Source organism: Talpa occidentalis, unplaced genomic scaffold (genome assembly GCF_014898055.3).
Source record: "Talpa occidentalis isolate TD23 unplaced genomic scaffold, MPIMG_talOcc4v2.1 talOcc4.6, whole genome shotgun sequence".
In the NCBI taxonomy this organism is placed as follows: Eukaryota; Metazoa; Chordata; class Mammalia; order Eulipotyphla; family Talpidae; genus Talpa; species Talpa occidentalis.
This window is the reverse complement of record NW_023604972.1, coordinates 1,350,715-1,416,899: the sequence shown is the minus strand read 5'-3', so window position 1 is coordinate 1,416,899 and position 66,185 is coordinate 1,350,715. Positions and strand designations below refer to the sequence as shown.

The following is a 66,185-nucleotide window of genomic DNA, read 5'->3' as shown; positions in this document are numbered from 1 at the left end:
GACAGAGGCGTCTCTGAAGCACTGGGGCTGGGGCTCTCCGGTGGTTACCACCACCTATCTGGGGTCCTTTAAGTGGACGGCCCCAGCTGGAGAAATGACCCCCTCTCGGCCCATCCAGGCTGTTGGAGATGGGCTGCTTCCCAGCGCTGCAGATGGGACACGCAGGGGCCCGCTCCCTGCAGGCCACATCGGGTTTCACCGCGGGACTGGGCCCCTTCGGAGTCCCTGGACTGGCCAGAGGAGGAGGGGCTCACGACACCTGCCGGGGCACCTGGCCTCTGCCCCAGCCCTGCCTCGAACCCGCCACCCCGTCCCTCCACTCGTCCCTCTCTCTTTCCTCCTTAAAGGGAAGGCTCATTGTCCCTCACCAGTGTGAGGCGTCAGGCCGTTCACCGCGGGACGGGAGCTGCAGCACGAACCCAGAGGCGCCCGCCACGTGGGTGCAGCGGCCCATGTCCCCGAGCAGCCCCGTCTTCTCTCGTCCTCACAACAACCCGCTGGGCCTAGCCTGGGGCGCAGGGGCCTGCCCTCCCTCCTGGCAGTGGGGCACGAGCTGGGCCTCATCCAGCAAGCTCCGGGATGGCTGGGTCTGCTTCTGCCTGAATCTGCACTGAGGGGTCTATGGGGTGAGCCTCAGCCCTGCTGTCGCCCCACGTCCCATGGCACGAATCCTCTCTCCACAACGTCAGTTCCAACCCTGCTCCCCAAAGTGGGGGCCCCGTGCCCGGCCCATGGCCTCCCCGAGGCTGCTGGGGGCCTGTCTACCCCTGGATGGTCCTGTGCCCACTTGGTGTCCACGTGGTTGTCCAGCTGCCCCCGTCTTCACCGCCCTGCCCACCCCCCACCTGAGTCGGGGAGCCCTCCAGCCTAGATTCAGCAAGGGGCCAGCACGGCCAAGCACTCAGGTTACAGGAGTGACGCCTGCAGGTCAAGATGACAGCCGGCACTGGGGCGGGGTCTGGGCTCCATGCAGGACACAGGGGCGGTGCCCCCGGAGGTGCCAGCAGGCCCGAGTCAGACTCTGGGGAGAGGGAGCAAGGCGCCCCTCCTCTGGACAGAGCAGGGACCCTGGGAGGGCAGGAGATACACCCAGAAGTGCCCCTGGGGGGAGCCAGGGAGCGGGACCCAGGGACGGGTCATCACAGACGGGGCAGGGCAGCGCCTGGGACGGCCCCCAGCCCGCTACAGCCCAGCGGCGGACACCTGGGCCGATGCCCGTGGACGGCTGCCCGCTGCACAGCCAGGGTGAGGACACCCAAGGCCCAGGTCAGGGCCTCTGCCACTCTGGGTCTGCAGCCTGAGAACAGTCAGGGTCACCTGCAGGCAAGCGGTCAGCTGTGCCCAGCGCATGCTCTCAGCTAGCGCTCCCCACTCCCCACCGAGTGGGTCCCCGTCCCAGGGAGGCAAGAATGGCCCCACGCACTCAGCCCACAGCTGCGCAGAGCTGCCACGGGCGCCTGGCCCTCGCCCAGTGGCCAGATGGCCAGGCCGTGCTCCTGCGGCTGGCAGGCCCGTGGGTGAGGTAGCGTCTGGCCTGCATGGTGAGGGCACTAATGGCCGCGGGTGGTGCCAAGGACAGGCCTGAGGGGGCTGCGCGGGACCGCGGCCCCCTACAGCAGGAGGGGAGGCCGGGGCTGGCCCCGTGGGAGCCAAGGCAGGTGCGGGAGGGCCCCAGGCCCTGGCACCAGCCAGCCGATGGGTGAGGAGCATGAAGGGTGAGGTCGGGGGACGCGGGTCACTTGTTTACAACAAAACACCTGAAGCGGGAGACGCAGCCTGCTGGGGGCAGAGGGCCGCCGGACGCCCTGGGGCCGGGCAGGCAGGACTGGAGGGGATGCCATGGGGTCGGGGGGGCCGCGGGTGTTGCCAGCTGCTGTGCAGACGGCCGTAGGCAGTGGGCCCTGCTGGGGCTTGAGCCCACGGCCCCAGAGCGCCCTGTGCAGAAGCCACTGCTTCCCAGGAGGCCCAGCGTCCATCAAGGCAACAGGTTCTAGGCAGGGGCCCGGGCAGGCCACCCAGGGCTGCCCCTGACCGCAGACAGGGACTTCCCGAAGGCCTGGGGGGGCAAGGGAGCAGGGCAGAGGTGCCATCACAGGCCCCGGTCTCCCAGGGCCCCAGGAGGGCCACAAAGGAGTGTGCCCTTTGGCTTGAGGGACACGAGGGCCCTCCTCTCGTGGGTGGACGGAGGGTGACTGGGACGAGCTCATGACGGCTCCCTGCAGCCCTGGGGAGGGGCTGGGGTGCCCGGGGCAGGGGGGCAGCCAGGAGGTCACCGCCCATGTGACAACCCCCGCCCTGAACACGCTCACGGTCCCTCGGGCCCGGACCGCCTGGGCAGCGGCGCAGGCCCCCCCCAACCCCACCCCCCGCCCCAGGGAGACTCTGCCTCCCCCATCTGGCCCGGCCCCACACAGGCGGTGTCCGAGTCTGCGTCCGGGGACGGGAACAAGAACACCGTGTCCACGGGTCGGGACGTCGGGACCTGTCCTCCCAGGCCGGGCGTGGCCACCGCCCTCCGGGATCCAGGGGTCAGGGCCTAGGTGGGGCCTCACGGGAGTCTCAGTGTCTGGGCTGACAGAGGCCCCGGGGCCCCGAGAGGCCTGGTCCAGGGGAGGGTGGTGGGAGCACCAGGGCAGGCCTTGGTACAGAAGCCTCCCCCAGGTCAGCGCAGGCGCCCAGACCTCCCAGGCCCTGACCGTGCTGCTGGCCCTGCCCGGGCCGGAGGCACAGAGCCACCCCGCCCGCCCGCCATAAGTGCACTCCCGGGGGAAAGGCTGGTCCTCGGCCCCGTGTGGCCTCTGCCGGTGCCCTCCTCAGGGTCTGCCCCAGCCAGGCCCAGTGACATCCTCCTCGTGTCTGGACAGCAGGACCACCAGGGGCCTGCTGGGCAGACCCAGGCTCACGGTCTGGCTCCCGTCCACCTACTTCCCAGAAGGCACGGGTCCCCTGGCCCGGTCCTGGCCAGCTGACTGGACTCGGACCGGGGTGGTCCCAAGAAGACTGGAGGAGGAATAGGGCGGGGCTGGGCGGGCAGCCCTCTTGGAGGGGACAGCCACACCCCACTTCCGAGGAAGCTCCTTGTCCACCCCAGGCCCAGCCCCTGGGGTCTGGTCAACGGGGCTTCCCAGGTGGGCTGCAAGGGGCCTCAAGTGTCGGGGCCACCAAGGGTCCCAAGTCTCTGACAGTCTGACAGCAAATACGAGGCCCGACTCGTGCCACTAAGTGTCCCTCGTTATTGCTTTGATTTTCAAAGTCTCTCCCCCTCTCTTCGTATGTGGACACTGAGGCCCAAGGCCCGAGCCCAGAACCTCCTCCCTGGGCTCACGGCCATGACACCCCCGCTCAGGCCCAGGTGGGCAGAGCCCACGGGAGGTTTGCCCCAGGAGGGCCCCGAGACCCAGCCCGAGGCCGCGGGCGGGAGGCAGCGAGCCCTCCAGCCCCCACTCCCGTTGAAGGGGGGTCTGAAGCCACCACTGCTAAGTGTGGGGGCCCTCCTGGGGCGCCCACCTTCCCAGCCCAGCTCGGGAGCTCTGCTGGAGACTGGGGGGCAGCGGGGGCTCCCCGCTATGAGCGGGCTTGGCAGCCTCTCGCCGGGCTGGGGACTGTGTCCTGATTCCTCCACCAGATGCAGCAGATGTGAGGCCAAAACCCACTTCCCCCATCGAGAGACCCGGAGCGAGGGCCAAGGCTCCTCTGTATTGAGAAAAATACCACTGGTCCCTCCGGTCCGGTCCCTCCGGTCTGGTCCCTCCGCCCCCGCGTTGGAACAAGCACCCCCTCGAAACGCAGGGGGAGGGCAGAGCCGCGCTCGGGCCCATCTGCCCTCGGGACTCTGGACGCGTTTTCTCCAAGTTACGGCCAATTCCCAGCAATGGCTGTGAGCAGCGCGGACAAAGACTTGCTGGTCCCTGAAGGTGACCCTTCCCAGCAGGGGCTGGGCCTGGGGGCTCCCTGTGCCGCCCGAGTCTCCCCTGTGCTGGCTGTGGCCCTGGGGAAGCCGCCCACCCTGCTGGGCCTCGGGGTCCCCGCTCTGTAAACAGGCTCCTCGGGAAGTCGGCCCCTCGGGCACCCAGCCCACCTCATGCTTGTGGGGCAAATATTCAAGAAAAAAGAAGAGCCGGGTCGGGTTGGCGTGGGGAAGGAAGACTAAGGAGGACTTCCCGGAGGAGGAGGCCTGCAGCTGAGCCCGCGGGGACAGCAGGGTGAGGGGCCAAGGCGCCGCGGGCCCTCGGGTGCTGGGAGCAGGGCGGGCGCCGGCGCCAGCGCGTTTCCGGAGCAGCTGCCCGTGACACCCGCGTCTCCGCCAGCGGCCTGGCGCGTGCGCTGCCGAATCCGCTTCCTGCTTTGGTTTCATTTGTGTTTTTCTCTTTCTGTAAAGGAAAAACAGCTGCAAGACCAAGAGAGAACTTCTGACTCCACGGCCTGCTCACGGGCTCAGGACGGCCCGCGGCCCTCCCCGAGGCGGGGAGCCCAGCCGAGGCCGGGTCTGTCCGCAGGGCCCCTCCCGGGGCGCCCTGACCGACCTGCGCAGCCGGGCTGGGCGACTCTGCTCACCACAGACCAAGTGGACACAGCCCAGGTGCCTGCCCGGGAGGCGGCAGAGCGCCGGCCCGGAGGGGACCCTCGCCCAGCGCAGGGCACCCTCAGACGGGCACCGAGTGCACAAAGCCAGCCTCCCTTTTGCCTCCCTCCCAGGCTGGGCTGGTTGACCACCCGTCTGACAGCCTGGACGGACTTGAGAGCCCCTGGCATCCTGGTCACAGACGCAGGGAGGAACCAGGCCGGCCGGCAGGCCCAAGAGGCGAATCTGGGCTCTCTCCGGCTCACCCCGCGGTGCCCACTCTCTGCAGCCGTCCGTCCTGGCACGGCCCCCGCCGCAGCCGTCCGTCTCTGAGTGCCGCCGCCCTTATAGCCCCAGCTCCAGGCCCAGGTGTGCCCATTCACCAGGCCCGCACCCGCCCCAGGTGTGCAGCATCAGGCTGCGTGCCCGCCCGCACGCCTCCCGCGTCAGCACAGTGAAGGCCGCAGGTGGAGGCCACAGAGGCCGGCGGCGTGACAGTCTCATCAACTCACCCTACACCCTCAGAGACACCCACGGCACCGGCACATCACGGTGGTGACAGGCAGGTGCCATCGGGCAGGCACCCACCTGGGGGTATGGTGTAGGGTAAGGTAAAAAGCATCAGGCTTTTCCGCCCTCGCGCCATGAGGCATAATGATAGACCCTCGCGGTCCTGAGTGCACGCCTGACGCCGGCACCTGGAGTGGGGGGTGGGCCTAGGGAGATGGGCTTCACCTGGGCTGAGACTGGGCTTTTAAGGGCTGCGTCACGGGGACGCCAGCAGAAGCCGAGAAAGAAGCAGAGGAGCAGGAGAAGAGAAGAGCAGAGAGAACGTGAGAGGACGCCGGGGACCCCAGAGTGAAGACTTGCTGGGGGCTGGGACGCCTGCCCGCCTCCCGGCCCCCGGCACCCCTGCCTGCCCTGTGCCTGGTAAATTCCAATAAAAGCCTGACAAGTCACCGAGGGCTCCGGGACTCTCTCCTCCTTTCCCCGGTCCGCCGGATCATAGAAAACCTGCTCTGTGCCCTTCCTGCCTCCACACAGGGCCTGCCTCTACCCGTGGCCCCAGAGCCTGCCCCAGGACACCTGCTGGAGGGAGAGGGCCCGCATGCTCCACCCTGGGCCACTCCAGGAGCAGAGGTAAGGCGGGAGGGTGCCGGGGAGAGGCCTGTATCCCCGCTGTGGGAAGCACATGGGCTTCCTGGGGCCCAGGGGCCAGACAGGAGCAGCTGGCCTGAGCCAGGCCCGTGCCCTCGGGACTGAGGCTGGGCGACCAAGGGCAGCCAGAGGCACGGCTGGCCCTGGGGCAGGGGCGGAGCCGGAGGGGGAAGCCCAGGTCTAGCAGAGTCATGTCCCCCATGCTTCGGCTATGCCTGGTGAAGCCCTACAGGGGTCCCTCCCCAGCAACACCCCGACACCCCCAGAGATGGGGCCTGATGCCCGCTGCACAGGGGACTTCGAGCGTGACCGTGGGGTTTGCTGCAGAGGCAGGGGCAGCGGCCGGGCAGGAGCTGGGGCTACAGGACACCCCCTCCAACCACGGCCCCCAGCAGCAGGGCTGGAGTTGGGGGGGGAGCAGCACCCTAGCTCTCCACTCCCGCAGCCGACCTGCTGCAGCTGGCCTGGAGCCCGGGGAGGGGCTGAGACGGAAAACAAGATTGAGATGAAAGTGCTCATTGGGGCGACTTTCCACAACCCCGGTGGCCGCCCCGACCATGGGTGATGTGAGCACTGGATCGGGGTCCGGCCCTCCTGGGCGCAGGGCGTGTCCTCACAGGCGTCCTCCGTGTGTGTCTGTGCCCTGCTCTCCCTGGGGGCCCGCCAGGTGGGGTCAGGGCCCGCCCAGTGGCCCCATCTTGCCTCTGCAAACAGCCCCGTGCTGGGCAATGGCTGAGCAAGGCGTGTGCGTCCCGAGGCTGAGCCAGGAGGCCGCTGGCCCGCAGCAGGGTCTGCGCCTGCCCGCGGCGGCTGGGCACTGGGGGCACGTGCCGCCTGCCGTGCCAGCTCCATATTTACACCCTCAGGCTCAGGTTTCTGCTCTGACGCGGTGACTTCAGATGGAAAATATACTGTTCGTCTCCTGCCAGGGTGGAAAGTTGTGAAATGCCAGGCGCTTCCCTCATCGGGGGCCGAGCCAAGCTGGGCTTCCGCACGGAACCCGGGGGTGGTGGCCGCGCGTGCCGGCTCCAGACAGCACTGGGCCCGAGGCTTCCCAGGGCCCCGCCGGGGCAGGCGCCCAGCAGTTGGAGCAGCGCCCCAGAGCCTCCCGGTCTGGGGGCCCGGCCGCGGTGGGAGGGGCTGTGGGTTTGGGCTCTCGGACTCTTCCATTTCAAGAAGGAAAGTGAGGCAAGGGGGTGTGCTGGCCGACCTGAGCAACCTCGCTCCCAGAGCTGCAGACTCAGCGCCTGTTCCCATGGCAGGAGGGACAGGCGGGCAGTAGAGGCAGGTGTCCGGGACTTGGTGTGCGTGTCCCAGGCAGGTGGAAGGGACGAGCCAGGGGGCTCCAGGGTCCTTCTGCCCCCTGCAGCCACGTCCAGCCTGCATCGAGACGTGGACACAGGCCCCGGGGCACAGGAGAGGGTCTGGTTCTCTATGATGTTTGTACTGTGACCTGGACGAGAAAGCGCTGCGCAGGAGCCGGGTCCTCACCAGGACCCGCAGAGGGGAGTGGGTATCAGGGAGAGTGGCTGCAGTCGGGCCAGCACTGGGCAGCGAGGACCCAGGGGCTGTGCTGGGCTGGACGTTCTCGTCTCCCCCTCCTCAGTGTCTCCCCTATAGCCAGGAGGCGACAGCTCCGGGGTGGTGCTCAGCCTCACCCCAGGCCCCCTCCCGGCTGGCCACGGGGGCACCGGTGGCCGAGAGGACCTTTGCTCGGAAGCCGTGACCCCAGCCGGGAGGGGGGACGAGCCCTCTGTGAGCACCGGGCGTGTCCCGCCCAGCTGTGGCATCAGGCCGGCCCGGGCTGCGCGCGCCATCTCTGCGCTGGTCTGGAGGCCGTCTGGGGCCAGCCGGTCTCAATGACCACAGCCCATGGCCATCAGAGCCACATGCCCAGCTGCCCCAGCCCTCCCCGGCCTCCCCCACCAGGCCCAGCCGCCCTCACTGCCCCCTTTCCCGGCCAACCAGTGTCCAGCCCCTGCCTGCTGGTCCTGAGTGCAGGAACTGGCTGTGCGCGGCACCCCAACCGGAGCCCCATGTGGAGAGCGGCCTGCGGCCCCTCAGCTCCCCCCACCCCCCAGTGCGGTGGGGCATGGGCCCAGTGGGAGGCCAGGGCAGCAGCACAGTGGCACCCAGCCCTCCCAGACCTCTCGAGCGTCCATGTGGCAGCTCCGGGGCCAGGATGGCTGGCGCCCACTTCCAGGCCCGACGCCCCAGCCGGGCAGCGCCCCCAGCACCATGGCCTCTGCACTCGCCCTGCAGCCCAGGAGAGCACAGAGGACCCAGAGCCTCACGAACCCCACAACCCCATCACGGTTGGTAGGTCCCTGGCCCAGGGCTGCTGAGCAGGCCCTTAACAGAAGGGGTCCTTGGAGGGGCCGGGGCAGCACGTGGACCCCAAGCGCCCGGGGCGGCCTCCTCATGCTCGGCCAAACGACGCGCCCTCCATCACCCAGCACCCCGAGGCAGCGGCAATGTCCGATGGAGGGACGCCAGGCGAGGGTGAGTGTGCAGGCTGAATGGCCAGGCTGGGCAGATGCCTGGCTCTGTGGGGGCCCTTGGGTGCAGCCCAGGCTGACCCTGGAATCGCCTGCCAGCACCTGCCGGGAGCAGGGACGGCCCAAGAAGTGCCCTTCCTGCAAGTCTCACTCTGGGGCAAGAGGAAGACTTGATTTCCAGAGGAAACACGTACACCCGGGGCCGGGGCGGGGCTCGCTCCCCACGGGACACCCACCAGGGGCGGGGGGGCTCGCTCCCCACGGGACACCCACCCAGGGCAGGGGAGGCTCACACCCCACGGCTTTGTGAGGCCTCAGGCCAGTCTCTCTCCAAAGCGAGCCGTGGCCGGGCGCTGGCCTCCTCGTTCCAGTGTGGAGTGGACTGACACCCAAATCCAGTCAAGGGCGAGAACAAGCCCGCCTGACCCCCCGGGGCCAAGGGCGCGGCCCAGCTGGCACGGTCACTTCACCTTTGGCCGTCACGTCCTGGCCCCCGGCCCCAGAGGAACACGGGCGCCCGGGTGCCAGCTGGGCCTCCTCCCTGGGCGGCACTGGACAGTCGGGTGGAACAGAAACCGGCTGAGGTCAGTCCTTGCACTTGAGTGGAAACAGCAGTGGAATGTTCTGGAAACCCGTGGGAACACTGGGTTCTCGGGCTTACCGACCTGACTCGGGCCACGCCCAAAGCCCAAGACCCTGCTGCCCTGCAGGACGGCAGGAGACGGGCGCAGGGGGAGCAGAGGCCGTGCGGTGGGGCAGCCCAAGGCCCTGGCCAGGCTGAGGACGCCCGGTCCCACATGTCTGGGGGGGCCGTGGGCCAGGGCTGGGGTCTGAAGGTCCAGCTCCTGGACACTGTTGCCCCCTCCCAGCCTGGCAAGGTCCAGTGAAAGGGGGAGATGGCATCTGGCCCCACACCCCACGTCACCCTAAGGACGTGGCCCCACGGGACCTAGGGTGGGCCGCCGCTGGGCCAGTGACTGGGCGAAGGGAAGAGCGAGGTGAGGGGCATCTGCCCTAGGAGAAGCCTGGACCAGCGGGGTGCCCCGGGCTGGGCAGGGGACCAGGAGTAGGTGGGCGGCGGAGGCCGGGCCCCACCCTGGGGAAGACCCCTCACCCTCCCTCCAGGGTGCCTCCGGGTCAGCGGGCAGCCTGGGCCTGCTGTGGCTCACCCTCCGCCATCCCCGCTGCCCTCCTGGAGGGCGCAGCCTCGCCAGCCCATGTGCGGGGAGATGCGGGGCGCCGGGAGCACTCGGGCGGCCCAAGCAGGGCCCTAGGCCCTGGGCCCGCGTGCTCACTGGACCAAGCGTCCGCCTGACGAGGGGGCGCTCGCGGGGAAGCCCGACACAGGCCCGCGCGCGAGCACAAGGCTTGGCACAAGCACCGAACCCTCACTGGGTGAAGCCGCCCGCGGTGCCAGCGTGGGCCCCGGGCAGGCACGGGTCTCGTCAAGGAAGCCTGGGCCCCGCGGCCGGCGGTCACCTCTCCCGCGGGGCGTCCGACTGCAGGCGCCCGACCAGCGTGTGGCTTTGCCGCCCGGCACGGGGAGAGGGCGCAGGCGGTGACATTCAAGTCTGAAAATTTATTCCAATCACGTGGGTTTTTACCGCGGGATGTTTTCAAACGTCATCTTGATTGAGGGACGCGCGACGCCGTCTCCACACCTCCAGCTGCTGCACTGGGCAGGCTGCGCGTGGGGGCAGCTGGGTCCACCGGCTCCCGTCAGGCGGTCTGGGCAGGACAGACCAGGGGGCGGGGTCCCCAGCCCGGGCAGCCAGCCGGCACCGCCCCAAGGGGGCCATTTTCCGAGAGCGCACTCGAGCGCTGGGCCCGGTTGGCCTCTGTGCCCTGGAGGCGGACTCCGTGGCTTGAGGCCCGAGACCGCCCCATGTGGCCGTGGAAACAAGCGAGGGTCTCGCCCCCCGTGGCCCCACGCGGAAGCCCGCGGCACTGAGTCCCGGAGCAGAGCTCTGCGAAGACCCTCCGGGAAGACGGGGTGTGCAGAGCCAAGGGCAGGCGCCCCGGCCGTGGCGAGGGGCCTCCCACGGGCTTCCCCAGCAGACGCGGCCGGCTCAGGCCCCTCGGCGCCCCCGCCCTGGGACGGGGAGCCCGGCTGGGGCACGGAGGCAGCAGGCGCAGAGGTCGGTGTGTCCGGGCAGCTTTGAGGGTCTGTGGATGGGGCCTGCGGGCAGGGCTGTGGCTCCGCCGGCCCAGGGCGCGACGGCCGCTACAGCTTGGACCTCAGACACCCCACGACGGGCTTGTTGGTGGCAAACTCCCGCCACCACGACGCCCTCTCCAGCACTCGGCTCTCCTGAAGGACCGCGGTCCAGAGGTTTCCGTAGAGCTGCAAGGGCCAGACGCCATGATGGCGGGGCGGGCAGGTGCAGCCGTGTTACAACACGGGGCGTCTCCACCGCGCTTTTTAGAAAAACCTCACGGGGACTCCCATGTCGTCCGCACGGCCCCCTCCGCCCTCCAGCGCCGAGCCATCAGAAAATGACGGTGCGGGAAACAGTTACGACGCACACGTCCACTTGCCCACTCGCCCTTCGGGGGCGTTCTGGTGGGAGGTGGACATTCTGTCCTCAATCTGACGCAGCCCCAGGGACCCTGCCAGCCTGCGTGAGGCCCACACTGTGAGGTGGCCCCGCACACGCCCTCCTGGCTGGGCCCGCACACCCTCCCTGCCAGGGCTAGGCAGGCCTCACCGGGGAGAGCAGCTGTGGCCTTGGAGGAGCAGTGAGGGGCCCCGGCCCCCGGGGCCAAAGGCTGAGGGGGGCAGCAGACCAGCCGCCTCCTCGGGAGCAGGGAGCGGATGACGGCTCATTTTCCTTTAAGCCCACACCTGCTAAGAGCGTTTGGCAGCTGCCCCAGCACCCTGCTGCTCTTGGCCCGGAGGACACGGGGCCTGGCCGTCCTCCAGGGGCTGGACTAGGTCAGGTTTCACGACCCAGCACCCTCTGCCTGCAGCCGTCTGTGGGCCCCGGGGGACTCTTCCCTCGCAGCACCTGGTCAGCGCGTCCCCTCACAGCCGGGAGACCCCCTCTGAGGTCAGAGGGCACAGCTCACGCTCCCAGGGGGTGGTTCTGGCCCCTCAGCGTCAGGCTCTGCCCAAGCACAGCCCAGGGGTGGCAGGGATGGCACGGGCTCGGGCCCGGCATGGCCTGGGGTAGATCCTACCCAGCGGTCATCACTGGGAGACCACAGGGTGTGACCTCACCACTCTGAAATGACCATGTTGCCATGGGGACGCTGGGACGGCATGGGTGGTGGCACTGGGGCTGCGCACACCCGGGGATCACCGGGCATAGGCACCCTCACATGGGGCGAGGCTGGGCCGCACAGCAGGGCAGCCTGGCGCCTGGCACTGGCCGAGAGGTGTCTGCTGCTCAGGCCCAGAAGAAGAAAGCGGGGGGTGGGGTGGGGGGGGACAGCAGGCACCGCGGCCGGTGCTGACCAGGGCGTCCATCACGTGGAGGGCAGGCTGGGGACTTCCCAAGTGCCACGAGTCCCTGGAGGCACCAGGAGCTGGTGCCCAGCGGCTGCCGGCGGCCCCAGGTGCACTGCAGGCCTCCCCCACAGGCGGGGTGCCCTCACCTCGCCGTCGGCCCTGGCGATGGGTGAGTTCAGGATGAAGTCGGGGGGCGCGATCACGTCCACGAGGGCCACCGCGTCATCTTTCAGCTGTCGGGAAACAAAGCCCACACACTTGGCCAGGCCCAGAAGCCCCGACAGTGACTGCTGAGTGACAGCAGCTGGCGCCGGCCCTGCAGGTGGGCCGCCGGTCGGCTCCCTGCCCCAAGGCGGCCCGGGGGCGGGGCTCTCCAGGCGCCTGGCCCCCTGCCCCAGGCGGAGGCGGCTCCTGACGGTTGCGGCTGGACCCTCCCTTAGCGAACGGCTGAGATATCGGAAAATACATCCGAAAAATGAAGGCAAGGCAGCGTTTACAAGGGCAGGAACGGAGCCTGCGAGGGCGGCCACGGTGGCCTCTCCTCATCGCCCGCAGATCGTTTCTCACATGCATGACGGAGTTTAGAAAAGGCGCCCGAGAATTTTCCTAAAACGCAGGTTTTTCCTTCAAGTAACGCGCCAGGCGGGGCTGAAGGGAAGGCGGACTGGGGCGTGGGTGTGACATGGCCGCCCCTGGGATGAGGAGAGCCGCGCTGCGCGGGGACCCCCACTCGCCCGGGAGACCCCCACTCACCTGGGCGCACAGCTCCAAGATGGTGTTCTCCACGGCTCTGCCCGCCTGCTCCCCGGAAAAGTAGCCGCCTGCAAGCACAGGCGGGTTCAGGGCTGGGTGCTAGGTCACCTGCAAAGGGCAACTCACCCCCAAACACTGTCTCTCAGGCGCCCCCTCCCGGGGACCACCCCCTAGGGAAGCGGTGCCGCTCCGGGCGCCTCACCTTGGTAGAGCAGGGCCGTGTGCTGGCTGAGGGACCAGAAGCCGTAGAGAGCGCCGAGCAGCCCCAGCAGGCCGCGCAGGGAGGGGGGCACGCTGGGGCCGTGCGTGAGCTGGTGGAACCTGCGCAGCACCGTGAGCTCCAGGAAGGCCAGCGCCAGCGGGCGGCAGCAGTAGGCCTGGGGGAGCAAGCACGGTGCTGAGGGCAGGCCTAGCACGGCGGCATCACCCTGGGCACAGGACGAAGGTCTGCGCCCTGGCCCCAGGCCCCCAGCCCAGGGTGCAGGAAGCAGCCTCTGGCCAGGCCATCTGCCGGCCCGAGCTTTGGTTGCTGTCCAATGGACTGACGTCTCACTGACCTGGGCCATGCGCTGAATTCACAGGTCTAAGCCACAGAGCGCACCTGTGAAGCCTCACAATCTAGCCGCCCTCTGAGGGGCCTCTCCGGTGGAGACCCTCCCCTGCCCACCTTCCACCCCAGGCAGGCGCAGCAGCAGGGTGGACACCAGGCTTGGGTGGCTTCCCCGGAGCAGGCGTGGAGCCTCGCAGACAGTCCCGAAGGGCTGACCCAGTTGGGGAGCGCCCCAGCTCCCCCACCCACAACCTCCAGACGACCCCGAGACCCCAGGTAAGGAGCGCCCTGCATGCTGGATCACAGAGGACCCGACGGGCGGGGCAGGGGCTCCCGGGAGCAAGCCAGGAGGCCCTCCAGCGCCAGGGCCAAGGCCTTCCATGACCAGTGCTCACGCCTACCCACCAGGTGCCGTGGTCCAGGCCAGAGGAGCTGAGAAAGCGAGTGGGGCCGCCGGGAGGCGCCACAGCCAGGTCCCACTGCTCACTACCTCGGCCGGCGGCCAGCACCGCCAGGCGCGCAGCAGGACACCCACGCTGGCCGGGCGCCAGGCCACGGGCCGGCCAGAGTGTGGCACCCGCCAGGCGTGGGGCCGGGACCAGGCCGCGGGCGGAGGGGCTGCGGGCGAGGCGGGCAGCTCACCTGGCTGTTGTTCCTGGCCTCGAAGTCACTGCCCCTGGCGCTTCTCTCCCGCTCCAGCTTCTCGTGGCTGCCGCGCAGCAGGTAGCACACCAGCCACTCGTACGCTGCCAGGGGCACTGGGGCGAGGGGGATGGTGACGGGGCCTGGCACAGGTGCTGCGAGGTGGCCCCTCGTGGCCCGCAGCCCCGGACATGCACTCCGTGAAGCCGGGCGTGGCCTCCCCGCAATCAGCGGGATGGTGACGTGCGACAGGCGCGGGCCTCCCGCGTCTCCCACACTCGCCGGCCGTAACCGAGCCCTTCTGGGTGGCCAGGCCGAGCCAAGCCCTCAGCACCGCTGCCCTGACCCCGCGCTGGCCCCCGGCCCCACACAGAGCCCACCCGGGTCACGGGAAGGCGGGCAGGGTACCTGAGGCGTCCACGCGGTCAGTGCCGCTGAGACCCGTGAACCTCCGGCCCAGGATGTCGGGGTACGCTTCCAGGAAGTCCACAGTCTTCAAGGGGCTCCGAAAGCGCGTGCCACCTAGGGGACCCGCAGGCTGAGGAGCAAGGACCCCAGGGTGTCCTGAGGGGCCACCCCCCAAGCTGGCAAGACAGTCGGCCACAGCTAGTGACCTGACACGGCTGTCCTTCCCGCCAACGCAGGCGCAGGTCACGGGCCAGACACCGGCGGGCCAAGCCCCGGGACCCTGCAGGGGCCTTGCCGGGGTCCTCATGGGGGCCTCAGGGCCTCTCGGGGGCCTCATGGGGGCCTGGGGGCTTCACAGGGTCTGGGCTCATGGGAGCCTTGTGGGGGCTGGGCTCACCGGGGCTGGGGGCCGCCAGGAGGCCGAGCAGGTAGTTGCTGGTCTGCTGCAGCAGCACATTGTTGTCCCCCTCGTACGTGCAGTTGGGGTCGTTGTCGTCCCGCAGAGTACCCAGGCGGTTCACTGCAATGGGCCGGGTGTCACCCCCGGCCCTGGTGGGGACCCCCGGTGTGCCCCAGCCCACCCGCCCCAGCCCCACCTGCTCCTCCCAGTCCGGCCCCCATCCTGCACCTCCCAGCTCTGGGCACACAGAGCGCGGCCAGCAGGCAGTGCCCGCGGTCAAGGGTACCCAGCAGAGCCCCCCAGCGCGTCAGGGAGCCTCCTTCCACAGCCGCGCGACCCCTCCTTTCACACAGACTGTCAAGAGTCTGGAGATGCCTGGTTCCTTCCTGGGGTCCCTCCTGGAGGCTGGGCAGAGCGGGGCTCCTGGCCTGTCTGGTCAAGCAGAGGCTGCGAGGGTCTAACCCAGGCTCTGTGCAGGCCCCGGCCCCGCAAGGCTGTGGCCCCTGCCACCCGACTGTCCTCCCCGCACGCTGCCCAGGCGGGGCTGCCCACTGACCCGCACAGCTGGGGGACTTTGCAAAGGGCACTTTCACTGGACTTGTGAGTCTCCTCTGCAGACTTGGCCGCACAGGCCGGGCCCGGCTCCCTCGCCTGGGGACTCTCAGCTCTGCACACCTCAGCTCCTCTCCTGTTTAAGACCCGAGTGAGGGGGCCTCCCTGGTGGCGCAAGGGGTTAGGACACAGCCTATGAGGCTGTCCGCAGCCTCCGCAGCGCGAGTCGATCCCTGGCCGGCCAGGGAGCTACCCACATGGCGCAGCAGACCTCTCCTGTCTCCCCGCTGCTCCCCTCAGCTGTGTCAGTGGATCTGCCTGCTCTGCTCCCCGCTCTGTCTCTGGTGAATCCTCTCACCCCCCACACCTCTGGCCTGTACCCCAGTTCCTCTATGCGTAAATAATTAAAACAAATCTTTAACAAATAAAATAAAATCTCAGCAAAGCTAAACAATTGGCAGCCTCACCATGTGTTACAAGCAGCCAAGGGAGAACAGACGAAAGGGGCTGACATGGCCACAGGCACCCACCGGTCAGCGCGGGGAGGGAGGGCCGGGCCCAAGGCCTCGAGCCTACTGCCCGCCGCCCACTCAAGGCCCTGACAGACCCTCGTCATCCGTGATCACCTCGGGCCACTGCCCGGGCGCCTGAACTCGGCCAGAGCCTCCAGCATGGCTGCAGGGGAACGGCCGCTGTTCAGAACGGGCGCTGGCCCTGAGGGCCGGACGGGCCCCCTGCTGCCCAGGGCCAGCGCACAGGATGCCGGCAGGGGCACTGCACAGTGACGATGGCCTTCCAGGGCCAGGGCAAGCCAAGGCGCCGCACAGGCCCCGCCCCGTGCTGAGCACACCCGGCCTGACCGGCTGCCCTCCGAGCCCTGCCTGCTGTGCCTAGGCCACCCCACTCGACACCGGCAGCCCCGCGGGCCCAGGCCACTGAGGCCGGGCTCCAACCACACGCCAGCTGCCCACACAACAGCCAACACCAAGAGAGACAACTGTCCTCTTGGGGCGGCCTGGTCAGAAGAGACGCGGTGGCCGCGGCCCCCAGCTCTGCTCGGGTGTGCTGGGCTCGCGGCTTCTCCACGCGTCGTCATTCCAAGCCAGGCCCGCCTGGAGCGGCGGGCATCAGGCACAGGGGCTGGGGGGCAGGGGCCAGCCTCAGCTCCCGACAGGCCCGACCCTCAAGCGTCACGACTGCTGGCGGGGCCGCAGAATCGCGTGGTGCCGACCACCAGGCAGCTGAGGGCGCAGAAGGGCGTGGGCACCGAGGTTGCTGGCGCCTGGTCGGGCAGGGAAAGGACAGGAAGGCGCCCCCCTCTCCAAAACCTACCGGCCAGGTAGCCGTGTCCCCCACAGGCCTCGCGGCACTCCTGGATCCCCCGCTGGGCCGTCCATGAGGCCAGGGGCTTGCCGCCCGACGCCAGCGCGTGGATCTCACGTCCGAGCTCTGCCTTGGGGGGGAGCAAGGTCGGGTGAGAAGAGGCGCCGCAGACACAGGCTCGGCTGAATCAAGGCCCATGGCCCTGCAGCCTGACTGCAGATGCCCCACAGGCGCAGAGACTCTGCGGGGACCTCACAAGGACCCACCTGGCCTGACACCCAGTCGCCCCCACCCAGGGCGCACACTCAGCTGCCCTGGTCACCCCCCCCCCGGGGCGTGCACTCAGCTGCCCCGGGTCTCGGGGCGCAGCCCGGAAGCCGATGGCAGAAGAACATCCACCCTGACTCAGTTTCCCTACAGCTCACACACGAGGAATGAGCAGGCGCTGTGCAAGGGCCAGCCGCGCCGGAAGACCAGGACGAAGGGCCAGGACACGGCAGAGATGCAGGGAGCAGCGTGGGGCTCAGGGGCGACACCTGGCCCACACCGGCTCGCAGGCACCCCACTTCAGGAGTGCAGCTGACAAGCCCCACAAGGCCTGAGCCCGGTGTGGGCCACAGTGCGGGTCCGAGCGCACTCCAGAACATTCTTGCAGACCCACCCGGTGTCACTGGCAGAGGCCCGGGGCTCATGCTGAGGGGAGACAGGCTCCCCCACTGCCCAGCAGCAGGCCCTGCCGGCCTCCCCAACACCACCCGCCTCCTGGGGTCACACGGACTACTCCAAGTGTGTGGTCGAGGTGCCACACCCCCAATCTGTCCCCACATGCATTTCTGACTCCCACTTTACCCCCAGGCTGCAGCGCCAGGGGCTGCGGAGAACCTACCCCCCCAGCAGACACCCAGAACCACAAGGGCTCCGTCCGCAGGGCCCACCTCCGACCCGCTGGATGCTGTGGGCACCGGCCCCCCCGTCAGCCCCACTCCCACCAGCTCCGCCCGAGATCTGCTGAGGGCCGGGAGGGTGGGTTGTGTCCAGCCACATGGTCCAGGAGAGCAGCTGAGCTCACAGCAGGGGTGGGGGCGCCGAGTCAGCACAGCCCGGGAGGCGGGAGTGGACCCCTCCCACGGGCACCCCCGCCCGCCCCCACGCCCTGGGACGGACGCGCTGGAGCCCCGCAGGCCCAGCCCAGCCAGAGTCCACCAGCAGGCCCCGCGTCCGCCTCACCTGCTGGGTGCTGCGGTCACCGCCCAGGAGGCCCCGCTGGAGCTCGGCCAGGTCCAGGAAGAGCGACTTGGAGAAGTGATCCAGGGCAAAGGCGGCGGCCAGGTACGGGAGGAGGCGCCATTGCTGAGGGGAGGGGCGCCCGGAGGCCGCGTGGGCAGGTGAGGCCGGACCCGCCTCCTCCCACCTGATGCTCCGCAGCCTACACTGCCCCCCCCTCACTGGGAAGGGCCCCCCAGTGCCCACTGGGCGGAGGGGTCCGCAGGAGGAGGGCCCGGCCGCCTGCGCCTGTGGAGGGTGGAGCTGGGCCCGAGCCAGACGGGAAAACCGCAGTCGGGACGCCCTCCTGGAGGGGCGTCTCTGCCCCAGTGCGGCCCTCGGCTCGGCGGGGGGCTGGGCCGGCACAGTGACATCACACACGTGGGGGGGGCTGCGGGTCCCGGGGCTCCCACACGCCCAATCCTCCCCGCGCCCCCTGCAGAGGCACCGTTGCCAGCGCCAGCGCCCACGGGGTGGAGGTCAGGCGCCTGAGGGGCCCCCAGCAGGGTGCAGGCCACGCACACGGCTCTGGCGGGAGTGGGGTGCCCGGTGGGTGAGGACACCCTGCTTTTCCTTGTCATCAACGGTCCAGACCGTTCGCGGCACAGGAAAGACGCGAGCTGGGAAGCAGCGGCCTTCTGTGCTGGCTTCCTCGGACGCCGTCACCTGCCCCTGCCAGCCCGGCCCACCCTGGGGCAGACGGTGGGGGCGGGGGGCACAGTGCTGCCCGCCGTGTGGGCCGCTGCAACCGCATGCAGGGCCCTCCCAGGGCCACTCGCCGCCTGCCTGCCAGGGGCGCCGCCGGCAGCCCTCACCCCGGGGCCCGCGCCCAAGCAGACCAGCCACAGCCCACACGGTGCGTCCCGGGAGCGCCAGCTGCGCACCCACCCAGAAGGTGAGGGCGTCCACTGCCCTGGCCCCCGCGTGCCCCGCCCGTGGTGAAGGGGGAGGGTGGAAGCGCATCTGCACGCGTCCGAGACGGCGCAGTCACCGGCGCGCCCGCACCTGCATCTGGTACTCCAGCACCGGCGTCTCCTCCCCGTCTGTGGGGCCGAACTGGCGCCGCGTGGCCGAGAAGCGCACCGCAATGGACACGGCCAGCTTCAGGTTCACCACGGACATGCCCACGATGGAGACCCGGCCGGAGGACAGGCTGCCCAGGGAGGCCCCAAAGCGCTGCCTGGAGTCCTGGGGGAACAGAGGAGGCAGCGGCCAGCTGGTGCAGGGTGCCCGGGGCCTCCCGGGGAAGGTGAGGGAGGCCCCGGGGGGATGGGCGCACCCGTGTGGCCACCAGCCGACCGGGGAGCAAGCGGGCCCCCACGGGGAGCAACGGGGGTGGCGGCCCAGGTGGGCCCGCTGCCCACCGGTTATCACATGTGGACCCTGCCTGGCAGCCCCATCCTGCCTGGACCACGGCTCTCAGGGCGTGGGGACCCTGCCGGTCGGCGCCCCCTTAGAAGGAGCCATCACGGCGGACGCCCACCTCCAGCCTGCCGTCAGGAGGCGTCCCTGGGGCAGAGGCACATGGACCCCAGCCCAAGCCCACCCCCTCGCCCTGCGGCCCCACCAGGGCCCGCTTCTTCCGCTCTGGGCCTTTCCTAATACTGTGTCCACTGCGGGGTCCGCACGGTTTCCTTCAAAGCCACAGGTCATTCTGTCACATCCCTGCATGCGGCCAGGGCCTGGGGGGCTAAAGTTACACCCCCAATGGGGACAGCACCCCCGCCCAGCGCTCAGGCTGCAGAAAGCTGAAGGCAAAATTCGTCCTGCGCCCTGCGGTCAGGTCGCTGCCCCTCGGGACATTCCAGACTTTCCGGGGGAAGTTCTTCAGTCCCCGGCCGGGCGTGGGGGCGCATCCTGCCCCCCACCACGGGACTCCCGAGGCCTCGGTCCAGGTCACCTCCCCGTCTCAGCGTCTCCATGCAGGCGTTTCTGGCGATGAGTCTGCGGGAGTGCCCCCTGCACCCCGGGCCCTAGGCCTCCATCCGCCCTCCCGCGGGGAGTGCCCAGCGCTGCGCGCTCTCCCTCCATCACGTGTGTTTTGGACTCTGGGGCATGACCAGTGACTCCAGCCCGGGCCACCTCTGAGAAAGGCCTCAGACGTGTCCACCACACAGTGAATTTTAGGCTGTGGGGAGCCCTGGACACCACAGAGAGCTATTTGCCCCCGCCCCCATTTGTGGGCAGTCAGAGAGGTGATACTTCACCTTTCAACCCTCTGGAACCAGCACTGGCAAGGCAGTGAGGCGAGTGGACACTCCTGGGCAGCGGTGAGGCTGCCTCCACGGTCACTGGGGGGCCCTGGGGGTGGGCTGACCCAGAGCCCCTTCCTCGTGGGATGCCAATCACAGAGGCTGCCCCCACTGACCCGGCAGCCTGTGGGTCTCCATCCCCTCAGAGAGGGGCTCCCCACACCCGCCGGAGACGCTGTACCTTAAAGGGGGTGACATAGGCACCCTCGGGGGTGACGTCTCCGGTGCGGTTCAGCAGGTCCTGGCGCGGAATGCGGACCTTGTGGAACATGGCGAAGCTGTGGGGACAGACCCGTGGTCAGACGGGCCCAGCGCACAGCCCCGTCTGGCACACAGAGAATGGAGCAGAGGACGCGGGAAGGAGCCAGCACCCTGAGACAAGGACAGTGGGGGAGACCCAGCGGACAGGAAACCCCACCGTGAACCAAAAAAGCTGGTCAAAGTACAAGGGGTCAGCGTGGGGTCAGCTTGGCCTTCAGGAGTCGAGCTCCCAGCGCTGGCACAGGGCTGGGGCTCCGGGGACCTGGGTGGGGGCGACGGCCCCTGCGCACGCATAGAGCGGAGCTACAAGCAGGGGGTGCTGCTTCTACAGGGCAGAACCCCGGGCTCCCAGGCGAGTCTCTGCCAGGTGACAGGTTTTAAACGGAGCCCTTAGCCCCAGAGCCCAGCGAGAGCCGCCCTGGTCAGCCTCTTGGGAGGGCCGCGTGGCCGCCAGGCAGCTGAGTGAGGGTTTCTGCGGCTGTCCCCATAGGAGGGCCTGGGCCACTGCCGTCGAAGGCCAAGGTCACACAAAGGAGCAGACGTCCCACCGATGGCAGATGCACCCAGACCGGCCCAGAGCCTGAGCCCCTCCAGGGGCACACCCCATTTCTTAAGGCACTCCCTAGATGAGACAAAACACTGTCCTTGTCCTAAACCACAGGACACAGCGAGTCCCCTCCGCTTGGCCTCTGCCCACTGTCCTGCACCCAGGCCCCGCCAGGGTCAGAGCCCTCACCTGGCCCTCCTGGAGGCCCCCAGCCTGCCCTGTGCTCCTCAGCGGACCCCCTCCTGCCTCCCTCAGCTCCCACATCCTGTCTTGATCACAGTGCTCCCTGCGGCTCTTCCCAGGCACACCCCCTCAGCTGCACCCGTTATGGGCAGACACAGGGGCCGATGGCCACGTCCCGCCTGAGAAGGTCCCATCCTGGGCTCATCCTGTGGCACCAAAAGCCTGTCAGAAGAGGTGGCGAGTCCTCCAAGGGGCCCTGACTGCTCCGGCAGCTGGCTCCTCGCAGCTGCAGGCACTCTGACCCACGGGCAGCCAGTCAAGTAGGTGCCGAGGGCTGCCACCTCCTCCAGGAAGCCCACCTGGATTCTCTACCCCCACGACAGCACTCTAAGTGACCCTGCTGAGTGATGGCCAATGTCCAGGCTCCTGGCTGAGCCGCCTGCTTCTCATCAGCAGTGCCAGGGGCTTATTCACCGTTTTATGACGGGGCCCTGGGCAGTAGAACCTCCCAGACATTTAGTAAACACTGGGGTGAATCAACAAGGTGAGCTGTCACCCTCTGGTGGGGGTGTCTCCCCAAAGCCCCACTTCCAGGGCAGCCTCTGGGGAGACACAGTGGCACCTGCCAGGGAAGGGGGCCGGGTGCAGGCGGCAGGGATCTGGGAGCCAGGCTGGCGGTGTCCGTCCAGAGCCCAGCTGTGTGGCCGAGGTCAGCGGCAGGCCAGCACCTCAGAGGCCGCCCAGCAGGGAGCCACTGGACTGGGGCCCCACGGGGCTGATGGGCATGGTGGAGGCCGTGAGCCCCCCACCAGTTTGCCACACGGGAGCCGAGGATGCGGTGCCAGGAGCCTCTGCAGAGGCAGCACGCCCCTTGCAGAGAGTGGACCCCGTCACTCTTACTCCCAGAGACGGGGAGGCCCGAGCACAGTGGCCAGCAGGAAGGGGCTCGGTGCCACGAGGGCAGCCCCCACACGTGCTCCTCTAGGCCGCGTCCCCAAAGCTGCCCAGAAAAGCCAGAGGGGCCAGAGTGATGGCCAGGCAGCCAGGGCTCCAGTGTCCCAGCTGGCCTGGGGTGCGCACGGCGGGTGCAGGAGCCCTCGGCCTGGCCCCCGCCTGCCCTGTGGCCACGGCCTCCCCTGTGCCCGCGCCCCACACAGGGCCCACCCTCCCGGACGATGCCCCAGCTGGAACAGGGCGAACAGGGCTCGCCCCGCCGGGGTCCCGGCTCTCACGGGGCAGGGCCTCCGGGCCTTGCTTTCCACCGTTTGCCCAGCCTCATCCGTGCTTTTGCCCTGGTTTCCAGAAAGCCGCCGTGAACTCAGGAATTCCTACGAAGTGACAAAATGTATCCTACAAATTGTCAAATTATTACCTTTTTTTTTTCTTAAATAACTGACTCAAAAAAACCCCACGGCGGCGCAGTGGTTGAGCTCTGGGTTGCAAAGCTGCCCGCAGCCCTGCAGCGCCAGTTCCATCCCCAGCAGCTCCCCGGCCACCGGAGGAGGGTCCCACATGGCGCGCAGACCTCTCCTGCCACGCTCGTTGCTCCCCACAGCAGTGTGAATTTCGTCGCTCTGCCTGCTCTGCTCCCCGCTCTGGCTCTGGCGAATTCTCTCACCCTCCCGCGCTTCTGACTGTACCCAGTGCTTGCATTAAATAAATAAATTAATTAAAAAAAAAAAAAACTCCACTGAATTCTAACACTGATGAGACTTCAGGATTTCAAAGCCAAGCAGCGCTCCAGACCCGGGGTGCCCCCTGCTGGCCGTCCTGGGGAGGCCGGACCTTGGCCTGCGAAGTCCTGGCTGCAGAGGCTCCCGGACCGTGTGTGGCCACTTCGTGACCCGCATTCGGCCGTGCAGCAGAGCTGTGGACGCGAGGCTGACCCCACTCTGGTACTCGCCACGTGTCCCCACGCGAGCAGGAGGGGGCCGGCCCCTGGGTCCACTGCTCGGCGCACAGTGTGCCTGCAGGTCCCCTGCTCCCGGCGCACGCGGTGAGAGACACCAGCCAGGAGCACGAGTCCTGGGGCACCCAGCGAAACTCCGTCACAGACTTTGATTGTAAGCCAGGTGGACGGCGAGGAGCGCTGCTCCAGAGGCCCCACCATGGGGCCCCGGCCTGGCCGCACACGTGCCCACACGCTCGGAGTCAGCACACGGAGTCAACACCGCACCTCCTGCGCCCGGCCTGGCCCCAGCACGGGTCCAGGCGAAGGCCAGGTTCTCGCATCCAGGGTCGGACAGCGCCTGTCTGCCGCCGCCCGCACCTGCAGCCCCAGCCACACCGCCCCCAGCCCTGTGAGACAGGGCCGCGTGGACATGGGGGCCCCGCCGGGCCTGGTGGGAACCCAGCAGTGCCAACACCAGCTGGCTCTGTGCACAGCCCGGGCCAGAGGGGGTGGATGGGCCGGCCACCTGAGCCCAGCAGGAGGCAGCCCCGCAGCCAGGTGCGCAGCTGCGAGGGGCGTGTGTGTCCCCACTGCTGGGGGCGCTCCCAGGCCGGGACTGTGTGAGTGGGTGGACAGGAGCCGGCGGAGCGGCCCACAGCCTGCGCTGCGCAGGACCCTCCATCCTGGGCCCCGACCCCGGGGAGAGCAGCACCCCCCATCAGGGCAGCGCGTACCCATTGTCCAGACCGTTCTGCCCGAGCTTCCTCCCGATGTCGCCAACCATCACGCCCGGCATGGGGAGAAGGGTCTTCGGGTCCCGGATCTGCACAAAGCACAAAGCCAGACGGCAGCGTGAGGACCGGGACATGCGTGAGTGCTGCGCCCCGGCCCTCCACGGGGCTCCAGGGACGGGTCAGCAAGGGCCCCTCGGAGCACACCCCGACACCAGAAGGGCCGGAATGCATTGAGGAAGGCGCTGCGGAGTCGGAGGAGGAGCGACGAGGGGGCGGGGCACAGACACGTGTGCAGCGGGCGCCGCAGCCTGCCCGGCCTCCGGAACTGGGGGCGGGTCCCTGCCTCGCTGCTGCTGCCTGGCTAAGACAGGAGCTGGTCGGCGTGGGCCACACTCGAGCCCGGGAGGCCCGGCTCCCCGGGTGGCGATGACTGACAGGACGCTGGGCGCCTGCCTGCCGCATGTCTGCCCGAAGGAACGCCCCACAGACTCGCCCACAGTCTGCAGGGAGGGAGGCTGAGAGGCCGGCAGCGCCCCTGGGGACACCTGTCAGTGGCTGGCGAAGTCCGCGGTGTCACAGCTTGGGACGCAGGCGTGTCGGGGTGGCCGCTGATGCCCCCCATGGCAGGGACAGCCCCCCAGAGCGGGCCCAGCCCACGCCAGCTGCACAGTGCAGAGTTGGTGCGGACGGCGGAGCGGCCTGGAGCTGGGCGCTCAGGGTTTGGTTTATTCTCTCTCGTGTTCCAGCCTCTAACCTGCTTCAACTTTACAGTCGTGATATTTAAAACAAAATAAAGGCTAAAACCCAACAGAAACCGACGTCCAGTAAGAGTTGTCCGAAGTCTTCCACGAGGGTTGTGAACATTTAGAACTTTTAAAGACTTCTTAAGACGGGATAAAAACCGGAGGAAGGTGGAGAGAGGCGAAACCATCTCCAAAAGGTGATTTTCTAACAACGAAACAAAACCATTGCGGGACAAGTGCTGGCCATCCAGTGACCACGCAGCTCTCACAGCCCGGCCTCCTGCTGGGAACAGGCCACAGCCGAGGGGGCTCCACCCGCGAGACTCTGTGTGACCCTGGCGGGCAGCCCAGCGGCCACTCCCACTAAGGCAGGCGGTGACTTGGGCCTGCACTTGGGCAAAGGCACCCCGCCCCAGGCCCCGGCGCCCGCCCGTGCGGCGCACCTAACCTACCTGCACGATGAAGGGGTGCAGCCCGTGGCACCGGCCCCCCGGCGTGTGCAGCTGCGCGAACACCACGGCATGCGTGGCTGTCTTGCCCATGTTGCCCACCCAGAACTTGGCGGCTTCGAAGTCGGGGGAGTGGAGGACGAACTCCTGCAGGGCGGGTGGGTCAGGGCGCTCCGGGCATGTGAGCCCCTCCTCCCTCCCCCCCACCCCCGTGGCTTCCATGTGCTCGTATCTCTGCCTCGAGAGCCAGGCCCACCGCGGGACTCGGGGAGGTGGGCGGGCAGGTGGGGGAGCCCAAACCCAACACCCGGCGCAGGGCGCTGGGTGAGCCAAGCAAGCTCCAGGCAACATCACCAGCCTGACCAGGAGGCACGCCCACCCGGGCCTCAGGGCAGGAGCTGGGTCTCCCGGGCCCCTCCGACCCCTCCCCCACGCGACGGTGGCCATCCCATGCCTTCCAGGCTTCCGCCCAGCCCGTCCCACCCCGACGGCCAGGGGCCCGGGCCCACCTGGGTGGCGGGGTTGTAGTGCGCCGTGGTGCGGATGGCTCTGCTGTTGCTCCCGTGGCTCAGCTCCGTGAGGGCAAAGCAGCCAAAGATCTACGCGGAGCAGAGGCTGGCGTGAGGCAGGAGTTCTCCCTGCAGCCACCGGGGCCGCCGCCAGCTTTCCTCGAAGGGCCAGCCCCCTCCCAGCCCCAAGCTGCCCCTGCCCACTGCGGGGCCGGGGCCACCCAGCACCACCCATGAAGGGGCCGCTGCGAAGAGGGGCTCCGAGGCCGGGAAGGCAGGCTGCCGCGGAGAGGCTGAGCTGAGGGCCGGGCCCCACAGACAGGGGAGAGCCGGCGTCACTGCCCCAGGGCCCGGTGACCCGCCATCACGCCAACCTCTGAGGGGCTCACGGCTGCCATGCACCTGACTCACCTCCATGCTGAAGACCTTAGGGATGTACTTGAGGTGCCTTTCGGAGCCAGAGCTGTAAACTGCCGAGGCAAACGTCTGCAGACAGAACTCGGCCTGTGAGCGGCAGGGGCGCCCCTCTGGACCCTCCGGCCCCGCGTGCCTCCCGCCCCTCACGTCTCAGGATGAGGGCCGGCCAGCAGCGTCTCTCCCCGAGAGCGGCCCTGGCCGGAGCCCTAGGTGGCGGGCCCAGCTCCTTGTCCCAAGCAGTTCATGATGCCCAGAGGTCAAGGGTCTGAGGACAGCAGGAGACAGTGGGGGATGGGGGGGGCGTGAAGGGCCGAGAGTCCTTCCACCCAACAATACCCGGAGGCGCTGGGGGCACCGGCAGCACCGCCTCCATAGCGACACGCAGCCCAGGACCTAGGTTCTGCCTCCCACCCGCCGCCCCTTCTCTCGCTTAACGGTTTTCTTCTCTTTCAGAACAAAGCAAAGAAAGTCCCAAAGCCCCTGTTCTTGCAGGACCTGACCCCCCACGCCGAATGCTGACCCTCCCTCCACACACAGGGCTGCCCGCGCTCCAGCCTGGGCTGGTTTTGTGTGTTGTTTTTTAGATACCTCTAAACACCCCCCGAATGCATGAACCCCCGCGGGGCCTGACCGGCCGGCCCACACTGGCCAGACAAGGCCGCCCCCTTGGCATGCTGTGCGCCTGGACGTAAGGGCCGCACCACCGCCACTCACCAGCATGTTCAGGAAGAACTTGGTCCCCAGGGACCAGTCGTACATGCCCAGGCACCCGATGAGCGCCAGCGCCTTCAGAGGGCAGCTGACCATGTCCTCCAGGCGCAGGAAGTCCAGCTCCAGGAGCCGCCGGCAGCGCAGAAAGGTCAGCTCCCGGTACTTCTCCAGCGGGAGGTCGCCGCCCGGGGGGTGGGCGAAGAGGGGGTCGTTCTCCAGAGCTGTGAAGACGGTTTGCTGCAGGTGGGGAGCCGGGGCGGCTGTGAGGAGGCCTGGGGGGTCTCCCCACACTCTCCTGCTGTTTCCCAAGCCACAGCCTGCTGCGCACAATGTGGCCCAGAAAAGTGGGGACAGCTGGGCCAAGGCTCAGCCAAACAGTCTATGTCTGTTGTTCCTGCGTTCCTCAAACACCCCCTGGGGCTCCCCATGGGGTGCACAGATGGGCCTGTGCCCTGTCAGGGTCAGGACAGGGCCCAGGGCTCATGGAGCAAGAAAGGCCCGTCCTTGCTGATGAAGTGAGATGCGCCAGACCCCACCTGGACAGCGGGCCCACAGCTGCCCACCAGACCCCGCCCAGGCAGGGTGCCCACAGCTGCCTGCCAGACCCACCTGGACAGTGGGCCCACAGCTGCCCGCCAGACCCCACCTGGACAGCAGGCCCACATCTCCCGCCAGACCCCGCCTGGACGGCGGGCCCACATCTCCCGCCAGACCCCGCCTGGACGGCGGGCACACCCACACGCTCTCACCTTAAAGCGCAACAGGTCCTCCCCTTCCAAGAACAGCGCCAGCTCCTTCCAGCTGAAGGAGGCGCGGGCCCGGTAGGTCTGCAGGGGCCCCCGGGGGAAATCTGGCAGCAGCGTGTCCGGGCCGCCTTCCGACATGGGCGCCATGGCTTCCATCACCAGCACAGAGCACAGGGCCCGAGGGAGCGTCCAGTCTGTGTGCTCACACCGCCCACCGTCTCATCAACCTTGTAAGTAAGAAGCTCCAGCTTGTAAGTAAGAGCTCCAGCTCTGAGGGAACTGCCCGCAACTGCCCGCAAGAGTCGACACCGGCCCGGGAGAGCCCAGGGGCAGCCCCGCTCCCTCCCGCATGGAGGTCAGCACACCCGGGAGGGCCAGCACCTGCAGCCCGGGGGAACCCAGAAGAGCCCAGAGGCCATGGCCCTCTCAAGAGCTCCCTCTTCCAGTTGCTCTGGCCACTCCCCAGCCTCAACCACACCCCTGGCCCAGGAAGTTCTCTCGGGCTCCAGCCAACAGCACCCCGTGTACCCTGACAGCCCTCCTGGACGGGGACATCTACCCCAGAGCCTCTGAGCAGGCTTCTGTGCTGCCCCTATCTGACAAGTGGGCAAACAGACATCTGGTGCCCACCAACAGCACCCCCACGGCCCAGCTCTGTCAACCAAAGCACTCACTGCCTTGGGTTTGCAGAAGGTGGCACCTCGCTGACAGGGCAGGCTCCAACTGTCCACCTCCGCCCCCAGACACGAGCTGGAGGACACAGGAGAGCGAGCCTGGGCACAGAGCACCCCCCTCCTTAAGACCCAAGGGAACTTTAAGATCCTCCCTGTGGGATCTTACAACAGTCTAGGACGGCTGAGTGTGGTCAGTCCCCACAGCCGATAAGCAGTGGGGGCACCATCTCTGCCCTGGTTTTTCGATGTGAGGGGGCACAGGAACGGGGGCGTTGGGAGCGCCCGGGACAGACCCCGTGGCAGCTAGCCCTCCCAGCAGCTGGGCGGGCACTTACCCCCTCTCGTGGCAGAGCTGAAGCTCAGCAGAACCTGGTCTGTCTGGAGCTCAGAGCTGAGACCAGGGGAGTAGGAATCTGGCCGCAAGGGGATGTGCATAGAAGGGGAGGGGCCAGTTCCCGGCCCACCTAAGGAAGGGGGTGGAAGAGGACTAGGCCAGCACCCCACTGGGACGGGCCCTGGGGCAGAGATGTGGGAAGAAGGTGCTGGCTCCTCGGCCTTGGGCTTGCCCCAGGGACTCGGGGGGACATGGACTTGAAAGTGACAGAGACGTGGGGGAGGGGCCGTGGGAGGCTGACCATGGTGGCCTTTGTCTCCACTTGGGTTTTGATTTTACTCTTTCATCCCAGATCTGCCTATGGAGGGCAGAACCCATTTAGACCAGGCAGGTTTGAGGGTCCCGGGGTGGCCCTCTTCCTGCCCACTAACCCAGCAGAGTCGACCCCCAGTCAGACAAGCTAAGCGCAGTGTCAAGGTGCCCTGGCCACCCCAGAAATACCAGGACACTCGTTTTTTGCAGGTGAGAAAACAGGAGGCAGGCAGCCGCGAAGCAAGCTGCCCAGGGTCAGTCGAGGTGCTCAAACACGACCGAGCCCCACGCTGCGCCCTAAGCCCCTTGGCCGTGTCGCCCGAGCGCCAGGGCAGGTCACCTGAGCCAGGGCAGGTCCCCCGAGCGCCAGGGCAGGTCGCCCGAGCGCCAGGGCAGGTCGCCTGAGCCAGGGCAGGTCCCCGGAGCCAGGGCAGGTCGCCGGAGCCAGGGCAGGTCCCCCGAGCCGGGGCAGGTCCCCCAAGCCGGGGCAGGTCCCCTGAGCCGGGGCAGGCCCCCCGAGCCGGGGCAGGCCCCCCGAGCCGGGGCAGGTCCCCCGAGCCGGAGCAGGTCCCCCGAGCCGGGGCAGGTCCCCCGAGCCGGGGCAGGTCCCCCGAGCCGGAGCAGGTCCCCCGAGCCGGGGCAGGCCGCGCGCAGGGGCTGCGACCAGCGAGGGCCGGCGCGGCGCGAGCGCCCGGGGGCAGCGTCCGCCTCTCGTCCCGGCGAGGGCACCGGGCGCGGCGGGCCGGGAGCGGCTGCGGCTGCGGACACGCGCCCGAGGCCGCGGGGGACAGTCTCCGCCCCCCCCACCCCCCGGCAGCCCGCACTCCCGGGGCGCCCCCCCGCCCCCCCGCGGGCCCCGGGCCGGCGCCGCGACCGCAGGCCCGGGCCCAGCGCCGGCACGAGCCGCCCGCCGCCCCCACCGCCCGGGCGCGGGGCCCACCTCGGCGCCGGGGGCCGGGGCCGCCGCCGATCTCCGCGCCGCTCGCGGGCCGCGGGGCCGGAGGGGGAGCCGGGGAGCCGGGGGCGGGGCGGGGCGGGGCGGGCGCGGCCCCGCCCCTCTGCGTGGCGTCATCTGTCCGCGCCGCCCGCGCGTCGCCCGGGAAACGCCTGACGCCGGCGCGAGCGCGGAGCCCCGGGCTGCGGCCTCTGCGCCCGGCTCCGCGGCGGTCCGAGCCGGTGTTCCCCGCGCGGCCCGCGCCGCCCTCCGGGCCCCGCCGCTCGCGAGTCTCGTGGCAGCGCCCTGGGCCCGCTCCGGGGCTGCTGAGTCAACCCCGGCCGGGCTCCGGCATCTCCCATGAACGCGCTCCCCGAGCGCGGGCCGCTGCCAGCCGGCTCGACTCAGGCGCCCGAGCGCCCGTGGGACCTCGGATGCCGGAGCAGAGGCACTTTGGTCTGATCTGTCAATGCAGAAAAGACTTGGGGGTGCGCATTCCAGGCGGGGGCCGCGGGGCGCCCAGAGGAAAGGCCTGGGAGGGCGGGAGGGCAGCCACGCGGCTTCCAGGCTTGACAGGAATGCAGCTGGGAGGGGAAGCAGCGGTGGGCAGGGGCAGACGCCGTGACCACGGCCAACTGCTAAAAACGCTCTCTGAGCCAGGAGCACACAAGAAACTCCCTGTCTAACTTTCTGGAAGTTTATTTCACAAGCACCCCGGGGCCTGACCCTTACTGGCAAATGCCCCGGCCTCAGCAAGCAGAGGCAAATCTTGAGCTGAACCCCGGGGCATGTGAGCAAGCAGAAGCAAATGACCCAGAGCTGAGCCCCAGGGCACGGGAGCAAATGCAGAGAAGGGGTATGGGACCCAACAGCAGAAATTTGGAGCCCCAGTGCCCTGAAGACGGGCAGTTCTCCATGTCAGGCTGCCCGTGGCCAGCCAGGGACGGCAACCCCCCTCTCCCCCACATTACCCCGCTCTTAGCCTGCTCCTGTGCCAATTAAATGCAACATCTTTGTTCTCAAGCTCAGTCCCCTAAACCTGTGTAACTTCATTCCCTTTCTTGATCCGGTAGGCTGATCCAGTTACCCTCCTGCCTCCTTGCCAATTGTTTTGCAATAAAAGTTTCTTTTTTCAAAGCCTGGTGTCATGGTCCATCAGAGTCCAAGGCAAGGCACAGTGGAGGCGGGAACCCAGAGGCAGGTGAGCTGTGTCCTTAGTAGGTGGTTTCCAGCAAGGTGCTCACGTGATCTTATGCAAGGATTGCGGCCTCACACACCGAAACTTTCCACAGCCACCTAAACATTAACCTCTGGATTTGTGACCTCTCACTCTGAAGGCCAAGGCCTCAGGTTTCATCACAGCAATTCAGAGCAACAGGGGCCTAATAGTGCCAGGACATGGTGAAATCTCGGGACCACAGAAGTGTCTGGAAGCATAAGAGCACAAAGACTGAAAAACAAAGATATTTTTGAGGAATTGACCCCAGATTTAAATAAAACAGTGTTCTTACTATCCAGGAGAAACCAAAGTGGACATTTGCCTTGCTTCTGTTTTAAGGACATTACAAAGCCAGCTGAATGAAAAAACAAAAGCCCTCTGCATCCTGATAGGAACTAAAACAAGCGAGAGTGCCCATCTAACACCAGTCCCAGAGTCAGTGGAGCCTTTCCTGTGAGTTGCAAGCTCCCTGATGAAAACATTGCTTTGGTGGCAAAAGTGTTATTTGCAAACATGATGATCTTTGCAGAGAGAAGAATGTTGGGAGAACTTGCTTTTCACCACTGTGAACAACAGACTGCTGCCTTAAGAACTTTTTTTTTTTTTTTTATTCTGTGCCGTTATTTGGGCAGCCAGGTCTTCTGAGGTCAGCAGCACTCCCTCACAGATTTTTTTTAATAATGTTGGTTTTTTTTAACCAATGTTGGTTTTTAACAATGTTGGTTCCGTTAAGCCAGTTGTGACAGAATCCTCCTTTCTGGACACCTTCCCTTCAAGATAGGCGGCTCGGACAGTAAGAAGCTTCCCTTTTCCTGCAACCTCTGACCCTGGGCTGTCTTGACAGCTGCCTTTTTCAGATGCATCATCACTGTTTCTGTAACAGGGTGGTCCCCAGGAAAGGGGGAGGTTCCCTGCCCCACCCAAGGGAGGGTGGAGCTGAGCAGGAAGAGGAGAAGCTGAAGAAGAGACTGAGGTAGGAAGCAGGATGGAGCCAGGAGACCTGGAGGAGGCGCATGGAGCCTAGAGACACGTGAAGAAACTGCGCTTGTCTTTTGGTCGTGGACTGGGTGACACAGATGTGGGTGAGACCCATGGGGAGGTGACTATGGCAGCTTTTATCTTGATGTTGATTTTGCTCTTTTCCTTCCGGGCTTGTCTGGTTGTTTGTGACCCTTTTCTGTGGGTCCCCCCTGGAAGATGCTTTAGACTTGGGGCAGGCTTTGGGGCCTTGCTCTGGGCCAATCCCATATGGATGGACTTTTACCCACGAGGGGATGGGTAACTTTGGGTGCTTCATTTAGAAACTAGACTCTTTGCCTTACCTGTATTGTTTCCTAGTTTTATTAAAGTTCCTTCCCCTTAAAGTCTCCTATGTTTTCTGTTGGTGCGGCGGATGGCAGAACCCATTTAGAATAGGCAGGTTTGTGGGGCTTGGGCTGCCCCTCTCCCTGTCCTATAACAGATTTGGCGTCCAACGTGATTTAGGACAGAGCCATCCGTGGTTAGTCAGCCCCATGGGGAAATTGGGCTTCCCTGTGGCACTGGCTACCATAAGCGCAAATGTGATTTTTGGTTTCTCCGGTGTGTTTGTTTCATATGTCGATTTGCTGTTGAAAAACTGGCTTGGGCTGCCCCTCTCCCTGTCCTATAACATTTCCACCTCCACGAGGGGCCGAGGGCTGCCCGAGGGCACGATCTTACTTAGCTCTGCACCCTCAGGGCCTGGCCCAGCCGCCATGCACGCCTGCAACGAGGAGCAGCAGGTCAGGTTTTCCAACCTGCCGGCCCCGCGAGTAGGCGCAACACCTCCGGACGGTGCTGGGCCGAGGCGGTGGGCAGGGGCCTTTTTTCGTCCACGAGACAACGTACCCAGGGCCCGCTCACGCCCACGGCCCGCGCCCCACCGAGTTCCTGAATTCGCGGGTCTTCCTCCCCTGCCCTCGCCACCCGCGACCCTGCTCCCTCCCCGCCCCCTCTGGAAGGGGAGCGGCCGTGCGCGCCCGCCGACGCGGCTCCCGGCTTCCCGCACGGCCAGTCCCGGACCCCACCGCCGCCCCCCACTGCGCACAGCCCGCCCGGGGCGCCTCCCCGGGCCCGGGAAGGGGACGGGGGTCCGCGAGGCCGGGGCGGTCCCGAGCTCGGCGTGCGCCGCGGAAGCCCCGCCCCCTCCGCCTGCGTGAGGGCGCCGCGCCGCGCCGTCTGCGACATCTCGGTGCGTCGTCTCTGTGCGTCATCACGCCGCGCCGCCGCCGGCCGCGGACGCGCCTAGGGGCCATGGCGGAGGTGGGGCGGGCGGCGGTGCCCGCTGGCGGCGCGCCGCTCCCCGGGGGCTTCTGGGCGGCGGTGGCCGTGTGGCTGGAGAGGCCGCAGGTGGCCAACAAGCGGCTGTGCGGCGTCCGCCTGGAGGCCCGACGGCGCGCCGCCCGGCCCTGGGCCCAGGCCCCCGAGTCCGGGCCGGGCGCAAGCCCCGAGCCGGAGGAGCCGGACCCGGCGCCGCGTCCGCGTTCCCCGGAGGCGGCTCCGGACCCCAGGCCGCGGGCGGGGCCCCGGCAGGGCGCGGCGGACGACGGGCCCCGGGAGGCCCAGGACGGGCGCCAGCCAGGGGAGGCCCGGGACGAGGCCGCCGCGGGGCCCGGGCGGCGCGGCCAGGCGGCGCTCGGACGGGACGACTTCCCCGCCCCGGACCTGGATTCTCTCTGGGACGGCCTCTGCCGCAGCCTCGCCGCTGGCCATCGGGAGTTGCTGGCCTTTCTCGCCGGCCCCGGCTCCGACGCGGGACCGCAGCCAGAGGATCAGCAAGAGCTCGACGTGGTTCTCAGAACCGTCATCCCGAAAACGACCCCGCAGCGCCCGCTCACCGCTCCCAGGAGAGAGATCGTCGTGCAAGGTAGGAGAATGACGCCGGCACGGACGCGGCCGGGGCGGGTTGAACTGGTAGTAACTCTGCAGTCGGGAGAAGAGTCCAGGGTGGCTGCTGTCAAGTCGGGTTTTTACAGAGACGCCTGTAAAGGGAGATGAGGGATCAGGCCGGGCGTGGGGCGGGACTCCGAGTCTGCCGAGAGACAGGTTGCTGAGAGCAGAAAGGGGGTGGTCTGTGTGAAACCGTCTGGATTTGCTTACAGGCCCTTCTGAAATCAGGCCCCTGCCTTCCCCAGGGCTGGGAGACTTGCGCCCCTTCTCAGGTGTGGGTTCAGAGTCAAGACTTTGACTTTGAATTTCCCCAGATGGACACTTGAAGGGGGTCTGGTCTGCCCTGAGCCCCTGGGAACTACCCCATGTTTGGTTATGGGCCAATACTGAGGCCCAGCGGAGAGCAGGTCAGCGCCGGGGGCAGGCTAGGGTCAGCTTCAGACTGGGGCTCTGGCAGAAGGAATTAGGTGGAAAACCTTCCCTGGCCCTAGGTGGATGAGAAGGCTCTGTGGGTACCTGCTAGGCCAGTTCCTTTGCCACGTCCTAGGGGGCTCCAAAAACAGGACAGTGCAACAGAGTCCTCAGTGCTGACACCAGGATCATTGATGGGGTGAACCCGAAAGGGTTCTGGGAGAAGCTGGCCGTTGTGTGAAAATAGGTAGCAGGCAAGTGAATGAACAGAAAGTCTGCCCCAGCCAGGAAGGCCTCAGAGTGTCCGTGTGTGCCCACAGGGTACGATGCCCGGCTTTGCCAGGGGTGAGCTGCATGGGGGGCGGGGCGGGGGGGTACCAGGCGGGCTGTGCTTTTTCTGTGGGTCAGGCCCCCGGGGCGGAGCTGCTCGACCACGTGGTGGTCCTGTTGTTGAGTTTCTGAGCGTCCTCCCTGTCGTTCTCCACCAAGATTGCGCCATACACAGTCCCCCAGCAGGGGGTGAGTCTCCCATCTTTTTGCAGCATCCGCCACTCGTCTCTGACTTGATATCCTGGCAGGTGAGTCTGGATTTGCAGCCCTCTGGGATGAATCGAGCACCTTTCCGTGTTCCTGCTGGTCAGCTGTGTCCCTTGTCTTTGGGAAAGTGGCAGGCCCCGTTTTTTAATTTAAAAAAAATAGTTATATGAGTTTTTTGTGTGTGTTGGGTGTGAAACCCTCACCACGATGGAGCCTGAGGAGCTGTGTTGTGAAGGCGCCCACATGCCCTCGCCCGCCCCTCCCGCCCGCAGCGCTGGCCGAGGTGCTAACGCCTCCTTCCCATGTGGGGCCCTGGCCCGCCCGTTTTGTTTTTTCTTAATTTTTTATTTATTTTTGTGTAGAAGAACTGGGGAACAGGCCAGAGGTGCGGAAGTGAGTGGATCCACCAGAGACAGAGTGGGGGGCAAAGCAGGCAGATGTACTGAAACACACTGCTGAGGAGAGCAGCAGGGAGACAGGAGAGGTCTGTTGCGCCCTCTAGGCAGCTCCCTGGCCAGGGATTGCACTCAGGCCATAGCAGTGACAGCCTGAGAATGACCCCTCTTCAGGCCACCCGGGAGGCCCACCCACTTGTTTATATTTGCTTTATTTTTTTTAGATTTATTTATTTGTGCATACAAGAGCTGGGGTACAGGCCAGAGATGTGGGGGGTGAGAGGATTCCCCAGAGACAGAGTGGGGAGCAGAACAGGTGGATCCACTGAAACACACTGCAGAGGGGAGCCGCGGGGAGGCAGGAGGGGTCTGCTGCGCCCTGTGGGTAGCTCCCTGGCCGGGGATCGAACTCGTGCTGCAGAGGCTGCAGATTGCTTCATAGTTCCGGGCTTAACCCCTTGCGCCACCAGAGAGGCCCACGTTTATATTGATGTCAAATCCAAAGCTCAACACAAGATGGATGCCGCGGAGCTTACTGCCTATTTTCTGGGAGTTTCACGATTTCAAGCCTTACGTTCGCGTCTTTGGCCCATCCTGAGTCACCGAGAGTTTGACGGCCTGTTTTCTCCATCTCTCTCTGACTTCCGGCAGCGGCAGGGCCCCGTGCGCCCTGAGCCCTGTCACCTGAGGCTTGTCTCACCCTCCCCTGCTCCTTGCACCCGCGTGCGCCCTGCCTGCCCCGGCCTTGGCAGCGGCGGCTCCTCTTCGGGCCCCGCGGCCCCGCTCTGCTCGGTCCCCGCTCTGCTCGGCCCCCGCTCTATGCAGGCGGCAGCTCTCCTGACTGCCATTTCCTGCCCCCTCCAGTCTGCCCACCAGGCCCCTTAGCGGGCCTGCTCTCCTGCGGCTGGCGCGGTGGGCTTCGGTGGCGCAGGCTGTCTTTAACGGAAACGGGTGTGTTTTTACTTGACGTCGAAGGCGAGCGTGGTCGATGCTAGAGACGAACTTTACGCGGCGGATCTTTGCATCCGCGCATGTCGTTGCGACGCCGGGGCGCACGCAGGTGTTGTTCTGCTTCTTTTCAAAGGGCGGTCAAGTGGCCAGCCCCTCAGTGGTGGGAAGTCCTGGGCCGGAAGGCCCTAGAACCTTCCAGATGCCCCCTCTGAGCAGGTGGCGGAGAATCCCCATCCTCCGATTGGCGCTTTCGAGCCCTGGCAGCTTGTGTCACGTGACCCCCAACAAGTACCCGTTGGGTGTGTCCACGGGTGCCCGTGCAGCGTCCCTGCCTCCTGCCGTGCGTGGCGTGGGGGGCCCCGGGAGCGCGGCGGCCCGGCTGACTTCGTCCTCACGGTCTCTGCCGCGGGCGTCAGGGGTGGGCGCCGAGCAGGCTGCTCTGGGGTGGCCTTACCGTTTCCTTCCCAGATGTTCTCCGCGGAACCGTCACGTTCCTGCCTTTGGAGGAGGGCGCTGAGGGCCGTCTGACGGCGCAGATGGGCAACGTGTATCAGATCCGGCTCGGCCGCCAGGAGGAGGAGTGGTGAGTGCGAGCCCCTCCCGTTCTGCTCCCCGGCGACTTGCTCGGGCAGGGGCTGCGTGTGGCCTGTGCTTCTGGGGGCCCTGCCGGGCGGGCCTGGTTCCCGGGGGGCCCGGGCGGCCGCGGGGCCGGAGTCTGTGCTCCACGGCGGCTCGTGCCGGCTGAAGCCGCGCCGCTCCAAGCCTTTGCTTTGCTGTGGCCACAGCCCGGCGACCAGACGCGAGCGGCGCCCCTTTCCGCTTCGTGGCTGTGGGCGGCGGGGATAGTCGGGGAGCCGCAGTTCTGCGCCCCCCGGGGCTTGGGGTCAGCGCGGAAAGCTAGATGCCTGTGTGCGGCCACTGGCGTTGTTAAAAAGCCAGAGGAAGGGTGTGTTGCTCCCGGCTTAAAGGGCTTCATGGAGAGCCACATCCGGTTCGTATTTTCTAGAACAGTCTTGGGGACTGTGTCTGTTTAAATGTGTTTATTTCTGTTGGATGAAAATCCTGTAACTATTCCTGGGTGGTTTGTGTCCGGAGCAAAGCGTGTGGTCGTTGCAGGCGGCCGCGTCCCTCTTCTGTTGGCAAATGTTGTGTGATTTACGTGTGACGGCTGAGCGTAGCTCTGCTTATTACTCTTTCTCTTATTTTTGAAGGTTCATATCTGTTTTAATTTTCTGTCCAGAACAATGGCATTCAGACGGTATTGTTTACCCCAAGCCTTCCTGGCTTGGGGGCGAGCTGCTGGCCAGGCTGGCCAGGTGGGCTGGCGAGGGCAGGAAGAGCGGGTGTAAAGGCTCCCTGTCCCTCATCTCCATGGCCAAGTACAGCAGCACTTACCAGGAGCTGAAGGCCAAGTATAAAGACCTGGTGAAGGTAACCCTGGGGCGCGCCTGAGGCTTCTGGGCGAGCCAGGCGTGGGGGTGGTGTTCCGGAGGAGCTTCCACCCGCACGGGCCCTTGGCCATGCCACAGGCGCTGACATTAAGGGGTGCAGCCTCCAGGCGCTGCTGTGTCATGCAGACCGTCAGCCACTGTTGGTGGGTGCCGGCGCACCCCGAAAGTCACAGCTGCAGAACAGTAACCTCGTGTTCCTGCTAAATGTCCTTCGGTTACGGGACTGGCTGAGGTGGGCTGGGCGCCCCGATCCTGGTCCGGAGCCCTTTGTCGCCTGGTCAGCAGCCAGCGCCCTCTGGCGGCGCCCCCTCCTTTGCCGTGGGTTGGCCACACCGAGACCATTGGCCACCTCCGCCCGCTCCTCGCCCTGTGGGAGCAGGAGGCTGAGCCCCAGGGCCGGTGGCCGTGTCTCCTGCCCTGCTGGGCTCCCTCTGCACGTGCGCATTTTCCTGCCGGGACCCCCACTTGCGCTGCCCAAGTTTGCCGTGTTCCCAGCACCCGTGATCGTCCTGGGAGCGGTGGGGCTTGTCCCGCCCTGCAGGTGGGAGGCGGGCGTGGGCAGCTCGGCCACATGCCTGACAAGCGCGCCCAGTCACTGCGGGCCAGGCCCAGGAGTGCTGGCCTCCCGACCCTGCTGTCCCCGCACTTCCCCAGCCCCTCAATTTCTTGTCATCATCCTCATCTACAAAAATGACGCAGTGGAGAACTGAGGGTCAGCCTCCTATGTCCACTCGCTCATCCAGAGGTCCTCTGGGCGTTTCATTTTGGCAGTCTTGGTCCCAGCCCTGCTGCCCCCGGCGTGGCCATGACACAGACGGGAGGCTCGGTGGCCTCCAGCGTGGCCACTGGGAGCAAGGTTTTTGGGTTGATTTCTTTTCAGTGGCAGGATGGGTGCATGCTGGGCGATGCTCGGTCTTGCTGGGGGGAGGGCCCAGCTCACCTGCCCTCCTGATCATCCTTAGGTGTGGCCTGAAGTCACTGACCCTGAGAAGTTTGTGTTTGAAGACGTGGCTATCGCTGCCTACCTGCTGGTGAGAGTTTGGGGGGGTGGGGGCGGCAGGGCACTGCCCTGGGGCGACAGTCGCCAAGCCCATACGGGGTGCAGAACAGCCTGAACTGTGAATGTGCAGGCGCTCCGGGGAGCCAGCATCCCCGTAACTCTGGGGAGCTGCTGCTGCTGCTGCCGCCGCCCAGGGCTCTCCGCGGCCTCCGGCCCCTGCACCCGCTCGCTGCCTCACTCCCTCCCGCCACCTGCACTCCATGGGCTTCACTGTCTCCCCCGCACCATGCTTAGGGTGGATGCTCCCGATTTCCTTTCCGCTGTGGCTCTAGCCTTGATAGAATCGGCGTTGTGCTTACGGGCGTGACGGCGTAGTAAACCTGAGGGCTCTGGAGAGGCACAAGGAAGTCAGGGTTACCTTAGAAGGCGCTGGCCAGAGGTGACCACGATAAGGTGGACTCTGGGCGCGGGAGGAAAGCGGCACCCGCATGGCACCAGGCCTGTTGTCAGCCGCCGGAGGCCTGGGCCCGGGAGGGGCCGCTCGCTGCCCTGGGGTGAGTCTGAACCGGTCCTGGGTGGGTGGGTGGCTGACGGCGCCGTGTTCTGTGTTTTTCTGGCAGGTTCTCTGGGAGGAGGAGCGCGCCGCGCGAGCACTGGCGGCCAGGCAGTCCTTTGTTGACCTGGGCTGCGGGAACGGCCTCCTGGTCCACATCCTGAGCAGCGAGGGGGTAGGGCCCCCCCCCCAGGCCCGCCCGGGGCCCGCGGGCTGTCCTGCTGTGCACTGCCGAGGGCGGCCTGCTGCGGGCGAGGAGCGGGCGGCTTGCAGGAGGCTCCAGCTGGACAAGGGCTGGGCACCTGTGCGCGTGAGGCGGGCACAGGCTACAGAGCCCAGGCGTCCGTGGCAGGTGTTTCCTGCAGAGAGCCGGTTGTTCCAAGGCCCTGGGGGGAGAACAAAGGACAGGTGCGCCGTGCCCTTGAGGGGCCAGGGTTCTGCTTGGAGCCCAGGCACCTGGCACGTGGGGGCCCGGCCGCTCCCTGAAGCGGTCACACGTGCTGGTCAGTTTGCACTACACTATAGTCCAGTCCGGGCACACTCGCCAGGTGTGGAAGGCAGTGTGTGTACGCCCGAATGACGTGCGACAGGGTCACCCAGTGGCGTGTGCTCTGCAGACGTGGCGCCCGCTGAGCCTCCGCCTCTGTCTGTGTCGCGGGGCTCCAGGCACACAAAGGGCCGTGTCTGCGGAGGGGAGTCGCTGTCAGGGGCCTCGGGAGGGCGCTGTTGGACCCTGTGGGCCAATCCCAGCCCCACTGAGCGCCCCCTGAAGCTGACCCCAGGTGTGCGGCCTTCTCGGGACCCCAGCCTGATTGTCTCCCGGTGGCAGCTGCCTGATTGGGCAGACACTGGCATGCCTGGGGGGTGTAAAGTGGGGGCTGAGATGCTTTTGACTGGCAAGAGAACGAGCTTTGCAGCAGCTGCCTGTGGGGTGTGAGCGCATCCAGGGGCACCTGGCAGTGGCCGGTGTGGGTGGGCAGTCGCACCCTCTGAGTGCTGGCGAGGCCGCCCAGTCTCCAGGGCGAGAGGCGGCCTTGGCATGTGGTCGTCTGGGTTGGCAGCTACAGAGGGTCCTGGAAGGCTGCTCCTGATCGAGAGCCGAGATAGCACCTCTCCAGGGGCGTTCCTGGGCCTCCGGCTTGGGGGTGCTCCTGCCCCTCACCTCCGTTTCCCTCCGGGAAGAACCACAGTGGCCGCCCACCCTCGATCCTGGCTGCCAGCCTGCAGAGTTGGGTTTGGACTTGCTGGCTCATCGTCGTGTCGTGTGGTGAGCGTAACCGCGGGTCTTTAAATTGTCTCAGCATCCGGGCAGAGGGATTGACGTCCGGAGAAGGAAGATCTGGGACATGTATGGCCCGCAGACCCGCCTGGAGGTACGGGCTGCCCTGCCCCATCCATCTGCCTCACATCCGCTGGCTCACGCGTCTGCATGTGTGTCAGGCACACGCGCAAGTGAACGCAGTTAGGACGCCCGGGTCTGGGGGGGAGGCGGGCTCTGCGGGTAGGCACAGGACCCCCAAGGCAGCCTTCACCCCAGCAGCGCGCCAGTGCGGGAGCACACAGACTCCAGGGGGAGTGGTAGGGACGCCCCGGAGCTGTCCTCCAGGCAGTGCGGGGCCGGGATGGCTCTCGCCCACTCCACGCCCTGGTTTCGCCGCCCACAGATGAAGGCCCGGCCCCTGGGCCGGCAGTGGCTTCAGGGTCTTGCCCACCGCTCTTGCTCTTGCACTTGCTCGCCGCCCAGGCATGCATGTATAAGTGTTTGTGTGTGTGTGTGTGTGTGTGTGTGCGTGTGTGTGTGCTGCTTCCAGGAAGGTGCGGTCATGCCCAGCGACGAGGCCCGCTTCCCTGATGCCGACTGGTTGATCGGCAACCACTCCGATGAGCTGACCCCCTGGATCCCCGTCATTGCTGCCAGGTGAGTGGCCCGGAGGCTGGGTGCCTGCTGGCACCAGCAGCAAGCTGGTCGGGTCGTTGAAGCGGCAGCACGGGACGTCTCTGGTGAAACCTGAAGTAAATCCCCCCGCTCCTGTGTGAGACACGGCTGCCGAGACGCACGTGCGCCTCAGCTCTCCGCTGGGCGGTGTTGCTGTCTCTGCAGCGATCCCATCCAGCCACAGGGAGTGTCTTTTGGGAGCATTTTTCCTGAGGGCAGGAGGGTCGTCAGAGGAGGCCGTGGGGCTGGAGGTGCTGAGGGTGCCCCGGGAGGTCCTGAGGGCGTGCCCTCTGCTGGGCCTTCCTCCAGGTCCTCCTACAGCTGCCGCTTCTTCCTGCTCCCCTGCTGCTTCTTCGACTTCGTGGGGAGGTACCGCCGCAGGCAGAGCCAGAAGACGCAGTACCGCGAGTACCTGGACTTCGTGCGCGAGGTGGGCGCGGCGTGCGGCTTTCACGTGGAGGAGGACGGCCTGCGCATCCCGTCCACCAAGAGGGTGCGTCCCGCTCGTGGGTCTCGGCAGGCCGCGCGGGCCGGGCTGGGAGCCGGGCCGCGTGGGGACACGGGCGGCTCCTGTGCTTGGGAGGGGTGTTCCCGGGGCGCCACGCAGTCAGTGTCTTCTTGCGAAAGCTTGGGCGCCACCCTCCCTGTCCACGCGAGCCCCCTCTGGGCCTGCAGCAGGTCAGCACGGGCCTGGCTGTTTCCAGAACTGCAGGTGGCCCTGAGCCCCACGGGACCGCTCTCCCAGAACCCCAACGGCAGCCTTCACCTGCCTGTGGGAAGAGCACAGCACCATCGACCCCCCACGGTGTCAGGCTCTGCTGGGCCTCCCTCCCTCTGCCAGGTCAGCAGACGGTGGCGGGCGTGACTGCCCCCCGAGGGCTCTCCAGGCCACCCCAGGGTCCGCACCTGGGTGGGGGTGGCGGGCTCGGCTTCGGGCTGGCAGAGCTGCGGCTGGAGCTGGCCGGCCATCAGTATGGCCCCGCCACGCAGCTGCTCCTGGGCCTCCGGGCGTCTGAGCCGTGAGCAGCTTGGTGGGCTTTGCTCTGAGTGGTTTAGTTTGCGTCGGTGTTAGTGTCTGCAGCGAGGATTTCTTTTCTGTTAGGTGTTAAAAACTTCCATGTAATTTTCCTCCAGAGCGCGAGAGCACCGTGGAGAACAGGGTACAAGGTGCTAATCTTGCTCTTCACGAATGCAGGTTTGTCTCATCGGGAAATCCAGAACATACCCGCCTGCCGCAGAGGCTGCCGCCGATGCGCGGAGAACGCAGTACATCAGCAAGCGGGGCTGCCCCGGGGGCCCCCCTGGCCCGGTCACCGTGGGTGGGACCCACCACCCCGACAGTCTCCACGCCCGGAGGCAGAGTCTGCACGGGGCAGAGGCCCAGGAAGCCCAGGACGCAGGACTCTGGCTGCCCGGGTTTCGGCCCAGAGAGAAGGCCGAGCGCGTGAGGAACTGCACCGCCCTCCCACGGGACCTCACTGACCGGGTGGTCCTGCAGGTGGCCGGCTTGCTGCTGGGGCAGAGGCCACTGGACTTGAGTTCCCCAGGTGGGAGCACGAAGACCTGGAATCGAGGAGGTAACGCTTCCCGTGGCACGTGTCGGGTCTCCCTCGCGCCGGCTCAGGGCCGTGCGCCGTGGTGTCAGCGCGTCCCCGAGATCCCGGGGGCGTGTCGGCTGCTCCCCTGGCATCCAGGGCTCCGCTCAGCGCTGGCCTCGGGTCTGGAGCTGCCGTCTTGGCCTGTAGGTTGACCGCTGCAATCAGTGGGTGCTGGCCCTCGAGTGCATGGCTGTGGCTTGGAGGCGCTGTGATAACGGTCCTCTGAACCCCCGAATGCGGGAGCCAGACGTGACACAGGGCGGGAGCATGTTGCAGGCCCCCATAGCAGCTTGTCTGACACCACCACCCCACCCCCGCCCCGGCCTGTCGGCAGCCACCAGGGGGCGCTGGGCAGCTGCCAGGTTGGGGATCCTGCCAGGCTTGCTGAGAGGAAAGGGAGGCTGCGGAAGGGGGAAGAGAGGCTGCGCTGCTGGGGGGGTGGGGGGGTGCCGGCTGCTGCACCTCCCCCTGCAGTGACCTTTAGGGCTAATGGCTTTCGCCACGGTCCCTAGGTCCGGCTGGGCAAGGAACCAGCGCGCAGGGGGGCTTCTCTCAACCCTGAGACGGCCTCATCGTCTACTGCTGTGCTGGTCCGCGGCAGCCCCGCGGATTCATGGGGCCCAGGGCCCAGGGCTGCTGGGGCTTTATCAGATACTTTCCTTCATCTACTTGCGCCCGGAGGGCTGGGCAGCTGAGCGGTGGCCTGCAGGTGGCCGGGCTCTGATGGACAGTGGGGGACAGCCCAACGCAGCCTGATTGGGCTCAGGCCACACCACTGCCCCCTGGGGTTGCTGACCTCATGTGGGGGCACGGCTCAGCTCACTCCCCATGGGGGCTTGGCGAGGCAGGAAGGGGTGGGGTCCCGGGGTCCCGCCAACCTGCCGAGGGGCTCTGCGCACAGTTGCAGCTGCCATGTGGTGTGGCCTAAGCTTAGCTGCCGGGTCCTCCCGCTGAAGCCCAGGGGGGTTGAATAGGGTCCCGACCTCAGGGCGTCTGCCTCAGCATCTTCTCACTGTTGTTTGGGGGGAACCCCGCTTCAACAGGGAGCCTGTCCTTGGCAGAAGTGGCCAGCAAGCTGGACAGGGGGACGCTGCAGAGGCTGAAGCGGGAATGCGGGGGCTTGCAGACGCTGCTGAGGAACAGCCACCAGGTGTTTGAAGGTACGGCGGCTCCTGGTAGGAGGCCCGCCCCGGCCCGCTCTCTGGTCAGCAGGCTGCGGCCCCTGGGACCCATGCTGCGGCCCCGGCAGGCTGCCCGTTCCCCAGCACGTTGTGGCCTCACAAGGCAGCGTCCTCGACCCGCCATAGACACGCGCGTTATTGTGGCCCCTCCGGTGCAGCCCCTCCAGCACGGCTTCATGCCACGGTGCCCGCTCCCGATGGCTCCCGGCCCCCCGGAGCCCGCCGCTGGGGTCCATCTCCCTCACACTCACCTGCTGGTGTGAGGGTTGACACAGCCTCGGGGGGTCTGGGGTGCCTTGAGCCCTCAGCCCGTGTTCCCGCTGGATGCTGAATCCCCGGGCCACGGGAACCCCGTTGTTTCTTTTTTTATATTTACGTATCTTTTTACATCATTTTTTATGTTTACACGATGTGCACGCTTTCATCTTGGTTATAGTCCCCGTGCAATTCCCGCCCCCCTTGTTTGATCCTGCTCCCTTCTCCCCGCTGTGATGTGTCTCTGGTTTGTAGTTGCCTGTCGGTTTTGATTTTTACTTTATTATAATTAGCTTCTTTCAAGATTTATTATACAAGAGCTGGGTACAGTCAGAGGCGCGGGAGGGTGAGAGGATTCACCAGAGCCAGAGCGGGGAGCAGAGCAGGCAGAAGGACCAAGGTACACTGCTGAGGGGAGCAGCGGGGAGGCAGGAGAGGTCTGCTGCGCCGTGTGGGTCTCTCCCTGGCCGGCCGGGATCGAACCCGCACTGCAGAGGCTGCGGACAGCTCCACAGCGCTGCGCTCAACCCACTGCGCCACCAGGGAGACCCTATAATTAGTTTTTTTTGAGCCCCGTTCTCTGGGGGCGGGCACAGCATGTGGCTGACGGGGCTGGCCTCTCCCCGCCGCAGTTCTGAACGGGAGAGTCCGCCTTCGCGACTGGCGGGAGGAGGTGCGGCGGGAGGCAGAGCGGCCGGAGGCCAAGCAGAGACTCTTCTCCGAAGCTTTCAAGACCCGCCTCTGCTGGTTCTTCACTCACCACCCCGACGGCTGCGTCCTGTCTGCGCTCAGCTGCCCGTTTGCCCACGGGCCTGGGGAGCTGCGGCCACCCCGGGCCCCCAGGAAGAAGCAGTGATGAGTCCCGCCCGGCCTCCAGGCTGGCCGGCGCAGGGAGGCCCGCGCACTCCGCCCTTGGGCAACTGGGCATCTTGGGATTTTAGACAAAGGGCTCCAGCCAACCTCTTGTTTGTTTGATTTCCTAGGGGCGGGGAGGGGTGCCCCCTGCTCCCCATCTTCCCTTCTGTGCCATCTGCACGCTGGGGCGGCGGCAGCTACTGCAGGGGTTACATCCTTGCTCATGGTTGCAGGCCCCACATTGGCGGTTCATGAGCCAGTGCCAGCCTGGGGCAGTCTGTGCCTCGGGGTTCTGGGTGGGTCCCGAAAGGCCCCCAGGTCAGGATGGATGGGAAGTGGTCAGTTCTGGGCTCCCTTGGTTCCTCTGTCCTCTGTCGGCTTGTTCTGTGCAACCATGTTTGTTCTTTAAACTTCAGACAGTCGGCGTTGTCCCTTCTTGGTTTCCGTCCGGCTCTTCCATGCGTGAGCGCTCCTGGCACCGGTCAGCGGCCGCCCCCTGGTTGCTTGGTGGCTTCCCGCCCTCGGGCCCCGCGCTGACTGGCCTGCTGAGCCCGGTGTCCATCTGTTCACACGGCTGCGCCCGTGTCCTTACTCCGGAGGCCGAGGGCGGTTTCTCGGGGAGCCTCTGGCTTCTAGGCGCTGCCCAGAAGAGCATGGGCCTGGGCGTCCGCGCCCGCCGGGTCAGCAGCTCGCAGACCGGGTGGCATCGCGGGCCTGGCCTGCTGCCCGCCCTCTCCTGCCTGGCACGTGGTCCTTGCTCCGGAGGCCGGCCTTTCTGGCCTCCCCAGGCCCACAGGCTGGGCCGGCCTTGGGCTCACAGCTGCTTGGCCCGGGACACAGCTGCGTTGGCTCCCTCGGCCAGGCTTGGCTTCTTGTTCCCTGAGGCCTCGGGCACTGGTGCCCGTGCGGCAGCGCTCACCCAGACTGCAGGCGCGCAGACCCTGCAGGCCGTGAGGCTTCTCTCCCTGCACCCCTTCACACGTCCCCTCTGTCTGGGGGTTGACTAGCTCAGGCTCCCCCAACTGATGCCCTGGGGGCGAGCGGCACACTCAGCCTGGCCCAGAGCCCGTGTCCTTCGCGGACCAGGCGTGCCCTGGGGAGAAGCCGTACAAGCGCAGCCCTCAGCAGGCGGCACCGCTCCTGCCAGCACCTCGTCTGGGTCACTCCGGTGCCCTCATCCCGTGTTCCTGTCCAGGCTTAGAGTCCTTTTCAACAGGAAAGTTTGTGCTATTGCAGCACTGAATTCTGGGACCCAAATCTGAGGGGTGGGCTCTGAGGAGACGGGCCAGCCCGGCCCACACTCCTCCCCTGGCCGGCCGGCTGCACCCTCCCCTCGGCCTCAGCTGAGCTCTCCCCACCCCCGGCCTGCCCCAGGACTGCAGCTCAGGCGGCTGCTCGTCCCTCGACGGGCCACGGGGGTGTCGGCCTCTGCAAATCCTCGCGGCGCCGAGGGTTCCCTACTTGAGGACGTTTGCTCTCGAGAGCTGACGTTTCTTTCCTAAAGTGAGTTTGTTTGGCAGGGAGAGGACGGAAGCAAGACACACAACCATTCCTGTGGGTGGGTGAAAACTAGGGTGGACTCCGGGTGTAGGCCTCAGCCAAGACCAGGCCTGACGCCCAGCGGCCGACCCCAGAGGGGGCGGGGCCTTTCCAGACCACCCCCGCGGGTCCCCACACCCAGACTCAGACGTGCTCTTCCCCTTTGCAGACACACCCCCAGAGAGGCCCTTGCCAGGGGTCAAGATCGGGGGTGGCTGCCCGGGTCGGGGGCCAAGGGGTCACCCCGGCCAACAGGTGCTCCAGCCGGAGCCTGGGGGGCGTCTCCCACGGCAAGCCCACCCCCGGGCCGGCAGTGACTGGCAGGTGCCCGTCGGCAGAGCTCACCCGCTGCAGCACCCCGTCTCCAGGCCCCACGGCTGCTGCAGTGGAGGGGCAGGGGCAGCTCGGCCTCTGGGCCGCACACCTGGCCCTGCCTCGCACCCCTGAGCCCCCAGCGCCCACTCTGCTCTCACCTGCGCAGGCTGGGCGCCCAGGGCCACCCCTGATTCCGCAGGGAAAAGGGGCGCGGCAGGGCTGCCAGGTAAGCCCTCCGTCTTTGTGCCCCGGGACTGCAGGGCAGTCGGGGAGCCTCAGCTCCCCCCAGGGGTTCTGGGCCGTCTCCTCCCCCTTGCCCGGAGATTCTCCCCGAAGACTTGCTGGTCTAGCCCAGCCCCCGTGGCCGCCTGGACCCCACCTGGAGCCCCGGGAAGGTCCCGGCGCCGCCGGGCGCGTGCACTGGCCCCGGCTGCCGGCAGGCGGCCCCCGCGCTCAGGGTTTCCCTGCGGCCTTGGGCAGGCGCTGGGGCGGGGCGTGCTGGGAGCTGCCTCCGCCCCGGCCGAGGGGAGAGGGTGGTTTCCAGGAACTGAGGCGCGTGCAGGAATTTTCATGGCCCGAGAGTACCTCGGCTGCCACGCTCCAGAGGCTCCGGGCAGCGGGCCTGGCAGCGATCTGCCGGTTCCGCCCGCGAGGGAGGCGCTGGGGCCAAGAGCGACCCGGCGGGAACTTGCAGGCATCTGGGGGAGAGGAGACCGGCGGGGAGCGGCCAGCCCCGGGTCTCCTGCTGCCGCAGCCTGGGCAGGGCCTTCTGGGGCCCCGTGGGGGTGGCAGGCGCCCTGGGCCGCGCTCCGCTCACCCGAGGCTCGCTTCCCGGTGTGCGGTGCGGGCGCCCACGCCGTCAGTCACCTCGCCAGGCCCCTGCCGTGTCCCGCCCGGCCTCCCGCGCCAGTGGTGCCTCGGCTGTCGGAGACGGGCCGGTGACCCACAGATCGGGTGCGGCCCCAGGAAGGAAGAGGGGCCCGGCCACGCCCCATGCACACACCCCCAGCCCCAGCAGGTGGGGGCGCGTGCGGTGGGGGGTCACTCCGGGCCCCCAGCCTCCCAGTCACGCTCCGCGGGTGTGGGGGCCTAGCACGCCTGCCCAGGGTGCCGGTCCACTGACTGGGTGCCCGGGCCCTGCAGCCCGCCCTCTGAAGTCCCCTCGGCCGCACGGGGTGTGCCGCCGGAGCGCGCTCCAGGTGGCCGCGAGGGCGGCCTCAAGGGTCAGCGGCGCCCGTGGCCGCAGCTGGGAGGTAGTAAGGACACGGTCGCCCCGCAGGCACCGGCTTCGCGAGAGCCCTTTTCTCGGGCCTCCGTTTCCCCATCTGTAGCTGGTGCAGAGGGCCCTGGTGCGCCTCGGTCGGGGAGGGGCCCAGGCCTCCAGTGGGGGGAAAGCAAAGCCGAACCCCACCGGCACGGCGTGGGCGGAGACAGGCGCGGGCAGGAGCGGGTGGCCCTAGGGTGCCGGCCCGGGGCCAGCGGGGTGTCCGCAGGGACCCAAGCGGGTCTCCCGCGATGTTCCCCGCGGGGCAGACAGCAGGCGCTCGTCCCCTGCCCCCCGTCTTCCTCCGGCGGAGCGCAGCAGGCCAGGCGATCACGCCTCCCGACGTTCCCCGGACAGCGAGCCACCGCCCGTGAGGCCGCGTCCCTGGGGCTCGCGCCCCAGCTGCCCCTGCCCGCCCTGCCGTCCGGGCGCAGCCCCCGGGAGAAAGGACGAGCCCCCGAAACCACCCGGGCGGCTCACGGGGACGGGCGCGCACCGGGGCGGCGTTTCCCAGCGCGTCTCCTGGGCCCTGCGGGAACCCGATCCACAAGGAAAAGATAAAATGGCCGAGACAGCGGCTCCCAGGAGGGCAGCGCTGGCCACGGCTTGAAGAAGCAGCACTGTCGTGCCCACGGGCACTGGCCAGCGGGCCCCGCGCGGTCCTCGCAGGAGAGGCCGGGAGAGCTTTGGCACGCCCCAGCCTGCGTTTTCAAAGAGCTCTGGGCACTCCCGCCCCGGGCCGTCTGCTGCGCAGGGACACCCCCCCACCCCCGCTGGGTGGCGAAAGCCCGGGCCCCCCTGCAGGGGGAGGGGGGGCCCTCTGGTCAGCCGCCGGCCCGCCAGCGCAGCGCGCGGAGGGGAGGCGCGGGCACCCCGGGCTGCAAGTCCGAGGGCTCGCGGCGTCGCGTCTGCGGAAGCCCGGTGGCCCCTGCGGGGAAACTGCTGGAACTGGGACGGGGCTTGGCGAGGCTGCGGGGGTCGGGCGGTGAAATGTCTCACGTGCTGCCACGAGCTCTCGGACGCTGAGGCGCTCGCGACCGTCGTGATCCCGCAGGGAGCACCGGTGCCCGCGGGTGGCTCCGACCACAGCCCTGCCGGACGGGCGCCCAAAGCTCAGGTCGTTGCTGCGCGGCCGAGCGCCCCGGACTCCTGCCCCGCTCGCCTGCTTTCCCCGCAGCCCCAGCAGCGTCTCCGCGGGCTTCCAGGGGAGGACAGATCCTGAGTCCCCAGCGGCGCTCGTCGCACCCTCCGGGCCCTGCTGCGGTTGGGCTGACGCCGCCGGAGCCCAGGGCGGCAGCTGAGAGGCAGGGCCGTGCTCGCTCTGCTCAGACCCTCCTGCGGGGACGCGCCGTGCCCGCCCTGGCCTCACGCAGGGCCTCCACCCTGCAGGAGCCGGCGTCCTTCCCGGGGGCGGGGGGAGCGGGCAGTTTGGGCAGGTGTAGCCCCGCCACCTCTGTCCACTCCGAGCGCTCCTCCCAGGGCCCAGTGTGGCGCCGGCCCCGGGGAGACTCGGGTGGCTGGGGGTGCCTTTGTTGACGTGACGGCGGGTGCCGGCTGCCATCGCCACCGCCAGCGGGCTCCAGTCCCGGGCAGGGAGAGTGGCCGGTGAAGGCTCCTTCACACCCACAGCCGTGCACCCAGCGGCCTTGTGGGCGGGGCTGTGATGGGGAAACTGAGGCCCGGGTAGGTGAAAGGATGACTGAGCACAGGACAGTTTGCGGCCAGAGCCTGAGCTCTGAATGGACGACCTGCTGGTGTGGCGGGGTGGTGGGGGTGCGGCTTCCGCTGGACGCGCCTCTGGCCACGCTGGGTGGGGAGGACAGACCTGGGGGGTGCCCTTCCTGGGATGGGCTGGCCTGCGCCCCCTCCTTCTGCGGCGCCGCCCCGCACTGGGGTCTCGGCTTGGGGCCGGGGCAGACCCTGAGGGCCGAGGAAGACCGGCGGGGGTGGGGGGGGGGGTAAACGCGTCCTCGTTCGTGTGTTGACTTTCGGAGCAGGAGCAAAGTCAGGCCGCGGCTCCTCCAGCTGGAATTGCTCGGCGCGTCCCTGAGGGTGACGGGCTGGCGGGGCGGTCCTGGATCCAGCCCCCCGCACCGAGCCGCCCCTCCACGCCCTGTGGCTGGCGCGCCCCGCGGCCAAAGGCGAGCAGGACGCCCTGGGGCCAGCTGGAGGAGAGCCCGGGCCGGTTCTCCACCGAGAGGAGAAACCCTGGGAGGGCGGCCACGTGGACCGCCGGCTTCCCTGCCAGGGGCGGCTGCTCTTCGTCAGAGCCGTCCTCCCGTCACGCGGCCATGGCCACGAGCCCTGTGGTCCGGGCGTGGGGCTGCGTGAGGCTGCATTCCACGCAGCGAGCGGACGCCGTGAGGAGCAGGCGGGCCCTGTCCCCAGGGGTGCACACCCGAGAGTCCTGTGACCCCAGGCGCACCCGTGGCCCCCGCCCACCCGTGACCCCAGCCTATCTGTGATCCCCGCCCACCCGTGACCCCAGGTCCACCCGTGACCCCTGCCCACCCGTGATCCTCGCCTACCTGTGACCCTCGCCCACCCGTGACCCCAGGCCCACCCGTGACCCCAGGCCCACCCGTGATCCCCGCCCACCTGCAACCCCAGCGCACAGGTGATTGGGAAGCACAGCCTGGGGTGGCCAGGGCTGAGAACACAGCCTGTCCTGAGGCGCCCCCCGGGCCACGACCCTCCTGGAGCCAGAGACGCATCCCGGCCTCGGGGGACAGCGGCTGCAGGACGCAGGGCAGAGGAAGGCGCATTGCTCGGGAGGCTCAAGAATGTGCTGCTCAGGAAATATTTCTGGAAAGTCCAGTGGGGCGACCTGTGGAATCTCAGCTATTCCAAGCTGGAGGGGGGGGGTGGGGAGGTGTCCGTGTCCTGGAGGCCTCCAGAGCTCTGCCTGCCGGGCTCTCCTCTCACAGGCCGGTGCTGGCGCTGCTGGGGGGGAACGGCCACCCTGGAGGCGCGCGTGGGGGGCGGGCCTGAGCAGGGGGCTGCCTGCCTCTCTGCACCCCACCCGTGCGAGCGGGCGAGTGTCCACAGGGTCACTGCTGTGGCCCATGCCCTGGGCAGTGCTTTGTCCCAGCCCTCGACAGCGGCTTTCCGGGCCATGTCAAATGCCACAAGCCCCGACTGGGGCGCTGCACGCCCACCCCACCCACTGCCTGGCCCCTTGAGGCTCTTCCAGCGAGCCTTCCTCTGGGCACCTGAGAGCCTGTGAGCGGCCCTGAGGGCTCTGCGCATGCCCAGAAGGCAGCTCCTCGGGGGTCAGCCTGGGGGAGCAGAGCGTGATCGCCATGACGAGGGTCCCTCCCCAGGTGGCTGATGTGGCTGGATTGGGGTGGGGGAGCCACAGCCGCCTCCCAGGGGGCCATTTGGAGGTGAAGTACGGTGATGGCAGGGAGAGAATGGGGCGGCCGCGGGGCCCGTGGCAGCCCGTGGTCTGCTGAGGAAGCACCTGCTCAGGGCGCAGCCTGGCGGCAGCCAAGCCACACAAAGAGCATGGTGAGGGGCCCGGGGGCCGTGTCTCCAGGGTGGGCGTGACCAGACTGTGTCCCGGAGGCAGGAACACCTGTCCTCCGAGCTGCCCTTCGGTGACATGGGAGGGGCATGGTGTGGACACCCTGCTGGGCTCGGGCCCGGCCCCTCTCAGCAGTGCAGCCCCTCCCAGAGCAGCCACAGGGGCTCCGGGGCAACTGCGTCTGTCTGTGCCCTGCCCAGGGCTGGCGCCCAGCACGTTTGTTGAATGAATGCGAGAGCGGCCCAGTGGCTGGTCGTGAGCGCTGGCCCGTGGCCTGGGCTTTTGTGCATGAGCAGTCTTTGCTGCTTCAGGTTGGAAAGGAGGTGTGATCCCTCTTCAGCATCGTCAGGACTGAGGGGGATGCACGAAGAAAGCCCCCGGGGCCCAGCCTGGGGCCGCCGTGCCAGGGGGTCAGCTCAGGACTGCAGAGTCAGGCCTGGGGCAGGGCCAGGGTGGCAGGGCCTGGGTGAGCCCCAGCCAGGCTGCTGCCACCTCAGCGGCTCCACCTCCAGGCCTGCCTTTTCCTGCCTTGGCGCCTGCCCCGCCCCTCCCAGGAGGACCTCCAGATGATGAAAGGTGGGGGGAGGGCCCCAAGAGCTTCCCAGGAAGTTAGTGAGGTTTGGGGGCTGCAGGTGAGGGTACCAGGTGTGTCCTCAGGGGCCAGGGTCTTTGCCACTGCACCTCCTGCCTGCTGGGGCCTGGCCACCCCCAGGTCAGCTGGGCCTGCTCAGCCACCGCAGGACAGGGCAGTGGCTGGCTCCTGGCAGCGTGGGCCTGGCCAGGGGTGACACAGCCCTGACCATAGCCCTGCACAAGGCACGACCAGGTGGCCTGAAGCTGGGCAGGGTGCTCAGAGCTGGCCGGTACCTCCAGGTCCTGAGGGCCTAAGCCTCAGCTCTGGTGCACACCTGTGCCGTGGGCTCCCCTGGAATGTGGACCTGGATCTGAGGGGATTTTGCTGCTGCCTTACCCTTACAAAAGGGGACGTCCTGGTGGGCCAGCGCTCGTCGGCGCTCCCCCTGAAGATCAGGCTCCAAAGGGCGCCTGTGGCGGTGTTGGCCGGGCACTACTGCCCCGCCGGCCACCCTGTGCATCTGGATGGGGCTGGGACTGTGGTGGGCTCACAGCCGCTGGTGAGACCCCGCAAGCCCTGCTGGGCTCCTGAGCCACCGAAACTGTTATAGAGCAACCCCGATATTAAACGGGTTCCTGGCTGTGGGTCCTCACCCGCGCGCTTTAAAGGGACTTATGAATACTCCACTACAGACACACACAAAAGGGTTAATAAAAGGTTTATTTGCAAGAGAAAAAGAAATAAGGAAAATGTACAACTCAGGGAGAAAATAGGGAAATAAAGTCTTTAATGCGTCCTACCCGATCCGACGACCTGGAAACCCCAAAGTCACTCTCAGAGCTAGACGGACGCCGCGAGCTGGCCGAGGGCCCCAAAATGGAGAGCGCCCCAAAGCCCACGTGTCTGCCTTTTATATCAACCTGGCTGCTGAACCCCACCCTCAGTTCCCAGCCACCTTCCCTTGGGTGGGGATGGGATGTGGAGTTCCCAGTGTCTTTGGCTTTGACCTGGGGTGGGGGTGGAGTCCACAAAGCCTGTATGGAATTTGCTTTGGGACTGCCTTTTCCCCCTAACAATTCCCCCCTTTCACTTTTTGCCACCATTTCCATGGTGATGAAGATCAAATATATGGAGGTTGGGATGGTATGGAATTTGCTTTGGGACTGCCTTTTCCCCCTAACAAAACCAGCTGTGAGATGGGTGCGGGCTTTGGGTCATTTGTTGTGCCCTGCAGACAATGGCCAATTAGCCAAAAAAAACAGGCCAACGTCTATGCGTTGGACGTCTGACCTTCCAGGGCCCTGATGACCCTGGAACCGCCCAGCAAAAGTGCCATCGCTTTGCTCAGGCCGCCCTGCCCTTGTTTCCCCCACGTGTCCCAGCCGCCTGTCCCCGGAAGAGGCTGCAGCTCCCAGCCCAGGCTCTGCCGCGCAGTCTCCCTGGTGTGGGTTGAATTAATGGCGGTTTCATTCATCGTCAGACGCGGCTGTGAGTCGCCCGGTCCCCTTGGGCAGCCTGCGCCCAGGAGGGAGGCTGCGGGGCGCCCCTCCCCTCCACACGCGCCTCAGAAGCCAGGACCAGGGAGGACATGGGGAGGCGCCTGCCGCGCGCTGGTGAGGGCTCCGGTCGGCTTCTCGGTCCCCCCAGCAGTGCCGAGCGGCCCCTGTCCTCTGCAGTGAGGAGGCCGCGACTGTGCGCCCAGGGCCGGGCCGGGACCGGTGTCAGGCCAGCTGGGCCCAGGCTGCCGGATGTGGCTCCCGACCGCACTCACGCCACCGGCGGCCCTGGGCACCGTGCCCGCTGCATGGGCAGCGAGGTTGGCCCATCGCCAGCAGGCTGGGGGCGTGCCCAGCCCCCTTAGGCCGCACGTGGGGGCCACGCCGACGCCTGTCAGCCTCCTGCCCGGGGCCAAGGATTCCGGAATGTGGGACAACGCTCAGGGGCGACCCAAGCAGGGCGAGTCAGGCCTGTGCCGCGCGGAGAGGGCGGCTGAGGTCTGTGCAGGAGACCTGCTCTGGGGCTCGGCCCCCAGGACCGCCCCATCCGGCGGTCGGAAGGGAGGAGCAGGCCTGTGGGCGGGGCCTCGGGGATGTGGGCGGAGCCTCAGGTGGGCCTTGTGTGGGACTGCGGGCGGTGGGCGGGGCGGTGGGCGGGGCTGTGGGGCGCTGGAGGGGCCTCGAGCGGGCGGGGGCGGGGCCGCAGGCGGGCGGGGGCGGGGTCTCGGCCGGGCGGGGCGGGGCCGCAGGCGGGCGGGGCGGGGCCTCGGGCTGCTCCGGGCCGCGCGGTGGCCTCAGGCGCGGCCCCTGACCGCTCGGGGACCGCATTCCCCAGACGCGGTGCCGGCCTCCGCCGGCTCCAAAGCGCCTTCCTCGCCGCCCCGCGCCCTGCGGGTCAGCCGCGGCGGGCGGGACCGGGCGTGGGGCCGGCCTCGGGGTCGGCCGGGCGGTGGACAGGCCGCGGCAGGGAAGGACCTGCCCGTCCCGGCGGGAGGACGAGCCGGGCCTGCGACCCCGCCGCGGGGCTCCGCCCGCCCGCACGTGCCCGGGGTGCCGGGCTCTCCTGGGCGCCGGCTCGGGAGGGAGGCCGCGCGGCCCGCGGAGAGGCCCAGGCGCCCGCGGGTTCCGGGCGGGGAGGCCCGGGCCCGGGCCGGATGCCCGTCACGCCCCAGCCTGCCGCGCCACGCCCCCAGCCACGCCCCCAGCTGCCACGCCCCCAGCCAGCCACGCCCACAACACACCCCCGTCTGCCACGCCACGCCCAGCCACGCCCCCAGCTGCCACGCCCGCGCCGCGCCCCCAGCCACGCCCCCAGGAAGGGGCTCCTGCGCACGCGCCCTGCCCAGGGTCCCCCAGCTCAGTCACGCCGCCAGGGGCGGGAGCCCACGGGGCCGGGGCGTGTCCCCAAGGACAGGCGCTTGCTCAGCTGGGCTGGGGGCTTTCTGGAAAGGGCAGCGCATGTCCCCCAAGGCTGAGAGCACGTCCAGGTGCCATCCTCGGCCGCGGGTCCCGGGTCCGGGGGGCAGGTCTCTGCCCGTCCCCTTGAGAGTCCACCTCCCGCTGGCCACGCGGTGCCCCTCGTCCTGCCGCCCACGGGCTGCGCCCTGGGTCTCGGGTGCTCGGCCACGGAGGCCGGGGGACCCTCTGATCCCAGCCGGAAGGCCCAGACGCCCCCACCGCACGCGGAGGGCTGGTCCTGACCTCCCTGCGAGCAGGTGTGCGGCCTCCCAGGGCACCCCGAGGGGCGCGGCCCGGCCCCTCTTAGGCCGTCTCCGCCCGGGCCCACTCACCCGGCCCCTCCTCCTGCCCGCCCCGTGCGCCCCACCGCCTCCCCTGCTCCCCCGCCGGGCAGGCCCTCCTTAACCAGAGCTCGCAGGCTCTGTGAGTGTCCCGCACCCCGACGCGGGCCTTGGAAGATACCCCGACTCCTCGGAGCCTCCCCCTTGGCCTGAAGTGGGGAGCCTGGGAGATCGGCGTCGCCGAGGCTCCGCAGCGCCGGGTGCTGTGAGTGGCCTGGTGAGGCCGGTGCCAGCGCGAGCCGCCAGTGTCCCCAGCAAAGGCGCCCCGGGGGGGAGAGCCCGAGGACGCCCGGCCGGGGGTGCCCCAGGCAGCCCTGCCCACTAGCCACACGTTGTCCCCCGCAAAGGGCCGTGCTGCTGAGGACGGGGCAAGGCGGGGCGGGGCTGCGGCCAGGCCTGGCTTCCGGCCTGTCATGTCGCGGCAGCGGCCACCCCAGGCGATGCCCAGAAGCGGCTCCTCACTGCCTTTCCTTCACCCTCGTCCTGCGCACTGGCCCTCCGGCGGCTGGAAGACTCCCACGGGGCACCACGGCCCAGAAGCCTAGAGGGGTCCGTGGGGTGGGGGAGACCCCGCCAGGGCCGCATGTGGCCTCAGGCTGACTGGGCGCCCCCCCGGCCCCTTCCTCTCCCTTGCCCACCTTTCCAGACTCTTCCCCTTCCTTCCTCTGGGCCCTTCTTCCCGGCTTCCTCCCAGCCCACGTCCACTCCCCGCTGCCCTTCCTGGCCTGCGAGAAGCCGGGTCAGTCCTGCCCGGGGTGGGGGCGGGGGGAGAATGCCACCCACCGGGGCCGGCGCTCTCCCCAGATCCCTCCCTGTCACTCCCTCTGGGCTCACAGCCCTGCCCCTGCCCGCCTCGGGCCACCCCAGTTTGCTGCCGGCAAGCCAGGGGCAATAGCAGCCCAGCTGCCCCTGAGTCCCCGCAGAGGCTCCGGCCGAGGCGTGACCATCACAAGGGCCGACCTGGCCAGGAGCAGAGGGGTGTGGAGCCCCCTCCCGCCAGCCACGGAGAGGGAAGGGGGACAAGGCCACAGCACGGGCACGCGAGCTCCCGCACCCGGCGCCCTCCCTGCCCGCCTCTGCCACTGGAAGGTGGGCGCGGGGAGCTGGGCACCCCACCCAGGAGTGCCAGTGGCTTCAGCACCGCGGACAGCGCCCGGGCAGTGACCAGCGCGACAGGGTCGGCTCTGGGCCGAGGCTGGCCGCTGGGGCAGGGCACCCTGGCCGGCGCGTGACCTGTTCTTGTGCTGCTCCGGGCCCTGCTGCCGGCCCTGGCTCTCCGGGTTGCGCCGGTGCGTCCACTCCACCTCCCCGGCCCCACCCACGCCTCAGCTGGGCCCCGGGCTCAGCAGCAAGACCCCAAGGGACTCCTGGGGCTGGGGGCCCGGCCCGGGCTGCCCCTCCTGCAGCCACAGCAAGCAGCCCAGGGGTCCGGCCCGGGGCCCAGCAGTGCGCATTGGGGCTGCCGCCTGCGCGAGTCTGAGTCCTGGAAGTCTCCCTCCCTCTGGAGCGCAGGGGCGTGCGTGCTGTGGCCGATGCTGAACCATCCAGGGCTCCGCCCAGGCCGCTGGCACCCCGCCTTTGTCCCCATCGGCGCCTACTGGGGTGCGCGCAGCAAGAGCCTGAGCTAGGGCGAGGCGGCAGTCACCCCAGCCCGCCGTGGGTGGCCCTTTCCAGCTCCGGCAAAGCCAGGGGGCCTCAGCCACAGCCCCTCTTCTGTCCTCCCCCCTGCCGGCCACCACCTGCCAGCGCAGCCGCTCACGCCCAACGCCAGCCCTGTCCTGTCCCGAAGCCCCTGTGGAATTTTCTAGAAGACCACTCAGCCGCAGGGGCAGGCGGTCAGCTGCACCCACGCCTGGCCTTTCAGGGTTTCCCGCCAGCTGGGTGGCTCGCCTGTGCCCTGCTCCCTGCCAGCTGTGGTCTTCCGCATTTATGAAAGAGACCATCGGGCGGGGCTCCAGGCGCCGTGGGTGTCACGAGGGCGCCGGGGCCGCAGCCAACCGGCACTGCCCAGGTCTGGTCACCCACACTCAGGCCACACGGGGCACCATCCAGGGCCAGGACAGTGGGTCGCTGGGCTCCCAGGTGCCAGACTGGGCCTGGACGCACGTGCCAGGCGGCTGCTCTGGGGCGCCCCGGGCCGACCTGGCACCTGCTCCGCGGCGGGTCCTCAGCTCCCGCCCACCACAGGGCAGGGCCCGCGGAATGGGCGTGCCCGTGTCCAGGGGCATCTGTGGCTGGAAGCCTGCGGGGACGTGGCGATGCCGACAGTGGGGGGGACAGGACCTGCCGAGCGGGGTCTGGGGTCTCCCAGAGGCCTGGGTGCCCCAAAACCACCTCCCGGCTGGAGTGTGGGGCCCCCGCCAGCACGGGGTCCTCCTGGCAGCCCATGCTGTTGCGCTGCGGCCCCCAAGCTCGCAGAGGCCAGCCGCTCGCCTCCGCCCAGGGCGCTCGGGGAGAACGGGTGGGAGGCGGGTCTGTGCTCCCCAATACCGGCTCCCCCCTCGCAGCCCCTGCCACCAGCACCAGCCACGCCCGGCTCACCGCCAGGCCGCCAGGCACAGGCCGCCCGCTGCCCCGCATGCTGCCCCGCCTGCCGCCGTCTTGGGCGCGCGCTCGCGGGCCTCTGCCTCCGGAGTCGCCCTGCCCAGCCCAGGGCTGCCCAGGCCAGGGCCCCGGGGGCGAGAGGCTGCGCCCTGCAGCCTCACCAGGGAGGAGGTCGGCCCCGCAGGGAAGGGACCAAACGCTGCCCACGGGGTCTTTGGAGCGGCACCGGCCCTTTCCCGTGGAGCCCGAGAGGCATTTTCCATACTGTTCAGAAAGAAAAAACAAAAAGGGGTGTCCTAGGGGGCCCCCTCGTGGAGCCTGGCACCGAAGGGCTGTAGGCCCCGTGTCCAGGCGCCCTGGACTGAGCCAGCCTGCAGGAGGGACGGCGAGGGGCCCGCGCCCACTTGGCTCGCAGGCGGCGGGGAGCAGCCCCTAGAGACCGGGCACCACCGGGGGCCCTCGGGGCACTGGGTCTGAATCCCCTCCGGGGGCAGGAGGGGCGGGGGAAACGCCCAGGGCACCGGCGAGGGCAAGGGCGGGGGAGGCGCCCTCCTCTCCCCGGCCCAGACAGGGCTCCCAGGGGCGGCCGTGCCGCTGGGCCCCTCGGCCGCCCCCATCACTCTGCTCCCTTTCAGGGGGGGCACCTGCGAGTCTTGGCTGCCACCTGCGCCGCGTGTCGCCCCTTCGAAGCAGGGACTCCGTCCCGCCTCCTCGCCCGAGCCCCAGCCCGGCTCCCCTGGCAGCGAACAGGAGGGAGGGCGTGTGTGCGCCCAGGGGCCCAGGGAGAGGCGCTGAGGGGCGAGCCCAGGCCCGACCCTGCGGCACAGCCCTTCCGGGGGCACCGCAGCCCGGGGCAGGGCAGAGGCGGGACAGCCCCGCTCGCCTCCTGGCCCCCGAGCCGGGGCCACTCGTGGGGGAGCCCCGCCCGCACGCCGGAGACCAGCAGGGCTTCGCGGTGTCCCCCAGTGCCCTCGGCGACAGCCCCAAGGGGCGTGACCCTGGGGCGGCGCTCATGGGCGCCCTCCCGGTCCCTGCTCCCCGCCCGCATCCCCTCCCCGCCGGCTGCGCTGTAACCTGATCTGCAACGTGGGGGGGCGGGAGGCCTCTGCTCGGCGCCCAGTGCCACATCACTGCGCGCTGCCCCCACCATGCTGCCCCCACCGCTGCTGCTGCTCGGCGTCCTGACCGCCGCCGCCTGCCCCGCGGGGCCCGGCTGCCAGCCTGCCCAGCACCTCCCCCGGGACCCCGGTAAGGCCGGCCCGCAGCAGGCTGGGGGCGGCACCGGGACGGGACCCCGCACTTCCCTGGTGACCCATGGCCCCGGGGGGTGCCCCAGTGGGTGCCTAGACCCAGGCCCAAGAGGAGCCCAGGCTCTCCAGGCACCATGGCTGGGACCCGGGGGGCACGGCGGGGCATGGGGGCAGTGAGGGGGGAGGTGCCTGGCCAGGGCCTCCCTGGTCAGGGCACAGCAGGGGGGTGCCCTGCAGGTGGGTCCTAGCGGGCAGGGCCAGGACATGGCAGGGGAGCCAGAGGTCACCCTCGTCCCAGTCCTTGCGGGAGCAGGCGGGCTCGGGGCAGCGGACCCCCGACCTTCCTCCCACCCGCTGTGCTGTGGACAAGACCCCCCTGGAAGTGGACCCGGGGCTGCCGGGGAGGGGGCGTGGGTGGGGGCTTGGAGGGCTCGCCAGGGCTCTGGGGGCGCTGGAGGGGGTCAGGCATCCCCTGTGAGGGAGGGGTGGGGGGGCAGGGGCTGGCCCTCCTGGGTCTGTCCCCCTTCATTTTTGGGGGGTGCCACAGCCCGCTCAGGAGCCCACTTCTGGGCCTCTGCCGGGTGGGGCCCTGGGCACAGGGTCCAGGCAGGTCAGACACAGAATCTCCCAAGTGCGGGGCACTGGACACCCGAGAACTTGCTAGACCGGCCGCGGGGGTGGCGGGAGCACAAGGCCCCTCTCCAGTGCCGTCCGCCTTTCCTGGCCTCCCAGCTCAGCCCGGGCTCGCCCTGCTGCCCCCCGCCCCCCCGCAGAAAGGCCCCGGCCAGGCAGGCGTGCGTGCCCGTGTGTGTGTGCGTGTGTGTGAGAGTGCGGGCAGCGTGCGGCAGGTGTGGCCCTCGCACACGCGGGCAGGCGCACTTGCTGTGTGCATGTGTGTGGTGTGCACCGTGGGTGCAAGGGCAGGACACCGTGGGTGCAAGGTGTGTGACCTGCAGCCTCGTGGACGGACTCTCCCCTGGAGACCCAGGAATTGCCCAGAATCCAGGCCAGCCCAGGCCACGGTCCCTCCTCCAGGGAGCCCTCCCACCGGCCCCTTTGCAGGGTGCGCCGGGCCCTGGCCAGGGCTGTGCTGTGTCCCCCTCCTCATCAGGGGTACGGGGTGGTGCCTCTGTCCCCCTGCAGTCTGCCCTCCTGGCGGGTGGGCGTGTAGGTGGGGAAGCTGATGTTTCTGGACGCGGGCGCGGCGGCTCACCCGGGGCTGCTCCCTGGCCCCATGCACGGCCCCAGCTCTGGGCCTGCCGGCCGGCTCGGCCTTCCTGGTAGGCCCAGGTGTCCTGGGGGCCGGGGCCCAGGCTCCTGCTCCTCGGGTGCGGGTGCAGGGCAGCGCCTGGCCCGTGACTGCGCTGGGCCCTCCAGCGGTCCCTGAGGAGGGAGCAGGGGGAGGGAGCAGCCGGTCGGCCTCGCCCCCTGCCTGCGGCGGTGCTGACCCCTTGCGTTCCACAGGGGAATGGCCATGCCTGGAGTCTGGTCCTGAGCCGAGCCTGGTCCTTCCGTCCAGCGCTCACGCCCGGGCACAGGGCCCAGGGCTTGCGCGCGGGCTGCTGGCCCTTGGGCCTGGCCCCGTGGCAGCGGGACACCCTCGCGGGCGGCCGCTCCAGCAGAGGTCTGGGTGCCACGGCGCCGCCTCCGTCAGTCCCCTGTGGGCCGGGGGCACCAGCGGGGGGCGGGGCTGGGCAGGCTGAGCCCCCAGGAGCGCCCCAGGGCAGCTGTCCACAGACCGGGCTTGCCAAGCTGACCCGCCCCTCGGGGAGCGCCATCCCCCAGACCCCAGGGTCCTCCCAGCCCTCCTCTGCCTACAGGGGCCTCCCCCAGGAGTGTCCACACCCCGGGTTCCTCTCTATCCTGCCTTCGGGCTCAGAGCCCAGCCGGGAGTCTGGGCCCCTCCCCTTGTGGAGGCAGGGTCCCCCCATCCGGAGCGGAAGCCAGCGTTCCCCAGGGGCCGGCCGGGCTTGGGCTGCAGGGCGCTCAGGTGGGGGGCTCTGTTTTCTTAAAAGGCAGGAAAATATTTCCCCAAAAGTTGGCAAAGCCCTGAGACGCCTGAGTGGGGGGCTGCCCCCCCAGCACGGCAGCGCCCCCTTCCCAAGCTCCCACCTGAGACATGGGGCGGAGGGCGGGGCTGGGGCTCGTCCGCGAGGGTCCTCTCTGCCTCTGCCGGACACCCGCGGGCTCTGCCCGGCATCCCCGCTGGAGCCCATTTCCTGCGTGTGCCCAGGCGTGGGAGTGGGCCTGGGCGGCCCTCGGCGGGGTGCTTGGCTCCCGCCCGCCCGGGGTGCCCCTGCAGAGCCCTGGGCCCCTCTCGGCAGCGCTGGCGGGGTAGGCGAGTGCTGCCTGGGCCAGGTGGGGGTGACTGGCGGCCCCTTCCCGCAGCCCCCTGCGAGGACCTGCGGCTCGGGGCCTGCAGTGACGCCGCCTACAGGCAGACCACCTTCCCCACCCCCCTGGGGCACCGGTCCTGGGAGGCGGTGGAGTCCAGCTCCGAGTACATCCTGCTGAGCGTCCTGCACCAGCTCCTGGAGGGCCAGTGCAACCCCGACCTGCGGCTGCTGGGCTGCGCGGTGCTGGCCCCCCGCTGCGAGGCCGGCCGGCGGCTCCGGCCCTGCCGGGGTGTGTGCGAGCGGCTGCGGGGGGCCTGCCAGCCGGCCTTCGACGCCATCGACATGGCCTGGCCCTACTTCCTGCACTGCGACCACTACTTCGCCGGCGAGCAGGAGGGCTGCTACGACCCGCTGGAGACGCTGAGGGGTAGGGGCTGGACGGAGGCCCGGGGAGGCCGGGCGGGGAGGCCGCGGGCCTCAGGCGGGGGACGCGGGCTGGGGAGAGGAGGCCGCAGGGCGCAGGGCCTGGCCGTGGCCCTGGGGAGCGGGCCGGCTCCGCCAGCCAGCCGTCCAGGCTCTGCTGCCGCTGGCCCGTCCCCCAGGCCGGGCGCAGACACCGCGGGGGCAGGAAACCTGGGCAGCTGGGGCGCCAGGTGGGTCGGGCAGGTCGGGTGCCGGGGACGGGGCCAGAGATCCCGCCCTGGCCCGCCGCCTGCCCGAGGGGGCGGAGCAGCTGCGTGGGGCAGCCCCACCACGACCGGCCAGCCCCACTGCGTCCTCCTCGGGTCCTCCGCGAGCAGAGAGCAAGCCACACGGCTGGGGGGCGCCAGCCAGGCGGCCACTGCCTCCGCCCACGGGCCCCGCCGCCGGGCAGCGGACCCCGCCCGCCCCCGCACGCTCTGGCCAGGGCCGGGAGAGCCAGGGGCGCGCTCTGTGCCCAGGCGGGAGGTCAGGTCTCTCCCGGGGAGCTTCAGCGCTCGGAGAGGGCCTCCTTGTCCCCCACACCCGCTTCTCCCCCCATCCCGGAGGGCGAGCCGGCCCCGGAACAGCAGCCCTGGCCGGCCCGGCGGACAGCAGGAGCCCCCCAGCCCCGGCTGCCTGCGGGAGGTGCTGCCACCAGAGCAGGCGGCGGAGCCACAGCCCGAGGCACAGCCGCACGCTAGTCCCGGGAGCCCCCAGAGATGAGGGCGGCGGCGCGCAGGGCTCTGGGGCAGAGTGGACGCCGGCGGCTCAGGACCGTCCCGGCGCACCCGGCTGGACGCCGCCCGCCACGGGGGGCTGAGGGCACACGGGGACCGATTGGCCGGGAGCCTCCAGGGGCCCAGAGCGCCGGGGGCAGGGCCGAGGCGCCGGGGGTCAGGGCCCCGGGTGGCCACCGGGAGCCGGGGTGGGCAGCCGGCAGCCAGCAACGCCCCCCGCCCCCTGTGCCCCCAGGAGGCCTGGAGGCCGAGGAAGCGCCGCCCTCGGGACTGCCACCCACCTTCGTCCACTTCACGCACCACTCCTACGCGCAGATGGCCCGCGTGCTGCGGAGGACGGCGGCCCGCTGCGCCCACGTGGCCAGGACCTACAGCATCGGGCGCAGCTTCGAGGGCAGGGAGCTGCTGGTCATCGAGTTCTCCGGCCGCCCCGGCCAGCACGAGCTGAGTAAGCCGCTGTCCCCTGCGCGAGCGGCCGGGGCGTGCGCCGGCGCCGGGGCAAGGGCTCTGGGCCTCCGGGCTTGGGGCGCACCCGCCGGGGCTGGGGGGCAGGGCCTGCGGGCTCTGCAGGGTGCACGGCCACGTGGGCCTCGCGCGGCAACTACCCAGTGCGGCTGGGAGGCGAGGCAGGTCCCCGGCAGGAGGTCCCGGGGAGAAGGGGCGCAGCCCCGGGGTGCACAGCCAGGCTGCGGGAGCGCAGACCCCAGGCCTGGCGGGCGTGTGCGGCCACGGCTGTCCCCGGGCCCTCGGGGAGCCGCAGGGCCGTGTGAGAGCAGAGCGCGCACGTGGAGTCCACGTCCGCTCGGATCAGCTTAGAGTCCCCTCGGGAGAGGAGAGGGGAGCAGCAGGTCGCCCTGGCAGCGGCCTCCGGGGCGGGCCAAGGGAGAGGCGTGCCCTGGGCGGGGCGGGGGCCGAGGCCCGCCTGTCCCACAGACCCAGCTGCTGGGCAGCCGTTTCCCGGTGGGGCGGTCAGGCCGGCCGTGGCTCCCCCTCCCTGTCACTAAGGGCCCAGGGCCAGGCCTTCGGGGGACCGCGAGGGAGGAGCTGCGTCCACTCAGCCTCGTCCCGGCTCTGCTGTCCCCGGGGCCACGTCAGCCAGGAGGACCCGACAGAGCAGGCCTGCCCAGCTTTGTCCTCGCACAGAGCAGGCCTGCCCGCCGCGGTGGCCGGGGCACGTACCTGGCCACTTTCCATCCTGCACGCTGTGGCCGCGTGGACATTGTGACCCCAAAGCCCTTCTCCAGGAGCCAGAGGTTGTCCAGGCACACCCCGGCCCCCAGGCCCCTCCCACCGCTCGCCAACTGGCGCGACCCCAGCCGGGTTCTCCTGAGTTGGGGGGCTGCAGCCTTAGCGTCACGGCCCTACGCACAGTCCTGGGGGCTGCTGTGGAATCCCGGCCACTCGCATCCTCAGCGGGTGGGAGGGACAGGGGCGTGGGCGCCCATGGGGCAGGGCCTGGCACACTCAGAGGGGAGACCCTGCAGCTGGTGGGGCTGCAGGCTCCTGGTCCACCTCCCCACCAGCTCCCCCACCCACCCACCTCTGAACCCCCGCCCACCTACCACCCGTCCCCCACCCGCCCGCCCGGCCGCTGTCCATCCCTCCAGCCACCCTCCACCGGCCTCCTTCCTTCTAGTCACCTGCCCAGCACCCGCCGCGGGCCGGGCCTTCACCTGCCCCACTCGCATGCCCACTCGGGGCGCAAGCAGGCGGCCGGCTGGTCGCGGGTGCGCCTGCTCGGCCAGTTAACGCAGGTGGGAGCGAGGGGTGAGCCCGAGCGAAGGCGACCTGACGAGGCCTCGCCGGCCAGAGCAGCTGGGCCAGCCCGGTATAAACAGGTCCCGGACACCTGGGCGCCGTGCAGGGCCCTCGAGGCTGCAGGGTCCTCGGCTCTCAGCCAGCCTCGTCCCCCCCAGTGGAGCCAGAGGTGAAGCTCATCGGCAACATTCACGGCAACGAGGTGGCGGGCCGCGAGATGCTCGTCTACCTGGCGCAGTACCTGTGCACCGAGTACCTGCTGGGCAGCCCGCGCGTGCAGCGCCTGCTCAACACCACGCGCCTGCACCTGCTGCCCTCCATGAACCCCGACGGCTATGAGGTGGCCGCCGCAGAGGTGAGCGCCGGCGGGGCGTGCTCCCCGCTCCCGGCAGCCGAGGCGGAGCAGGCGCCCAGGCCGCTGTTGTGGACCCAGCGGGAGGGCCGGGGGGGCTGCTGCGGGGCGGGGCCCCCCCTGAGCGGTGAGGCCTGCCGGGTGGGGCGGGGAGCGCGGCCAGGGGCGGCGGGGCGCAGCGCAGGTGCTCCCTAGGGTGCTCCCAAGTTCTGCCGAAACTGGCCAGGCTCGCAGCCCCGCCCCCTCGGGTCGCTGACCCTGGCTGGGCTGGCCCGCCGGGCAGGGCGCTGGCTACAACGGGTGGACGAGCGGGAGGCAGAACTCGCAGAACCTGGACCTGAACCGCAACTTCCCGGACCTGACGTCGGAGTTCTACCGCCTGATCGCGGCGCGCGGCGCCCGCACCGACCACATCGCCATCCCGCACCACTACTGGGGGGGCAAGGTGGGAGCCGCCGCCCCCACGGCAGTCCCGGGCCCTGGGGGTGCCCGCGGGGGGCAGCCGCCGCCCTCCGGGCCTGTTTCCTGGCTGTGAAATGGGGGTCCCTCAACAGCGGGCGGTGATGAGATTCGGGAGCGCACGCGGGGAACCAGGCGCCGGCAGCTGCTGCCGGTGGCGCCGAGGCTGCGTGGAGACATGGGGGCGCGCTCCGTGCGGCTTTGTGGGGGACACCGCTGGTGCTGTCAGCTCACGCTCGGCGCCTACTGTGCGCCAGGCACACTGTGCGGCAGGGAGGAGGGGTCCGGCCGCCAGACACCCCTGCTGCAGTGTCAGGAGCTGCAGAGGCGCGAGGAGGCGCCTGGAGGGCTGCCTGGAGCGGGTGACGTCCTCCAAGGCGGGGAAGGGCCTTTGGGCGGGAGGGGCGTGCGCAGGCCGGTGGGGCTGACCCGGAGCAGGCGCGCCCGTCCCGGGCCAGCTGGGTGCCCATCTGAGGACGCCTCCCCCGTCCTGGGCAGGTGGCCCCCGAAACCAAAGCAGTAATGAAGTGGATGGGGACCACCCCCTTCGTGCTCTCGGCCAGCCTCCACGGGGGCGATCTGGTGGTGTCCTACCCCTTTGACTTCTCCAAACACCCCGAAGAGGAGAAGATGTTTTCTCCCACGCCCGATGAGAAGGTGAGGGCTGGAGCGGCCGAGCTGGCGGGTCAACCCGGGCGCCGTGTCTGATCCCACTGCGGTGAGGCCAGGGGCTTCCAGAACCTTCAGGCGCCTTCCGGGCCCGGCCAGGGACACTCCTCCGGGAAGTCTATGGTCCAGCGAGGCAGCCCCCGCGCCCTGGCCCCTTCCTGCAGAGTCCCCAGCGGCGAGCTCCGGCGGGGCCGGGGGAGGGGCCTCCAGGGCGGGCCTGGCTTTCCCTCCAGGGGAGGGTCTGGGCGCGGCCAGCAGAGGGCAGCGCGGCCCAGGCCAGACCCCTGACCGCTTGGTGGGCGGCATCAGGGGCTCCAGAGTCGCTGGGCACTGCGGTCCAGAGGTGCAGGAACCCGCTCCCACCTTCCGTGGGCCCCAGGGCGCCCCGCTGTGGGCTGGAACCCCCAGCCCACCCTTCCATGCCACCCTGGTGCCCGTGGCGGTGGCCCCCAGCCTGACTGGGTCTCCCTGTGCACCCCCAGCTCCCCCCCAGGCTGGAGCTCGGGCTGGTCTTCCCGAGGGGTCCCTTCCCACAGCACGGGGCACCGCGGGGGCCTGCGGCGGACACGGCCGGCAGCCCAGTGCCCCGGGCTAAAG

General features: G+C 68.7%; 3 protein-coding genes across 5 annotated transcripts in view; 2 read left to right on the top strand and 1 right to left on the bottom strand.

Moving 5' to 3' along the window:
- Positions 1–9,763: 9,763 nt before the first annotated feature.
- ACOX3 (acyl-CoA oxidase 3, pristanoyl) lies at positions 9,764–29,298 on the bottom strand. Of its 3 annotated transcripts, none has more exons than XM_037529818.2 (18): positions 29,263–29,298; positions 27,006–27,229; positions 26,260–26,493; positions 25,540–25,614; positions 25,129–25,218; positions 24,623–24,766; positions 23,428–23,516; positions 19,993–20,089; positions 18,565–18,747; positions 17,524–17,646; positions 16,306–16,426; positions 14,419–14,541; positions 14,022–14,135; positions 13,614–13,729; positions 12,624–12,798; positions 12,422–12,489; positions 11,815–11,901; positions 9,764–10,561 (listed from the first exon to the last, which is right to left on the bottom strand). In XM_037529818.2, exons 2-18 carry the CDS (start codon positions 27,156–27,158, stop codon positions 10,442–10,444), a joined length of 2,112 nt encoding a protein of 703 aa, XP_037385715.1. In that variant the 5' UTR covers positions 27,159–27,229; positions 29,263–29,298; the 3' UTR covers positions 9,764–10,441. The 3 variants fall into 3 exon arrangements, with proteins under 3 accessions (XP_037385715.1, XP_037385717.1, XP_037385716.1); XM_037529820.1 differs by lacking the exon at positions 29,263–29,298 and adding an exon at positions 28,012–28,025; XM_037529819.2 differs by lacking the exon at positions 29,263–29,298 and adding an exon at positions 27,677–28,001.
- Positions 29,299–32,749: 3,451 nt separating this feature from the next.
- On the top strand, positions 32,750–45,129 carry TRMT44 (tRNA methyltransferase 44 homolog). Its single transcript, XM_037529555.1, has 11 exons — positions 32,750–33,362; positions 36,148–36,262; positions 36,891–37,110; positions 38,093–38,161; positions 38,751–38,858; positions 39,985–40,056; positions 40,495–40,601; positions 40,929–41,112; positions 41,815–42,196; positions 43,261–43,377; positions 44,286–45,129. Exons 1-11 carry the CDS (start codon positions 32,750–32,752, stop codon positions 44,507–44,509), a joined length of 2,211 nt encoding a protein of 736 aa, XP_037385452.1. The 3' UTR covers positions 44,510–45,129.
- Positions 45,130–61,455: 16,326 nt separating this feature from the next.
- CPZ (carboxypeptidase Z) overlaps positions 61,456–66,185 on the top strand; it is a 9,663-nt gene continuing 4,933 nt past the window's right edge. The window contains exons 1-5 of the mRNA XM_037529556.2: positions 61,456–61,578; positions 62,586–62,798; positions 64,267–64,463; positions 64,744–64,905; positions 65,418–65,576. Of these exons, the coding sequence (XP_037385453.1) occupies positions 61,494–61,578; positions 62,586–62,798; positions 64,267–64,463; positions 64,744–64,905; positions 65,418–65,576 (816 nt within the window). The 5' untranslated portion in view covers positions 61,456–61,493. The remainder of the gene's footprint in view (positions 61,579–62,585; positions 62,799–64,266; positions 64,464–64,743; positions 64,906–65,417; positions 65,577–66,185) is intronic.

What these genes read in the sequence shown, in the direction of transcription:
- TRMT44 (XM_037529555.1), top strand. Translation starts at nt 32,750, where the DNA reads ATGGCGGAGGTGGGGCGGGCGGCGGTGCCCGCTGGCGGCGCGCCGCTC. An exon ending in ATCCCCGTCATTGCTGCCAG is followed by an intron (nt 40,602 to 40,928) that starts GTGAGTGGCCCG and finishes GCCTTCCTCCAG; the next exon opens with GTCCTCCTACAGCTGCCGCT. An exon ending in GCATCCCGTCCACCAAGAGG is followed by an intron (nt 41,113 to 41,814) that starts GTGCGTCCCGCT and finishes TCACGAATGCAG; the next exon opens with GTTTGTCTCATCGGGAAATC.
- ACOX3 (XM_037529818.2), bottom strand. Translation starts at nt 27,158, where the DNA reads ATGGAAGCCATGGCGCCCATGTCGGAAGGCGGCCCGGACACGCTGCTG. An exon ending in TGCTGGAGTACCAGATGCAG is followed by an intron (nt 17,647 to 18,564) that starts GTGCGGGCGCGC and finishes CCCTCCCCTCAG; the next exon opens with CAATGGCGCCTCCTCCCGTA. An exon ending in GTGACCGCAGCACCCAGCAG is followed by an intron (nt 16,427 to 17,523) that starts GTGAGGCGGACG and finishes CTCCCCCCCAAG; the next exon opens with GCAGAGCTCGGACGTGAGAT.